Source organism: Cyprinodon tularosa, unplaced genomic scaffold, assembly GCF_016077235.1.
Source record: "Cyprinodon tularosa strain WSP-4 unplaced genomic scaffold, ASM1607723v1 ctg1526, whole genome shotgun sequence".
Lineage (NCBI taxonomy): Eukaryota > Metazoa > Chordata > Actinopteri > Cyprinodontiformes > Cyprinodontidae > Cyprinodon > Cyprinodon tularosa.
Window position 1 is genome coordinate 1 of NW_024038360.1, and position 50,720 is coordinate 50,720.

Sequence of the window (50,720 nt, forward strand, 5' to 3'; positions counted from 1 at the left end):
AAAAGACCAATATCCGACGTGATCTTGTTGTTTCGTAAAGAAGCTGTTTAATGGTCTGGTATTAGTGGTATAATACATTATACCAGGCGGGGAGTGTGCTGTCTCCTAAGGATTTTTTCTGTTTCTAGCGCAGTTCTGCCCCCTTGTGGCGAGTCTGTTCAACCTGTTGTTAAAAGAAGGAATTTCTTCGGTTAGTTTCTATATTGTATGCAAAGCAGTCAGGCAGGGATTACGGTGGATCTGCTGAGAAAATATCTTCCACGGAGCTTTTGGGAGCATATGCCTGTAAGTTTTCATTTTGTTGATGTGTTTTGTAACGACAGGTGTAATGTTTCAGTGTAGTTTTATGCCTAACGGCCGCTATAGTTATGCTAATTTATGCTAATTAGCCGCGGTTAAGCTAGCGGACTTTAGGGTGTTTATTTTACTTATTTCTGCAAGTAGATAATACTGCAGCTGTATTTTTTTGTTACAAATATGTACAAGCTACGTTTTTGACTCTATTTTTAATGCAAATACTGACTTATACTGTTTTTTATGTCTGTTTATTTGCAGTTTTACAAAATTATTATTGGCTGAAGCAATAAACATGACAGAGTCATTCAGCATTGTCTTCACGTCAAGTCTGTTCGCTATCTGCTGAACTACACACTACATACGTTTAGTGAGGGCAGAATAATGGATGCTCTAAAACCAATTAAGAATTTTCCAATCATCAACAGTATTAAAAAATTATCAAAATTATATTTTTTCATCTGTTTAAATAAATTTCCCATTTTCCACCAGAATTAAATTCCTGAAATAAAATGAGCCCTTCATTAATAACTGCTGGGGTATAAAAACATTTGGACTTTTATGTTTGTTATTATCCTTTTTGTGCCATGATGGCAGGCTGCTCTGCACAGAAAGTATCCAATGTTTGGTTTTGTTATCATTGAAACACTGCATGACTGAAATGTCTCTAATAAAAAGGTTCTCTTACATATTTAATGAGAAAGAGAAGCTTTATTTTAGTCATTTGTCTGTGTTGAAATCATGTTTAGTCGTTCTGCAGGCGATGCTGCAAAAGCATGCAAGTATCTGAGTAAGTCAAAGGTTTATAGAGCTGCAGAAGCCTTGGTCCTGCAGGAGACCAGGTGAAATTCGACTGAGCAGGTACCCGTGTTACTGAGGCAGTAGAAGTTTTATATTGTCTCACTCCCTCCACAACACTGCAAAAACCTCACACCCTGGAAACATCACAATTGTTACACAACTACTGTCATTAAAACACACTTGACCCTGATATGGGTGGGGAAATGTTATGAGGTACACCGTGATGTTGTTGCAGATTTCCCAGTTATTAGTGGTCATGGACGTAAAATAAGAGTAGAACCCGCATTGACTGTCGCGGTGCAAAGATTACAGGTGCCATCTTGGGGAGATTGACCTGCTACCATAATATGCTGGTTTAAGCAGACTAGAAGAAGGATGCCTCGTCACTGTGCGGCGTATTTTTATTTTTTTATATGGAAGGATTGTTAACATTATGGCTCGAGGGATAACTTTATATATATATATATAAATTAGGAGAGTTCCTATATAATCTTCATTCTGTACTTGGCAAAGATTTGGAAATGAAATGAGGGCGGTGTCCTTCAGCTAAGGATGAAGTGTAATATTTTCATAAGGCTGGAGCCATGAATGTCTCCTCATCTGCTAATGTCTATGATGTAAAATGTGATGATGTGGCAGACTGGAGATGAATAAAATGCCTTTTTAACTGTTAATCTGGGCCACTGCCTGAGAGGAGAGCCTGAAAGTGAGCAGCTGCCTTCTGTAACTCTAAGCAATTTCTTTGATCCGAGTAAGATTACAATTTCTATCAGAATCTGTTGTCATGTCTCCTGGTTATTTAATACATACAGTGGGGCAAAAAAGTATTTAGTCAGCCACCAATAGTACAAGTTCTCCCACTTAAAAAGATGAGAGAGGCCGGTAATTTTCATCATAGATATACCTCAACTATGAGAGACAAAATGAGAAAAAAAAAAATCCAGAAAATCACATTGTCTGATTTTTAAAGAATTTATTTGCAAAATATGGTGGAAAATAAGTATTTGGTCAATAACAAAAGTTCATCTCAATACTTTGTTATTTACCCTTTGTTGGCAATGACAGAGATCAAACGTTTTCTGTAAGTCTTCACAAGGTTTTCACACACTGTTGCTGGTATTTTGGCCCATTCCTCCATGCAGATCTCCTCTAGAGCAGTGATGTTCTGGGGCTGTCGCTGGGCAACACGGACTTTCAACTCCCTCCAAAGATTTTCTATGGGGTTGAGATCTGGAGACTGGCTAGGCCACTCCAGGACCTTGAAATGCTTCTTACGAAGCCGCTCCTTCGTTACCCGGGCGGTGTGTTTGGGATCATTGTCATGCTGAAAGACCCAGCCACGTTTCATCTTCAATGCCCTTGCTAATGGAAGGAGGTTTTCACTCAAAATTTGACGATAAATGGCCCCATTCATTCTTTCCTTCACACGGATCAGTCGTCCTGGTACCTTAGCAGAAAAACAGCCCCAAAGCATGATGTTTCCACCCCCATGCTTCACTGTAGGTATGGTGTTCTTTGGATGCAACTCAGCATTCTCTCTCCTCCAAACACGACGAGTAGAGTTTTTACCAAAAAGTTCTATTTTGGTTTGATCTGACCATATGATATTCTCCCAGTCATCGTCTGGATCATCCAAATGCTCTCTAGCAAACTTGAGACGGGCCTTGACATGTACTGGCTTAAGCAGGGGGACACGTCTGGCACTGCAGGATTTGAGTCCCTGGCGGCGTAGTGTGTTACTGATGGTAGCCCTTGTTACTTTGGTCCCAGCTCTCTGCAGGTCATTCACTAGGTCCCCCCGTGTGGTTCTGGGATTTTTACTCACCGTTCTTGTGATCATTTTGACCCCACGGGGTGAGATCTTGTGTGGAGCCCCAGATCGAGGAAGATTATCAGTGGTCTTGTATGTTTTCCATTTTCTAATAATTGATCCCACAGTTGATTTCTTCACACCAAGCTGTTTACCTATTGCAGATTCAGACTTCCCAGCCTGGTGCAGGTCTATAATTTTGTTTCGGGTGTCCTTTGACAGCTCTCTAGTTTTGGCCATGGTGGAGTTTAGAGTGTGACTGTTTGAGGTTGTGGACAGGTGTCTTTTATACTGATAACAGGTTCAAACAGGTGCCATTAATGAAGGTAACGAGTGGAGGACAGAGGAGCCTCTTACAGAAGAAGTTACAGGTCTGTGAGAGCCAGACATCTTGCTTGTTTGTAACTGACCAAATACTTATTTTCCACCATATTTTGCAAATAAATTCTTTAAAAATCAGACAATGTGATTTTCTGGATTTTTTTTCTCATTTTGTCTCTCATAGTTGAGGTATATCTATGATGAAAATTACCGGCCTCTCTCCTCTTTTTAAGTGGGAGAACTTGCACTATTGGTGGCTGACTAAATACTTTTTTGCCCCACTGTATACGTTATGAAGTGTTATTTAAAGAGCTTGTCTTGAGTGATCTCTTTTCAGGGAAAAGAGCCGGAGAGATAGAGCATCAAGGTGCATACACAGAGCCTATCTTTACCATATATATCCCTCTATTGTCCCAAAATTGGGAAATTGTGGTGCTATAGCAGCAAAAGATTATAGCAAAAGTGGTCACACAAATGAGGGCCTTAAAATGTGTATAAAAATAAAAGAATAAGTTACAGACTTAAAAAAGTTATAAAAATAAACAAATGAAATACTGTACTGTACAGTGTGTTTACAAAAAAAATGCAGTGCATCTGAAGAATAGATAATCAATATACAGCTGTGGACATTTTTACAGTATATTATCTATATATCTAGAGATAGAGATCTATATACATAGATATACACACATACATATATATGTGTGGGGGGGTGGAGAGGGATGTATATACAGTGGGTTTGGAAAGTATTCAGAGGCTTTTAATTTTTTCACTCTTTGTTTCATTTGCTGAAATCTAAAAAGTTCATTCTATTTCTTATTAATGTAAACTCCGCACCCCATCTTCACAGAAACACACATAAATGGTAATAAGTTTTCAGAGCCTTTGCTGTGACATTCATATTTAACTCACAGGCTGTCCATTTCTTCTGATCCTTAATTCTAAGCGATATGTGTGGAGAAAAATAGGCACTGCTCATCACATGCCCAATACAATCGCAACAGTGAAGCATAGTGGTGGCAGCATCATGGTATGGGAGTGTTTGCTGCAGGGACAGGACGACTGGTTGCTACTGAAGGAAAGATAATGCGGCGGAGTACAGAGAAATCCTGGAAGAAAACCTCTTCCAGAGAGCTCAGGACCTCAGACTGGGCCAAAGGTTCACCTTTTAACAAAACAATGACCCCAAGCACACAGCTAAAATAACACAGGAGTCGACTGGGAACAACTCTGTGACCATTCTTGACTGGCCCAGCAAGAGCCCTGACCTAAAGCCAACTGAGCATCTCTGGAGAGACCAGAAAATGGCTGTCCACCAACCCTCACCATCCAACCTGACAGAACTGGAGAGGATCTGCAAGGAAGAATGGGATCATTTCTGTATTTTTCTTTCAAGATGGGGTGCTGAGTGTACATTAAGGAGAAATAAAAATAACTTTATTGATTTCAGCAAATGGCTAACAAAGAGGGGTCTCAATACCTTCCGTACCCACAGTGTGTGTGGGTACCTCTATAAATTTGTTTGTGTAAATAGTAATAAAAATGTATGGGTGGTTGTGCTTTGCAACATGCATACATTCTATCAGAATATTCTTTCACCATCCAACCTGACAGAACTGGAGAGGATCTGCAAGGAAGAATGGGATAATCAAATGAATGGCTTGAAAAGGTAATCAATCATTTGATTCAGCTGCGTTGAAGCAGGGATGCATCTAAAATCTGTAGGACAGTAGATCTTGAGGACCAGGGTTGGAGACCACTGCTTTAAAGTATAATATTCTCGTCTGCATGCTGCTGTTTAACAGTTGTTGCCATCTTCCTTGTTGTGCTTTCTCCAGCGTTGCGCAGCTTTGTCGTCACGCCCTCAAAACCTCGCCCGCTTTGCATCCAGAAATTCAAAACATATCTCTGCGTTGTGATTGGCCAGCCAATTCTAGGGCCTGGGGCACTGATAGAGGCTAGACCACTCGCAGGCAAAAATGATTTTGGCCGCTGGCGGCTGGGGCTAGTTCACTAGGCTAGCCCACAACTACACTATTATACCAGCTGTTAGCTAGCTACCGTTAGCTAGCCATATCCAACAACTATTTCATTGGATGAATGTTGATTTACATACTTAACAAAACACTCGGCTTAAGCCGGGCATACAATGTAAGAGTTTTTGCCCTTTTTTGGGCGGTTTCTTTAGTCCTGTGATAATTTTTTGGATCGGGCTGAGTTTCAGGCTCATCGTGCGTCCTGCGTCGTGTAGCATACAGGGGGTAACGGGGGGGGGGATTAGCCTCTAACAACCACCTCCTGATCAGGAATCATAAGGTCGGGGGAAAATTTCCAATAGTTTGAGATTCAGTCGGCCCTCGTGAGCAAATCCTGCAGTGGAAGCAGAGCTTTGAGCGTCTGCGAGCGGATTTACCAGAACCTCGCGCACCGCGCATGTACAAACAAGAGAGTTTTTCTTCTTCCAGACTGACGAGTCCACCCAGCGCCATATCTTCTTTATTTTGATTATTTTAACAAACCTTCTTTATTAACATTTGTACATACAATTTAGTACAATAATAGTTGAACATTACGTGTAAATATTACATAACAGGAAGGAAGATAATATAAAAACATTATTATTTCAACAAAACATAAACATACACACAAACAAGTAAATTGTTTCAAGTAAATTGAAATGATTAAATAATTTCATTATTTTGGTTGATTTATGCTCAATAGTGTCCCCTTCATATCCACAAAATGGACAATTGTTACTCACATTAGAAAAAAAAAAGCACAGATATTTGCTTTTGAAGGGTAATACAGATGCACAATTTTGAAAAGAACCACTTTGACATTGTTAGGAGCTATATATCGATAAGGTAGCAGAAAGATCCAGTTCCAGAGTTTCTTGTACACCAGAGTCTATAGGTGCTTACATATAGGGGTATAGACCTGTGTTCTGTCAGACCAGCATACCCATAGTCAATACACAACAGCAAGATGTCACAGTTGCATTTGCATATGTTAGTCCCATATATCCCTTTAGTTTATCCCTTTAGGTTTGTACGAAAAATACATTTTAAACAACCTTGACGGGTCTGTATCCCTTTAGTCATGTACAAAAAAAACAATTTAAGGTCAGATCATAATATGCTTCAAAAAACACAAAAAAGTAAGTAATTAAACAGTTTTTTGTACATGACTTAAGGGATACACGCCTGTCAAGGTAGTTAAAATTGTATTTTTTGTACAAAACTAAAGTGATAAACAGGGATAAACTAAAGGGATAAACGGGTATCGACTATGGGTATGTCGGTCTGACAGGACACTGGAACAAAATGGTTCCTGATAAAAACATTGTTACATCTCCTATCTGTGAGATACCAGCGATAGTAGGAGAACCCAGTGATACAGGTAGAGAGGTAGCTGTTATGATGCTTTGGGCTAAAGAGACAATACTGATGGAAATAGAACTGATCACCCTTTCAAACTCTTCTCTAGAAGTATCAAAGTCATATTTTTCTATAAAGACCTCATAAGAGTAAAATCCACCATTTGCATTCATCAGAACATTTATTGTGTTAAGATTGTATATATTTATATAGATTGCTAAAAGATTAGAGGAGAAGATGTTCCACACGCTGTTTGGACAATTAAGGAACCTTTAATCCAGTTGATTCGTTAAGCAATTTAAACTTTCCAATAGTTGAAAGACTTTTTATTTTTATTCTGTGGAAAATCTAATTTTAGAAGAATTGTTTTGTGATCATTTATTATTGTAGGACAAATTATTACTTCTGTAACTTGTTGAATTAAATCGTTTGTGATCAGCCAAAAAGCAATGCGAGAGCAGTAAGGCAGATTTTTGTTGCTCCATGTGTATTTTTTCTCACATGGATTACAGTATCTCCATATGCCAACCAAATTTAGTCTAGTGCAAAAATTTGCTACGATTATTTTCTTTATCTGTGGGTTTTAAGGGATGTCTATCCAATTTCCTAAGACCACATGATATTGAAATCTCCATCTAAATCCCTCACCTCTCTCTGTTCTATCCAATTCAAAATAGAAGAATTGTGTGAGCTGCTCCTCCTCAGCCCACTGGACCTTTTTTTTCTTCTTGCCGTTGTTTGTGGGCGTGTTGGGCTCCTCCGCTGTAACAGCATCAGACATGGTTTGACATGATGAACACAAAAACTCCTCGTATCAAACAGCCGTTCCAACAAACCAAAAACCGTTTCTAGTAATTGTGCTTAAACTCACGTTGGGCTGGAGTTATCTCGGCTTCGATGCCTTCGTTGGAGCTCCAGGGAGTATTTAGAGGTTTGTGCTTTTTCTCTGGAGGTGCATCGTCTGAGGGGCCGGAGCTACAGAGGAAAACCCACAGCGATCAGAACCAGAATCAGCAGCCTGACAGGAAAAAATCACCAGATTTCAAACAGAACGCAGCGCCTTACCTCGGCCTCTTCAGCTGCGGCCACTTTAGGATGGATTTCTCCCCCAGCTGAGGTGCAGGGGTCTTCTTTTTAGGAGGGGTAGGGTTGGTATCCTCCATCTCCAGCCCTTGTTTCCTCTTTTTATCTAAAGAAAGGAACCGTGTTTAGAAGGCGGAAAGTTCAGTCTGGAAACAGAGAAACCATGGAGGTCCGTACCACCAGGCGAGTTACTGCTGCTCCGCTTGGAGGCGCAGTGGGCGCTGATGGTAGCCAGCCAGCCATCTACCAGGGCACCTGCCAGCTTCCTCACATCTAAAAACAAAGAGTTACAAACTGTTAAAGCTGCGCCTCAAACCAACATTCATGCTGTCTTCAGTCTCAAACTCACCTTCAGTTTCTCCACTTTTACTCAGCTGCTTCACGAACTTGGCTGCGTTGTTCTGGGGAAAAACATCAGAGTGGGTGAAGGTTGCCAAAAGTGACTAAAACCCTAAAACCCGGATAGAGAATCTGAAGGCGCTACCTGTGTGAGGTGCTTCACTTTGAGAGGCAGCTTCTGCAGCGTGAGCAGGATGAGCTGCAGCAGCGGGGTGTTGTTGGTGCTTTCAGAGTGGGTGAGCCAGGAGGAGAGCAGCTGGAAGCCTCCCACTTTGATGAACCTGGATGAAGGGGAAGCTTGTTTTAACCACCAGCTGGTGCTACTAGAAGAGCTGCTTCTTTTTCCTGGGCCTGAACTAAACCTCATTATTTATTGTATCTGTAGGAGACCCACCTTTGGAGAATATCGTTAGATTGTGTCTGCAGCAGCACGTTGAGGCAGACACTCATGCTGGCCATCGTGGTAGAAGCTTTCATCAAGCTGAGAAAGAAAAGACAAAAATGAGTAGATGGGTTGATGACAGAAGGAGGAACGGAGGCTGCACCATCAGAGGGGAGCATCTCACCTGAACATCTGGGGAACTTCCTCCAGACTGCGGAGCTCTCCATCCTTTCCCAGCAGGGACTCCATGCGTTCCAAAACCACCTTGGAGTCAAGAGATTCCTCCGCCATGTCTAAAACACACACACAGTTGCTGCTATTTTTCTCACATCCACTACCGTAAACATGTCCAGAGCTGTTATTGATTTTTTATTCTCCAGATACAGAGTATTATATTGTAAAACACTTCAATACTCTATTTGTTTTATTTTCCTATCTGTTATCTTTTTACACTTTTCTAAGGTGACGGCTTCTACTATAACCTTTGCTGCTGTAACCATCACAATATCCCCATTGTGGGACAATAAAGGGATTTTCTATGTATTCTATTCTGTTCTATTTCTCCACATCATCAACATAGAGGCCTGCGGCTGAGGGGTCGGAAAAGTTCAATGATCCAAAGGGAAAAACAGCCTTGGTCCTGCAGGAGACCAGGTGAAATGAAAATAACAGATTCCACTGAGCAGGTACCCGTGTTACTGAGGCAGTAGAAGTTTTATAATGTCTCACACCCAGGGACGTACGCAGGGCCCCAAAAAATACTGAGGTCAATAGTCAGAACTTCTAGGCTGGTTCGGCAGCGTGCTCCCCCAAGAGTTCTTTTTAATTCCATTATTTAAATCTGGACATTTTCAGAGTCCTAAGAACAAAAACATCATTGTGACTTTAGAAAAGGCCGCGCAAGCGACAGGAAACGCGCATGCTCGCTAAAGGCGCATAACAGCCGCCCTGTGCTCGAGCCAAAGGGGACTACGGAGAGCGTGAAGGATCAAATGTTAGCCTATATGGTGAAATCGGGATGGATGGATGGATGGATGGATGGATGGATGGATGGATGGATGGATGGATGGATGGATGGATGGATGGATGGATGGATGGATGGATGGATGGATGGATGGATGTTGCAGTATCTATAACAACACAAACACACAGAATTTCAGAATTAGACATCCCCAGTTATTAATTTCATACACTCACAGATCTGAACGTCCTGTTAAAAAACTTCACACCCATAAGTAGAGGTAATGCAGCCTGATGATATTTACACCGCATCAGGTAGCGTTCCCCCCATGTTAAGCAGGGGGAACGCTATCTGCCGGGGTTTATAGGCCCGTCAGATAGCGTTCCCCCCTGATGTCATTTACGTTGAGTTGCAATAACTGCAAAACTCTCTGCAGGTTCTTGTCTTTGTCGTTCGCTCTATTCAGCTGGCTTTTGAAACACACTGCGTGAAGGTGGGGGCTGGGTGTTGAGGGTTACGGGGGCGAGAAATCCAAAAGTAGTTACTTTTACTAGAAAATAGTTACTTTTATTGTGGAGTAACTCAGTTCATAACTCAGTTACTTTTTGGGAGAAGTAACTAACTAAATATAACTAATTGCTTTTTCAAAGTAACGTGCCCAACACTGATTACGACGGAGTATCAGGGCCAGGCTAGAGTTTTTTTTTGTAATTCGAGAATAAAGTCATACAATTAGGAGAATAAAATCACAACAGTACGAGAATGATGTCGTAATATTAGAATAAAGTCCTAATATTATGAGAATAAAGTTGTATTTTTATAGCAACACTTACTAGAAGCACTGTCTTCCCTAAAATGTGGAATGTCGAGCATCATGTGAAGTTATACTTTGGCATTGGTTTGACAAATGAGGAAATATTTTAGCACAGAAGCATCAAATTGGGCAGGATGTGGAAATGGACTCAGGTTGCTGTTTGGTGGTGATGGTCGGAGCTCGAAATGTTCTTTCTGAAACGGCTCGTAGTTTAATGAGTTCATTCTCGTTATTTTTCAACTTTATTCTCGTAATTTCATGACTTTATTCTTGTAAATTAACAACTTTTTTCTTAGACTCATACAACTTGTATTGTCATTTGGTATACACAAGAGTGCATAAAAATCAAAATTTCGTTTTGTACAACTTTCATGATATTTAAATTCCTTAAAGTGCAGCAGTGATCAAATGTAAACAGTGTGGGAGAAAAAAAACATGGTGCAAAAACCCATTGATATGGAAGTCCAGAGCATTTAATATATATAGTGCAATTATGCATTGTTTTGGTTTTATCAGTGTGATGCATTTCTGTGACATGATTTAGAGTTTTCACAACAGTTCAGCTGTTGAAAGTCTACCCTGGGTCTCGAACCAACAACCACAGGAGTGAAGGTCAATGTCTTACAGCTGACGCCACTAGCAATTGTAATATATTATATCATAATATTACGACTTTATTCTCGTATTTAAAAACAGAAAAAATCTAGCCTGGCCCAAATGCTCCGTTGTTCTTTCGCCTATAGCAGGAGATGGAGCGGGGACCCCCTAATTATATATATTGTATGAAATTGTGTTAAATCAAACTGGTCCTATAGTCCATCTATTACAGAAGGACTCATGTAATGAAAGTAATTTCACCCTGGGATTATTAAAGTACTTCTGACTCTGGTTCTTTGTTGATGGGACAGGTGTTGTGAATGAAACGGTGCCCAGCTTGAAAGAGCTCCTGTGTGTCCCTAAATTGTGAGCATTGATGACTGAAAGACATCTTCTGCCTCCATTTATCTGTTTACTACAGTGTGCTGAATTCATGTTAATGTGGATTTAAAGACATTTCAATTAGGGGGAAAAATTGCAGGAGGGAATATAAACAAAAAAGGTTAATCAACCAAAACTTTCATGACCATGCAGTACCTCCATGGACCCCTAAGGGTCACGGACCCCCTGTTCAAGACCATCGGCCTATCGGTCTCTGCCAAGTGGCGTCAATTTTTTACCTCGGGCGCGGTGCATCGTGGGAAAACCACCATATTAGGTGGAAAGTCGAGATAACCCACATGCGGCTGTTCTTTCGGCACAATTATTTACCAGAAATGACACGATCGTGTTGTGTGAGAGGCTGCCAGTCCCGGTGTCGTGCCAAGGTAGTTATCCCTGCGAAAATTTGTATCCCCTCGTCGGGAGCGCGCACGGAGTAGGAAGAACAACCCGAGTTAACTCCGCTTCAATTCCAACGTGCAGAACGTGAAATTTGAAAGGTTTTACGTGTATGAAAGTTGAGCTTTACTGTTTTATTCTTTACTTCACATATTATAGCAGAATATCGCCAGTGATATTGATCTAAAACTAATAATAAAACACAAACGTTTGCTTGAAAGCTGGTCGCTGACAGCAGTGTCTACTCCTTCCTCTGAAAGCAAACAGATCCTTGTTCTTTTCCACACGTTCATTAAAAAAATCTCTCATTGTTTCACAGTGTCCAAATGTTCTCATCCCATTGAAAACTGTTGTAAACCATATACTTGTAATAAAAATGAAATAGAAAATAGAGTGCACGTGTAATCATTAAAGACTATATGCAGAAGGAAAAAAAAATTTTCCTGGTTGAAATTTAGTACTTAAATCTATATTTGTGTTTATAGTAACTTACAATTTATCTATGTTGTACTATCCTTAATAAACAGTTTGTCTTCTAACATCAGCAGTTTTATTTCATCCCATATTGTCAGAACTGGCAGTATGGGATGAAATAAAACCTGCTGTAATCTGTCCCCCCTGTCTAAATCAGACAAAAAAAGGCCCCAGCTTTTTCATTTTTGGCTTATAAGCAGTGGCGGCTGGTGAAAAATATTTTTGGTGGGGCTGATATAGCCTAGTGTATGTCTCCAACTAATCCGGAATAAGAATTCAAATAAACAATTGGACAATACATACAATTTAACAGTAATGATTTAATTTACTATATAATAACAGTAACAGTGATGATTTGGGTCACTGTGACGGGGTTCTTTGGCCTCCAAGAATCCAGTCTCAGTCGGATTACCGGTGTTGGTGATTTATTGAGCTCAAAAACTCAAAACAGGGTGCAAAAGAAACTAAACATGTACAAGATACTCTGGGCCTCAGCCTCCCTCCAGTTACCAGCAATGTAACAAAGAAACAGAAAACAAAAATTGCCGCTTTTCTTCCCACAGCCCTCATTAAATAGTTTAAGCCCCTCACATCAGGCTCTCTTATTTCTGATTTCTTCTCATTAATCAGTTTTGTCCATATATTACCTCCACAAACAATTGATGTACAAAAACAAATCATTTTTACAACTTAATTCTTTTACACAGATTCATTGACTTATTCAATTACACCAAAGTGGGTTTGAACCCAGCAAAGACGCAGCCAGACTGAAGATGACAAGTCCCCGTAGCATAAACACGTACACGACCCCCCCCCCCCACACACACACACGGCTAACCCCACTGAAATATTAAGTGTGCACCCTCAATATGCCAGCAGGTAACCAGGAACAGCTTGTGTGTTTTAAGTTCATGGAGCTACTGGGCTCAGCGCGAGTGTATTGGTCCTCACAAACACAGTATAACAGGAATGTGTGTGTGGCGCGCAAAGTTAGAGAGGTTGTTTTAAGCGACGAGGTGGATTTGTCACAGTCACAATAACCATGACATGAAATGTTCATATCCTACAACAGGGATGTTCTTCTGGCAAACGGGTAGATAAATAAGGATCTCACCGAATTTGGTGGAAGCTGCATCTCGTTCGTTACATTCGCCATCTTCCCTCTAACTGTCTGCACCTGCGCTTGGGTTCAGAAGCCTGTTAAAGCGCAGTATTTTCAGCGCCCCAATACCATAAAGTTCCGAGACGCTGATTGGCCATTAAATTCACCTAGCAATAGTACATGATTGACAGATTCTCTGCAAATGTGGGTCAGTCTGATCAGCGCCCCCAGAACAGAGACGGTAGGAGTCTGTCTGTGGAAATCCACAAATTAATGACAGTAGATAGGGAAATGTAGTTTATATAATTTGTTTTGCTAATAGGTACACAGTCTAGAGAGTAAAACTGACATTTATGAGTTAATTTCTAAAAATATATTTTACGTTTCTCTCTTCTTATCAGGGAGGGCGGTGCCCCAGCGCCCCCTATGGGCCGGCCGCCACTGCTTATAAGCATCTTTTATGATGACAACTAACCCCTGAAACTTTGGAGTTGATTGACCTTTATTTCTTAAAGTTAAAAGGGGGGAACAAATTATAGCAGGCCACCTGCTCTAATCTGTTCCCCCTGTCTAAATCAGGCAAAAAAGGAGCCATTTGTGAACTGTCCGTGTGCTTCCAGTGACTGATATGCTTTGAATTCCTCACCAGTGTAGCTATGCTGCGGTTGTTTACACTACACCTTTTCCACCAAAAATGGCGTCTTAGCAACAAATGTCACGTGACTGGCGGAGACCGATAGGCACCGCTCTGCTCAGCGTAATGTGTTGAGCAGATGCAGAATCAATTTTAATCAACTTTAACTCGCTGAATAGTGAATTAATTTTCTCGGTTATGTTTATTTGCTAAAAAAACAAAACAAATGGTTCAGTTTATTCAAATATTTTTAGTGGGGTTAAGAGTAATAGAAAATTCTGATAAGATGTATGCATGTTGCAAAGCACAGCCGCTCATACATTTTTATATTTTCTACACAAACATATTTATACAGGTATACAATCTTTATTTGCAGATTCTAGAACATTCTATGAGGCTTTATGCCCCACAACTACAGTATTATACCAGCTGTTAGCTAGCTACCGATAACTAGCCATAACCCACAACAACTTCATTGGATTAATTTCAATTTACATACTTCAAAAATGAACTTACTATTGATATTATTGGAAATTCCAACGATACGAGTTATTTGAAGTTAGGCCAAGGTTCAATCTCAGGCAAAACTGCAAAAATACAGAAAGAAAAACACAAATTAACTTTCAGCTGACTGGTAAACACCCCCCGTCCTCCATTATCATTAGGAAATTGTATTTTGAACAGCAGAAACTTTGGTATTTAAAAATTGCTGACATTTTTACCCTTCCCAAATGTTACTGACTTCTCTTACCTTCGTCCAAACGCGGGAATGTTATATACACTGAACGGCTTTGTTGTGACGACCAACGATTTTTACCGATTTCAACCAAAACAGAATTGTGGACTCTAACTGCCACTCAAGGGGTTAATGGCGCATTTCATATTTGAGAAATAAACTCCTCATTAAGGCTTCAAAAATAGATTAAACCGGCCGTTTTCATTCTCATTTCGTAGATAATAAAACCTTTATTACATTTCTACTGGTTAAACAAGGTTTTGAGCAGCATTTCAATTAGAAATTCATATTATAATTTTCTTTCAAAATGGCGCCTTGGGCCACAGACATAGAACCTGCGTCATTATTGGTGAGAGGCAGCTGAATGACCATATTTGGTCAAATCAAGCTGCTTTCAGACAACTAAGGCTAATTATATATATATATATATATATATATATATATATATATATATATATATATATATATATATATATATATATATATATATATATATATACCACAAATAACTGGTTAAAGAACAAATGTTCACATTTGCATAAATACAAATATTTTGACCATTACCTAAGAAGTCTTGACAATGACAAAAAATATAAAAAATTATTTTTAAGTTAATAACAATACTACATAATAACTTTACTCTATTGTAAATCCCCAAAACAAATGTTTCCTCTATAGATTATTAAAGAGTAATCCTTAAACATGCTGAATAATAATTATATACTATATAAAGTATTTGTATAATATATTACAGTATATTCATATAAAACTTTGTGTTAATCATATTAATAAATAATTGCAAAATATATAACTTTGCGTATATCTATAAGCTTGAGCTCAGTTTAAATTGTTTTAGTCTGAGTAAATATGTTTGTTTTGTTCTTTTAAGGGGTTGTCACATGTAAGAGATTATTGTGATATTGATTTGTCTTCTATGGGATTCAAATGAGATCTGAGGCGCCTCCTATTCATTCTGACAGCAGCTGCCTGAACTGTGGTCTGATCCAAGATGACCGCCCTATAGGCATGTCGGCCTCGCTGCCTGCAGCGTCCAATAAGACATCTATACATATTAAGGCAAGAACACACCAGCTGCGTACAACTTTGTTTTTTAATTTTTCATAGATCATAAACAAAAAGCAAACTAATTAAAAACATACAAGAATTGATATAAAGAAAGACACACAAACAGAAAAAATCAAAAACAAAAGGACAATAAATTAATGAGGAGGAAAGGTGTTCTGTTAATTTAGCCTTATGTACCAATACTTACATTTGACATTTCCACAGAATATATCTAATATTCAATTCAGTTTATTTATATAGCGCCAATTCACAACACGTCATCTCAAGGCACTTTACAGTTCTACCACATCTTACATTCAAATTGATTAAAAGTTTTCTATCTAAGGAAAACCAGTTGATTGAATTGAGTCAATGACTCGAATGCAATCCCTCAAGTTTATCATGCTTGTAGCGACAGTGGAGAGGAAAAACAGGAAGAAACCTCCAGCAGAACCAGGCTCAGTGTGAGCGGCCATCTGCCGAGGCCGACTGGGGTTCAAGGAGACTGAAGCAGGCATATAAAAAGAAGCAGAGATACAAAGGCAACAGTCAACCATCTCCACAGGGGGCCCCGTCCAGGAAACACACAGTCAGGCAGACAAGCACCAAGCCACCTCCCATGTCAGAGGATGAAGAGAGTACATCCAGCCAGTCAAACAGGACTACATTGAAAAACAGGCTGATCTCGAACATCTATAAACAAAGGTTTCGATGGCAGTACAGCTGATATTTCTCTCCAGGATGGTGTCACAGCCAAACAGGAACAGACCAGATGAAGCTACCATGAGAAAAAGCAGAGAAAGCATAGCATCAGAGATTGAAATAACAAATTCTACAGTGTGGGAGAATAGAGATAGAATGAAGAAGAATGATGAAAATGGGTCCCCTATGTCCTCCAGCAGTCTAAGCCTATAACAGCATAACTATAGAAATAGCTCAGAGTAACCAGAGCCACTCTAACTATAGTTCGAGTTAGTTTATAGCTAATATAAATGGCTGAAATAAATGGCACCCTCATGAACCACTGGCCTGAAATGCCCCCCAAGCAATACCCAGCATGAACAGGTGCTGGGGGCTCTGACAGAGAAGGCAGACTCTCTAGTTCTCCTGTAGTTGGTACAGATGGACTTTCCCAACATGTTGGTTTAGAACAGGAGAAACCAATTAAAAATCGTCCGGGTCCAAATAAAGACCATCATCAACCAGTAAAGGTCAGGAGAGATTTATGATTATAATCCATTAATTTAAACAGCATTTAACACTGAAATAAAATGCAGGTGTTTATGCATCCTTCTTATACACTGAATTTTATAAAAACTAAAAAGTTTTTCCATTTTAAAATCTAAATAGTTTTTGAATCTTTCAGTTTGGTATAAACAGTTTCCTGAATCACTTTCTATATAAAACACCTGAACTGACACATTTTGAGCCTTGATCAATATTTATTTTTGATAATGTTCATGGTGGAGAATCCTGCTTCACAACAGCAGGTTGAGCCAAACATAATCAAGATATACAGGGTCATCTTTCTTTCACTAGTTCACTGCGTTTCTCCCAGTCCACTTTCTCTGCTCTTTTTCTCGTCTTCTTTCTGGTAACCCAGACTGAAACAACTCATTGGCTAATTTGTAGCCTGGATAAAAGTAAAAGACTTTGGTTTCCCAGTATTTACTCAAGCAGCGATGCTGCGTAAAGCTGCAAACACTCCAGCAGCCTCGTATCTCAGCACCAGGACTGAGCTGTAGAACCGGGCTGTGACAGGAGGAACAGCGCTCTGGCTTAATGAGGCAAACAGCTGACAGAAGCAAACGAGGACATTGCTGGTTTAAAGCACAATTACATTTTTATTCTACACATTTTTAAAGAATATTCAAATCTTAGCTTATTGTTCTCTGATGGTCCAATAAGGTCAGACAGCAGCTCAATGGAAGCTCTCATCCCTCCTTGTTCTTCTGCTTCAGCTTCTTCTCCTGCTCTTTCCGCTTCTGTCTGCCGAGCTGTCTGAAGTACAGCCTTTTGGGGTTCAGCCCGTAGGCCTTCAGTCTCTGTCTGCTGAACTCCCGGCCACCTATTTTCACCCTCTTGGTTCCTGGTTGGAGGCGTCCACCTAACCTCCTGGGCTTCTTCTTGGACCATGCAGTCCTGTTCTTGCCTTCTTTTCGTTTCTCTGCTGTCTGCTCCGCTGTATCCTTGGTTTGCTCTTCTAGCTTCTTCTTCTTCTTCTTGGGTACCAGGATCTCCTCTCCTTCCTCAGTGTTTTCCAAAGCCTCGCTGAGAGCTTGAATCGTCTCCTCTGCAGAATCCATGCTCGCTTCTTCCGCTCCTGTGATCTGCTTATCGGCGTTCTTCAGACGGTCTCGCCGTTTCTTTCCCAGCTTGGTCTTAGCCTCAGTTGTTTCTTTGTCCTCCCTGCAGATCAGGAAGAGATCAACACCTTCACCTTCTAACCACGGTAGAGATGGAGTCCAGCTGCTTAAAGGTCTACTCACTCAGAATACACAGAGCTCAGGACTTCCTTCTTCTTCCTCACATTCTGTGCCTTCACTTTATAATTCTTCAGATCACACAGCTCCTCCTTCTCAGACCTTAGGAAGCAAAGACGGACGTTACTAAATAATCTGAACTGTTCAAACATCTTAATCAGCCCAGAGTCAGTACCTGAACATGCAGGTCTTCCTCAGAGAGCACCAGCGGTTCAGCTCCTGGTCGTTAGCTTTCAAGATCTGAGGTGAAAGAAGAAAAAAAAAGGTTATTTCTCTGAATTAAAACAAGTCCACATAATAAAGCAAACTGCTTTAGGTAGCAGCTTCATCTCACTGGAATATGGTCTGCTCAGAGAGAAGATTGGAGTGGGATCATTCCCTGGTCAGAGATCTCCCCGGAGGAAGGCAATACCAGATCAGAAGGAACACATCTCATCACTGCAGAGTAAAAACCACTGAGCTCCATCCATTAAAGCTGCACATCAACACCTCACATACCATCAAAATCATATTTAGCTTTTAATGATGCACTTAAACCATGCAAGGTTCAATCAGACAGTTTCAAAGCAATAACTGATAAGGATACCTGATGAATCTACTATTACATAGGATGTTGTGGCGATTTGGGCATCGATCAGGCTGCTGGTGCGGTTGACGAGCTTACAAAGGCTGTGAGCCGTATGCTGGGTGCGATTGAATGCAGGCTGACTGCGGTGGTTGAAGTCAAAGGTGAGATGGGATCATATCCTGGATGTGCACGCTCGCTTCAAGGCGGAGAAGCCTGACAATTTCTCCATATTCGCCATGTGGAGCCAGAATTTACAGGCTCACAGTAAATTCTGTGCAGCCTGCTCTCAAAACGAAAAGTGTTATTTAGGATTCAGCACCCCCCTTATCAAATCTCCCCAGGATGTTATGGTGGAAGGGGCCCGAACTGCAAGGTCCCCTCCACCCCCCCTACCCACAAAAACCTGTGGATGTGTCCAGAACTGTAGCGCTGGTTGATAAACTTCAATCTCATGAAGCACAATGGTCTGCAGACAGCGTTCATGGACAAACTGAACGCACAACACACACACAACTAATGCTCAAATGTCTTTCAACTGACTTTAATGTGGCTCCAGCCACCAATATTTTCCTTCAGGTGAAATGTTTGTCTCGTGTTAAATGTGCTTTTTTTATGCTGAGGTGTTTTTTATTGTATCTTAAACTGTAACCTGACAAAGAAAAAGTGGCTCCTATCTTTCCAGAAATAAAGGCAGCGCCATAAGGGAAATAAATTACCGTTAGTTGAAGCCCTAATGTTTGTGTGTGTGTGTGTGTGTGTGTGTATATATATATATATATATATAAAATAATAATTTATTTAAAAATTTTTGTGCAATTTATCCGTTTTGTGTTTTTTTTGTGATGCACCGTTTCAAATGTTTTAAAAACCAGTCAGTGATTATTGATTTTCAACCATTTTGATAAAAAAAAATGAAAGGGAAAAGTCTAGGATTTCCACTTAAAAAGAAATGCACATGCATAACCAGGGGTGTAAATAATAATCGTTTTGTATCGATGCATCGATCCAACAGCCGACGATCCGATGCATCGACACGTCCGCAAGAGTATCGATTCATGTTTTTTTTTTTTCCTCCGGTCTATTTTTATTCATTTCCTCCTGGACGTAATTCTCCCTCCCGTGCTGCGGTGGCGCTAAACCTATTTTGCCCTCCTACCTCGCTTCCTCGTTATACTCTTACAGCAGTGTGTCGCAGTGAGCTTGACACAGACATTTTTGATTTATGCTCAATATTGAAGCGTGGTCTGCGCTACACGCTATGGGTCTAGATACGGCCGAGGCGGTGAGGAAGTGGGGGCGAGTTTAGTCCGACGACGGAGGGACATGAGGGCCAAAAAGAGCGGAGATCCAGGTGGAAAAAGGGTCCCATCGTTCTCGCGCACCTCGCTCTTCTAGCGGGTCAAACTTCACGAGTTGTTTTCTGCAATTTCGGTCATAAAAACAAAACAAGCCGTCTGTCTGCGGTCAGCTACAATTTGGGAGAGGAGCAGCGGAGCGTCTGTGGAGGGGGCGGGGACATCTGGAGCCGAGGTGTTGCATAGCACTCATTGCACTGATTTTGTGCAGTATTTTTGATGCACGGCCTTTCAGAATCTATAACGCAGGGGCATTATTATTTTTCAGTGAATGAGGTTTTAATAGGAATAGGTGGAGTAAAACTTTTCTACTTCTGTTATTTGCTGTGGTTTCTCAAAAAAATGCATAACGATATTACAGCTTTCATTGATTGATTTCAAATTTGAAACATCGTCTAGCGCAGGGGTATCAAACTGGTTCCAGAAAGGGCCGTGTGGCTGCAGGTTTTCTTTCCAACCAAGCAATAGCACACTAGACTCCAGTCATTTCATCAAGTCATCATGCTCAGATTGGACTCACTTGATGAGATGACTGGAGTCTAGTGTGCTATTGCTTGGTTGGAAGGAAAACCTGCAGCCACACGGCCCTTTCTGGAACCAGTTTGACACCCCTGGTCTCGCCTGTTAGGTGTAAAAAAAAGAAATAAAAAAAATCAACCAATTAATCGAATCGTATCGTGGTGTATTCTTGAGTATAGAAAATAATCGAATCGTTGGGTCAGGAAATCGATACTGAATCGAATCGCCATGATGGGTGTGATTTACACCCCTATGTATAACCCTGTACCGGCTCCAAAGAGGTAACGCCTATTAAATGTGCTGTTTGCTTCACTCATACAGGTATACTTTCAAAAAGAAGATTTGCATTTTTTCCACTATGTCAGACTCACCACCGGTAAGTGAAAATTGGAACGAGCACGTAGGACGGCCTTACGTATTAGAGTAGTGGAATTGATACATCCTTAATAAAACCCATCCCTAACGGTTGATGCTTTGAGGTTCCTCTGAAATACATCTTTAAATAACTTGTTTTTTCCCCTCAATCATCCCACAAAATAAAGCTAAGATGCTCCCTTGCTGCCCATAGAGATCAACAAAGTGCGTCAGACAAGCTTGCACACGTTTCAAAGTGCACTAGAGTCCAAGATGACATATTTGAACGCAATACAGTAAAGCAATAATGGAAACGTTTGGAATAAAGCCGAGCTAAGAGGAGCCGGTGGGAAAGAGGCATTAATGTTTGTAAATTAAGGTTTTGTTGAAGCAGGGATACACCTAAAAAATGTAAATAAACAATTCAAGACATAGCATCTCATCACTATGAATCTGTCTATATTTTTGCTCCATTTAGTTACTACAGTACATCTAACATTTAGTCCAAATCCTTGGCTTTCTTTGGTAGCAGATAAACCAGCTGACAAGTTCTGGACTGAAGGAACCGGGCTCTGCTCCGTATCTCACCTCGTCGGTTGTCAAGCCGAAATCGTTGGGGGCAACCTGCCTGTAGCGAAACCTGCATGGAAGGTCGTCGATGATGTCCTCATAGTCCAGCTTGTAGTATTCATCCAAGTATTGCTCAAAAGTTCTCTCCTCTGAAACGACAAGAACAGCTTCTAGTCAGGAGACGGAACCGCCTGAGGACCAGTCGGGTTCAGGATGGCTGGTGATACCTACCGGGATCAAACACAGGCTTAGCTTTAGTGATGACCTCCGCAAAGTGAGACTTCTTTTTCTTTTTGCCCATCTGTGGCATATCATCCTTTTTCAACTTCTTCTTCTTCTTGGAGGCAGCATGCTGGTTCGGGTCATAGTCTGCATCCATCTGCAGAAATCAGGTAATTATTAAGGCTGATTCCTGCGTTTCAATAAAACTCATTGGGAGGAAAAGAAAAAGAGTTAGCTCACAATGAAACCCTAACCCTCGCAGTGAGGTCCAGAGACGCTGTACTCCTCTTCATCGTATTCCTCCTGCTGTTCTTCTCCGGTCCAAGTGTCCCAATTCCAGGGCTCTGAAAATGCAAAAGTGCTTCAAAAATACAGACGAAGCAGCAGATTGACTACAGTTAAATAAAATTTCAAAAACAAAGCAGCAGCTCACCTTCCAGCTCATCAACACCATCGTCATCGAACTGAGGCTTGTCCTCCTCCTCTTCATCGTAGTATTCATCGCCAAAGAACCTCTGCAGAAAAATTTTTTTTCAGATGTTTTAAAAAGCTTCATGTTTATGATTTACATGATTATAATTTTGTTAGATTTTTGCATTTTACTCAATGTAGCATATTCACATTATGCATTTTTTTTTTTTTATTTATAAACCAGTAGCTAACTCCATGTTGCAGAAAAAGTTTTTCTTAAAAGATTACTTTGACCTGTTGGCATATCATTTGTTTTTTTAGTTGTTTACTTTGTAGTAAATAATACTCTTCTGTGCATTTTTTACAATGAATAGAGGTAAAATTCTGCGCATGGGTGCAGAGGAAAAACAAGGAAGTGATACTGTGGATAATGTGTAGAATTCAAATTCAATCTTTTCCATCAACAAAAGCAGAAATTGCAATCTGGCTTTTCTGGTAGTTCTGCAAAACTGCCAGCAGATGGCGCCACGCCTGTTGGTCCACTATTATGTTCCTAAATTCCCTGTCACACCTTGACCATTTAGCCAGCGTATGCCTGACGTATGAAAAATACTGGCATACGCTGAGTGGACGCTGGCGCGTTTTGCAGCCGCTGCTCCTTGTATCTAGGCGAGATACAAGGACTGCATGGTCGACTGTATCAAAGGCTGCTGAGAGGCCCAGCAGTATTTCCAGGATTTCCAGCGTCCACAGACAGGGCAATATCATTGTGCACCTTTAACAGTGCTGACTCGCTGCTATGTCGGGGTCTAAAACCAGACTGAAATTTCTCAAACACAGAATTGATCTCCAGAAATGTCTGTAATTGAATAAAAACAACTTTTTCTAAAACCTTAGAAAGAAAAGGCAAGTGGGAGACAGGTCTAAAATTGGAGAGTACAGAGGGGTCAAGATGCGTTTTTTTTATGAGGGGCCTAACCATAGCATGTTTGAAGGCAGCTGGAACAGACCCTGAGCTAAGACAAGTGTTTATAAAAACACGCAGACTTGGCCCAACAGAGCTCAGAACCTCCTTCAAAAACTTGGCTGGAACAATATCTAAGGGACAGTTTGTGGGTTTCATGCCACTAACCACCTTAGTAAAAGAAAGCAAAGAAATGGTCTCAAACCGGTCGAATATAGCAGTCTGTGCCGGAGGAGCACAGACATCATCAGAAGGCATATTACTATTACAGATATTCTGCCTGACAGATTCCACTTTATCGGTGAAAAAGGACGCAAACTCCTCACAGGTTGCAGTGGAGGCATCAGACAGGACAGCAGGGCATGGATTAATGACAGAATCAATAGTATTAAATAGCAGTCTTGGATTATGAGAGCTATTATCTATTATGGAGGACCAATATTTGGACTTGGCTTCCTTTAGAGCTCTCTGGTAAGCAGCCAAGCGGTCCCTTAACCAGCCCAGGGATACATGCAGTTTATCCTTTTTCCACGGACGTTCAGCCTGTCTGCATTGTTGTCTGGGGGAGCAGAGCCTTTAGCCGCTCGCTTATCTGTGAATACACTGATCTTTTCCCTATCCATAATTGCTTTTATCTTCCTGTATCTGTATTTTGTATTTTCATCTTTCTTTTTATTTATCTTTTGTATTTTCTGTAAAGTGACCTTAAGTGTCAAGAAAGGCGCTGTTAAATAAAATGTATTATTATTATTATTATTATTATTATTCTTAGCTAGAAAAGAGGATGTGTGTTAGACTCCTGACCACACAGGTTTGCTTTTGTGAAAACTGAAGAGATATTTGTGGTCGCATTCACTAAGAAATGGAAACTTGAATTAAAAAGCTTGTCATAACAGAAACAAATATTTACTTCTTTTTAATCAGCTTCGATATCTTTAGGAATTGTTTTTAAGTTCTGAAGAAGATCCGGTCATAACTGAGTCTGTTCAAAGCTTCTTACCTCCTTTCAAAATGTTGGGCGGGGTGTCATATTCCCACTTGATCTTGGTTATTAGGTGATACAGCTGAGCCACGTATCTGAAAAGGAAACATTTGCTGTTCAAATATAAAACTGAAAATACTGAATTTAAAATCTGAAAACCCAAAGTTCAGTCAAACATGGCTGCTGTGTTTTTTAACTGCTTCACCTTTCGTGCTTCCTAATATAAAACCAGACACAGACTGCTTCTGCAAGAGAAACCATGTTTACTAAACTTCTTAGCAAGAGGAAAAATGTCACATTGTCCTCCCACTGCTGATTTATAGTGAGTAGGGCTGCAACTAACGATTATTTTAAAAATCGATGAATCGGCCGATTATTTTTTCGATTAATTGATGAATCGGACAAAAAATATTATTTATATTGACCTATTTATTCCAAAATAAACATTTTAGACACAACAAACAAGCACACAAGTACAGGTTGCTCATTAACTGTACTGGTGCAATATGAAAAATAAATGTTTGTGTTAAAACTACGCAAACTTACATGAGAAATGTAGCTGTACATCCACAAAATATAGGCTACTTTGTTTCATTAAGTGCAAAAAAAGGCATTTTTGTTTTTAAAAGCCCCTAAGGGGTTCAAACAATAGGTCCCCCGATTTCCCTTATGCTAATTCAAATGAAATTAAAAGTAAAATAAGTAGCCAACCTTATCCCTGTCTGTAACCTACTAACAAGGTAAGGAAAGCATCAGATGAGCTACCTGAGAAACTAACGTTACGTTTCCCCTAGGGCTGCAACGACGAATCGATAAAATCTATCCCCCGTCATCCACGGGAAGAAAAAAAAATATGGCGGAGCGAGTCAGCGCCGCAGTTGCAGTGTTGCCAACTCAGCGACTTTTCAGACCCCTCCAGCGACTATTTTTTCAAAAAAGCGACTAGGGACAAATCTGGCGACTTTTTACGGTGTCACTGGCGGCTTTTGCCTGCCGTGGGGCGCCTCCCCCATCCCAACGCCTTTCTCCCTCTCCCACAGGAATCCCTCTCAGCGCTGCAGTCAGAGCCGCAAGATTTTAGTGAGGAGTTTACCCCCAGCGTCCAGACTGCAAATGAAGCGCGCATGCGCCGGGATTGACGGCGCAAATTGATCACAATAATTAAAATAGCCTGCGTTTTGTAAAGTGAAAAAAGTCGTAACATGCAACTTTTGTAAAAACAAATGAACATGGCACGGAAGCACCACTATTATGACGCAGCACCTGAAAAGGAAACACGTTGGAGCCTCGATGGCAGTGAAGAGAGCTGATCAGCAGGATGAGTAACCATGTTTGTTTCATTTTAAAGTGGGTATCAATGTCTCAATGATCCTAAGAAAGGTAAGAAATCAGCTCAGAACTACATGGGGGGGGCTGGTCAATGATTTGAAAGAGCTGGGACCACCGTTTCCAAGGTTACTGTTAGTAATACACTAAGACATCATGGTTTGAAATCAATCATGGCACTGCAGGTACCCCTGCTTAAACCAGCACATGTAAAGGCCCACCTTAAGTTTGCCAATGACCGTTTGGATGATCCAGAGGAGTCATGGGAGAAAGTCATGTGGTCAGATGAGACCAAAATCAAACTTTTTGGTCATAATTTCACTAACCGTGTTTGGAGGAAGAAGAGTGATGAGTACCATCCCTAGAACACCATCCCTACTGTGAAGCATGGGGGAGGTAGCATCATGCTTTGGGGATGTTTTTCTGCACATGGGACAGGGCGACTGCACTGCATTAAGGAAAGGATGACTGGGGCCATGTATTGAGAGATTTTGAGGAACAACCTCCTTCCCTCAGTCAGAGCATTGAAGATGGGTGGAGGCTGGGTCTTCCAACATGACAATCAACCAAAGCACAGAGCCAGGATAACCAAGGAGTGGATCTGGGAGAGATGGGCGATCTGGATTCAACAAGTCATCTCTTTGTCATGTGTTTGTTCTACCCAGCCACTGAACCAGGTGAGTCCAATCTGGTTTAACCTGTGCAGATTAGACTCACCTGGTGAGAACAAATACACGACATAGAGATGACATGATGACTCCAGATCCCCCATCTCTGGGCTCTGGAAGAAGCATATCAGGGTTCTGGCATGGCCTAGCCAGTCTCCGGACCTAAACCTAATGGAGAATCTTTGAATGAGCTCAAACTCTGTTTCTCAGCAACAGCCCAGAAACCTGACGGATCTAGAGAAGATCTGTGTGGAGGAGTGGGCCAAAATCCCTCCTGCAGTGTGTGCAAACCTGGTGAAAAACTGCAGGAAACATTTGACCTCTGGAATTGCAATCAAAGGCTACTGTACCAAAATAAACAATGATTTTCTCAGGTGTTTGAATACCGTATTTTCACGACCATAAGGCGCACCGTACTAAAAGGCGCAGTCTCAGTTATGTGTGCCATAACTGTATTTAACACACACATAAGGCGCACCAGATTATAGGGCGCGGTTTTTATATACCGATACATGTCCTCTACTACGTTTAAATACCTCTACTGCGTATTTAAAAATAGAGCGGGAGCAAAACTGAGTATGTTTGTGCTTTATTCATGTATTTATTACAAAGTATTAATCCAACCTGGGAGCTGGCCGAGAGACAGACACATCGCTGATGACACAGAGCGTACCAGAACTAACTGGTACAAGCAGCAAAAATGAAGCAGCAGATGCGATTTCGCTGCTCTTGCTGCGTCAGGTGTGAACGTAGCATTACTTTGAACGGCCGGTTCACATCGATGTCGAGCGGTTGAAGTTCCTTTGTCAGACCTCCCGGAATAACAGCAAGCACAGCGTTCATTTGTTCCACCATGTTTTTCACATCGGCTGTGAGATGGGCACGCATGGAGTCACAGATTAACAGCAATGGTGATGCGTGGAAAAAACCACCTGGTCTCCTTACATAAGCCTCCCTCAGCCACGCTTTCATCATCTCCTCAATGAGGAGACGTTTAAATGCGCCTTATAGTCGTGAAAATACGGTACTTATTTGCAGCTACATCATACAAATAAATAGTTTAAAAAAAAAAGTTATGATTTCTGGATATTTTTTTTTTAGATTATGTCTCTCATAATGGACATGCAGCTAAGATGACAATTTCCGTTCCCTCCATGATTGAATGAGAGAATTTGCATTTCAATTTAAATACTTATTTCCCTCACTGTATGTGCTACTTTTTAATCAGTTCTTCACATAAAAACTCATTAAAATACGATTTGTCGCAACGTAACCAAAGATTTTAGAAATATGTTAGAGATATATGAATACTTTTAAAAAGAATTAGAATGTGGATTTTTCTGAAGCTTTCTGGCTTTTCACTCACACAGCTGATGGGATAATCTCAGTGGTGTCTTCATCCACCTCATTTTGAAGAGCCTCAAGTTCCTTCTCTGAGCTCCTCAAACTCTCCAGCTCTGACTGCAGAAACCTGGAGGACTGTTAAGGAAACCAACGTGGAACATTGTGAACAGCTGGAAAAAAGAAGAGGAGAGGAGCAGGATGAGTTAGCAAACGTTGAAGCAGACTAATCGTGCACTACCCACATTCAAACCATGACACTGGAAGGATGAATATGAATAATCCTGGATTCATATTTTAGAATAGAATTGTTAGTAGTGATGTTATGAGGAGAGCCGAGGCTTCGAGGCGTGTGTCGAGTAATGGAGGGGGCGTTTCCCCGAAGGCGTGTCGAGGCGTGATTCATTTAGGGGAGGGGCCAAAATTGATGACGTTCGAGGCCTTGCTACCGTGATACCACGTGACCGCTTCGCAAAGTGGTTCAGGAAGCGCAAGAATTTTGACGGGCATCTAAACAGCCTCAGCGTTCAGTCAAGATGTGGGAGATTGGAGGAGAGCTGCTGTCAGCTGGATAGAGTTTGGATAGATTCTAAGAATAGATTGGTTGTTTTTCCAACCAATCTAGTTGGTTAAAACTCATTTGGTTAAAATAAACAGTGTAATGATCAGAATCTGAGCAGGCCACTGGACAGAGTCAGTGTTAACACGTCACTATTGAGTAGTATTTTCCTCCCTGATATAGTTATCTATATAGGTGGCATCATCTGTAAGAGACAGGCTCTCACTCTAGAGGTTGATGGTTCAAGACCTGTCTTTGACTTTTGAAAGTTGCGATTAAACTTAATTATTTTGGCTGATGAGACTAATTTGCATTTTTTTGCCCGAGTAAAAATATAGATTGGGTAAATTAGGTTGGTTTAGCCAACCTAATTTAGGGGGCAATCACTGATTTTCTTACAAACTGTAGTTCTGCTGTCCACCAGTAGGTGGTGACATGTTCACATGAAGCCTCATGAACTGTGGGGATCGTTGAAGCAATTTGGCCAAACGGTTTAATGCCTCATGAGGCTTCATCTCACCATCACTAATTGTTTGGATTATTATCATTGATGATGTGTGAGTTTATTACGCCTTAATATTAGCTGCCTGTTGCGTGTCAGAACTGATGTTTTCCACAATAGTTTATCTAATTAAGACAGTTCCTCTGTGGGGATATACAGTTATAATCTTCATTCTGTACGTGGCAAAGATTTGGAAATGGAATGAAAGCGGTGTCCTTCAGCTAAGAACAAAGTGTAATATTTTGATAAGGCTGGAGCCATGGATGTCTCCTCATCTGCAAACGTGTATGATGTAATTATGTGATGATGTAGCAGACTGGAGATGAATAAAATGCCTTTTTAACTGTTAATCTGGGCCACTGCCTGAGAGGTGAGCAGCTGCCTTCTGTAACTCTAAGCAATTTCTCTGATCTGAGTAAGATTACAATTTCTATCAGAATCTGTTGTCATGTCTCCTGGTTATTTAACACATATAAGTTATGAAGTGTTATTTAAAGAGCTTGTCCCGAGTGATCTCTTTTCAGGGAAAAGAACCGGAGAGATAGAGCGTCAAGGTGAAAACACAGAGCCTATCTTTAACAGAATAGAAAATCCCTTTATTGTCCCACAATGGGGAAATTCTGGTGTTTACAGCAGCAAATATTATGGAAAAAATGGTCCCACAACGTGGACCTGAAAAATGTATAAGAATGACATAATAGTGAAGAATAAAAAATAAAATAATGTACTGTAAAGTGTTTAAACTATATAAATACTGTTCACCTGGAGAATAAATAACCAATAAACAGTTATGGACATTTTTACAGTAATGGATATTTTTAAATGACAGCAGTATGTTATTTAACTGACTAAGATAGAGACTATGAACAAAACTCCATGAATGTAACAACTTATTGAGGTTGTTGGGAACAGTGATGGTTATTAATTCTTACAGCTGCTGGGATGAAAGATCTATATAATACAAACAATTTCCATTTGGATTGAGAAAGAGGTTATATTATTAAAACATAGATTCAAAGCAACCCCTGTAATCAACAAAATTCTCATGAGTTTTTTCCCTTTATTATTTTATTTTGGAGTTAAGATCACAAAAAAAACTTTAGATATAAACAGTTTTATTAGGATTTGATTCTTTCTATGAGGAAAAGATCAACACAGAGAGCTTAACTCTGCAGACATGTAAACAGTCCTACTGACAGTCCTCAGCTTTTCTTATCCACTTTATTTTTTAACCTTTTCATTAAAAACAACACAATACATTCAAAAAAACAAAGCCTTGTTGTGTTTTTTCTTCTTCAATCATTTCTAGCAGTTAATTTTCTATAGTTAATGTCTGTTGTTGTGTTTTGTGTGAAATATTTACCAACAGGAAATGCTTAGTAATGAGAAAAGTTGTTTCCTTTTGTTTTGAATCTCAATCAGCCACTAAATACTGTTGTTTAACCCTCCGTGTTTATTTATAACTTTGTATTAGTTTACTGATAAAAGAGGAAAGTTAAAGTATAAATGAATGCGAACAAACGGCTTTTATTCGTTTTGTTTACATCGCTTCTACATAATATTACATGCGGAACTTTAACGACTAAAGAAATAAAACATTAGAAGGTAAATATTTCTCTTTAGTATTATTGTGAAAATGATGAAATTAGTGATATTAAACCAAAGAAGCGCCTACCCTTCGTTGTTTTGCTTTGCTTCAAATTCAGCCTTCCGCCCCCTGCTGGCCAGTAGTAGATCAGCATGGCTGAGCATCACAGCTCAGACTGAGGTAATTCTTCTTCTTCTTTCCTATCATGGCGGATCGCAAGCAACTTCAAGGTGCATACCGCCACCTACTGTTCATGAGTTTGTAGCAACATTGTTTTACATCTATTAAATTATAATTTTTTTATTTTGTATTCTGAAGATAAATAAATAATGCTTTCCTTAATCTATAAATATCCTTTATATTTCCTTTATTTCCCAATAATCCTTTAAGACTCCATTCTTGGCCTGTCCTTTCAACTACTCTTCTCAGTTTCTCCCTTTCAGGTTCATATGTTTTACAGTTCATCAATACGTTTTCTACATTGTCTATCTCTCCACATCCTTCACATTTATCATTATTTTCACTATTAAATATAAATTGACATTTAAATAAGAATGACCTACTCTTAATCTGATCATTATAATTTCTTCCCTCCGGTTTCCCTCATTAATATTTCTATTTAATACTGACTTTTGTACTTTATATAATCTTCTTCCTTTTTTATCTTCATTCCACCTTTTTTGCCATTTTTCACTTTCTTTCCTCTTAATAAATTATTTTCCTTCCCCTTTCCCTAAAGGAATTGTAATTGTTATTGCCTCCTCTAAAGCCCTTTTTGCTAATTTGTCTGCCTTTTCATTTCCTTTTACCCCTTCATGTGCTGGTACCCAACAAAACCAAATATCAATGCCACTCCTGTATAATCTAAATAAACTGAGCTGAATTTCTAATACTAAATCTTTCCTATTATTTCCTCCTCCCTGAATACTTTCTAAAACTGCTTTGGAATCCGTGCATACCACCAACCTGTCTGCTCTGACCTCCTCAACCCATTGGAAACTCAGTATAACTGCCACCATCTCTGCTGTGAAAACAGATAGTTGATCTGAAATTCTTTTAGAAATGTGTATTTTGAACTCTGGTACATATATTCCTATTCCCACACACTGAGGTAATTTCTTTGAAAGAAAGAACATATTGAATAATGAGGCATAGCTAAAATATACTGACTTATACTATGTTAAAACCCTGAACTACATCTCGCTCTAGAACAGAATAATCATGTTTTATCCTGCAGTAGGAAATTTACGGTTAATCAAAAGGTTGTTTAATGAAATTAATTTTAATAACTTCTGAGTTACTGATATTTTTGTAAGAGCTTGAAAGATAAAAAAAAATGTCTGTGCTGCAGGGCAAGTATTCTGAAGAAAAGCATCTTAACTCATTTTATTCTTTTTGCACCCCCATACATCAAAAATAGAATATTCATTATCCAGAAAAAAATCCAACTAGATGAGGGTGGCCCAAGCATTGTCAGATATTTATTTTTGCACACAAATTACTGCTTGGTGAAGATGCAGGGAAACTACCGGTATAATTATAAACTCAGTACAAGTCATAAGATACAAGGTGCTCCTGTTTTAAACTGTACATTGTCAGGCTGGTGCAGTTATCGGATGAATGATGTTGGGTTTACTTCCAGCCTCCATAGAAGCTGCTTGTTTTGTTTTTTTGGGGGGGGAATTATGAGCTAATTTACTGTTATTATATCTGCTTAGTTTTTCCTCACCTCCACATAGGCTTTAATCCTGCCTGCATCACAGCTTTGTTCACTTATAACACATAGCTGGGTATTGGAATGAAATAAATGTAGTTTTTTTCTATCGTAAAAGTTGGTATATTGTGACTTTTTTGTTTGTCTTCATGCGAGAATTTAAAACCAACCCGTTAGATTGAATCTTTTAGATTATACCAGTTTTCTAAACCTCTCCATCAGGCTCCATTCCTCCCTATAGAGAAGTTTACTGATGACTCAAATCCCATCTAAACTTCATAGAAGCACAGATACATCGGATAGGTGAAGAGGATGATTCACAAAGGTGGATTAAACAGACATTTCATCTGGAAAACGAATTGCTTTTCCATGCAGTTGTCAGGGAGAAAATGAGGAGCTCAAAGATTTTAATCAGCTGAATAAAGTTATCTTTATGGCTGATTTTTATTCTAAAGCTTAAAATGTAAAAATCTAAAACTCAAACCAATCAACCAGTTTGATTATTTACATCTGACTAGTTAGCTGGTTCTTCCCAGGTTTATGTTAAGAATGAAGAAAAGTTAGATTTCTGAGTTTGTCAGACAGCTGCCTCGTCTGAGTTTAAGCTTTATTCTTTGCTAGCAAGACTCAATCCCCAGAAAAAACTTCTTAGAAGTAAAATGATGTTAAATGTTATACATTTTAGAAAAGCGAGTGCACTTTAAGTGAAAAGCAGGGTTATTTGTACTGTATGTAATTGTTGTAGCAACTTTGCTCAGTGTATTGTGTCCAACAACTTTCCCTGTGGGGACAATAGATTATAAATCCATCTTTAAGATGCAAACTTTACAGAAATGGCTTCTAGCTGGTCAAGCAAACTGATTAAGGGATAGGGTAATGCAGATGTTTGTAAAATGTGTCAGGATTTGGTTGTGGTTAGTGGACCCACATGCAGAGGCAGGGAGGCAGAGGTGATATTTATTTTTTATTTAATGCAAGGTAAACAAACAACTGAGGCAGGAATCCAAAAATTCCAACAAGGAAAAAAAGTTAAACAAACCAGAAACCATGGCAACATCAGGGGAAAACAATAATGACGAGGTAAGACACTGAAGACGGTGTAGGTCGAAGTTTGACGAGGAACAGCATAACTAGTGTATTTATGGGAGACTGAACAAGGAGAGGACTAACGGAGAGATTGGGAGCAGGTGTGAACAGAGCAGACAGGAAAGGAGCTAGGGAAAAAGGAGAACACAAGAGGGCAGCAGAGGACAACAAAAAAAAAAAACCGTGAAAACTGAAAAATAGCCAGAGAACACAACAAAATAAGAGTTAAACCACTAAAACTAGAAAACATGGAGCAAAGTAAAACTTAATACTCAAAAGAAAACATAACATTCTCTACACCTGATGTCAGAGCTGGACTATCTCCTAGCTAAGGAAAGGAAACCCAAACAATCCAAGCAATGATTTAACAACAAAGTTCAACAGGCCGAGGCCGGTTCTGACCCCAATGGACCTCTTCTGTGTTTTTTAAATCCCATGTTGGACCGAGCCTCTACAGACTTTGGGCCATCAGAAGATGCTGATGAGATCTACAGTGACCAAAGCCGAGCTGCTGACCTTCACAAAGAGAGAGCATGTTCAGTAAGGAGCAACAATAATCCATCATTTCAATATAAAGTTAACATTTCAGGTGGCCTCACTTAGTTTTTCATGTTATGTTCAGACACTGTGGACGTCCAAAAGCAGAAGTCTTGTGAGGAAGCGGGACATCCAGGGTGGTGACTTTGACTTTACATTAAGACTAGTTAAGCCAATCAGACACATCTAAGGATTTTGGTCCTACTGAAGGCCTTCCAGGTCCCAACATTAATCAGTATATTCACACACACACACACACACACACACACACACACACACACACACACACACACACACACACACACACACACACACAGAAGAAGAAAAAAAAAATCAAATATCAGTGAATCTACACAAACACATGGCATTCAAAAAGAAAACCAAAGAGAGACCACCCACTGTGACCTTTAGTCTTTAGATCAGGGCGACAGTGGCGTTGGATGGAGGAGTTTGCCCTGTAATCGAAGGGTTGACGGTTCAAGCCCCGACTCCGACTTTCATTGTCGTTGTGTCCTTGGGCAAGACACTTCACCTGCATCGTCTACTGATGGTGGTCAGAGGGCCCGGTGGCGCCAGTGTACGGCAGCCTCGCTTCTGTCAGTGAGCCCCAGGGCAGCTGTGGCTACAATGTAGCTTGCCACCATCAGTGTGTGAGTGTGTGTGTGAATGGGTGAATGAATGTAGTGTAAAGCGCTTTGGTCAAGTCTCCTAACTTGAATAAATGCGCTATATAAGTACATGCCATTTACCATTTAGATCCAAACAGACCAAACCAAGGCGCTGTCATCAGTTTGGTTTGGAAGAATTAGAGCTGTCTGGTTCATTTGGAAAATGGAAAATATATGCATATAAGGTAGAGAAAATGCTATAAAATATAAATCATTAAACAAGTAATTTAATAGAATGACTCATTAAGCAATGATTAATGTAGAGTCAGGCATCATTTATAACGCAGTGGACACTATATATTTATATCCAACTATATACTGCCCTCTTCTGGAATAAAGTAGGCATCATAAATGAAGGGGAACAAATACACATTTGAATTAAGATGAATAAAGACAGACAGAGTTTTTTAGATCATGTTAGCCACTTAAAGACCAACGTCACATACATGACGCTGATAAAGAGTGGCGATGGATATATGTGTCTTTCATGTTTGTCATAACTCAAACATGTCCCCCCTGAGGCCAGCTGGAAAGAGACAACTGAACCCATTTAAGAGATACTATGTATAAAGAGAGAATTATGGCCATTTCTACTTCTTTATCTATCTATCTATCTATCTATCTATCTATCTATCTATCTATCTATCTATCTATCTATCTATCTATCTCATTTAATTTATGTAATAATATTATTTTAATTTAATTTGAATGAATTAATAAAAATATGTTGTTTTGGATATTGATCAAATTACAAACTGTGGTTGTCCTTTCATGCTTTATCCAGCCATGAAAATCCAGACTGTATTAGATGCATTATGGTATAAAAACCAGAATAGTTCAGATTTTTATTGGTGATATTATCTTTAAGGATTCTTGATTCACCTTGCATAGTACCCTCCATAAATGTCTCAGTCTCTTTGATTCTCCAGCTACTTCCTTATTAACTCATCTTTGTAATATTTCAGTAACTGAGGCCCCTTGTTTGAAGCCTTCTTTGTTTTCTTGTTGTAGGTTCAAATACAAGCAGTCTTCATCAGGCACCTCTAGTCCTCATCTCTCAATTTGGGTCCTCAAATGGCTGCAAGGAAGTGTTAGGCCTGGAAAGTGGACCCTGGCCTGCACTCTTTGGAGGCTGCTGAGTGGGTGGATGCTGCAGAAGAGGACTCCTCTACTACCTGCTCTCTGTCTGGCCAGGCTGCTGACATGGAGTTGCAGTAACAATCAGATTCATGGTCACGGCTGTCTTCAGTTTCTTTACAATACATTCATTCCTTGTTTATGTTAGTCATTTGCTGTCAGTTGCACCATTTCATATTTCTGCTGTATGGCAACTCGTTCACATTGTTCCTTCAGCCACCATCAAACATCTAAAGTTCTTCTGTCCTGCTTGTCAGAGCCTTACATCCTTAATAATAGTTCTCAATAGTTGCTTTTGTCTTCCCTGTCAGTGGTGAGCCTCCAATCCTACATGTCCCTCCCCTCTATCTATAGGTTTTAGCATTCATTAATCCTCCTTCTGGTTGCATTTTGGTTCCCCTTTCATGAAACAATAAGATGTCTTCAGGTTATAGAAAGGTTCTACATTTCTTTGAATGTCTGTATGCGAAATACTGTACTACAATATTTCTTTATATTTTAGGACACTTTTAAAAACAGACAAACAAAAAAAACAATTTATATTTTCTAAAGGAGATTTTCAATTTTATTTAGTATTTTTATTTTTTAATATTGGTTCAGTGTAGATATTAGTTTTTAATTTATTTTAATTGATTATTGTATAGGAAATCCTACCTAAAAAAGAGTTTAAAAGATCCTTTTTGTACTTTGCAGCAAAAAGGGCCTGTGCTCCCATCACAATCTGGGGTCCTTTTGCATGGATGCATGGATGAATGAATGAATGAATGAATGAATGAATGAATGAATGAATAGAACTTAACTGATCTCACAGTGGATAAATTCACCTATGACATTGGCTCTTTTACACAAACAGAAGGCACACAAAGGAGTAAAAGGTGCATGGAGTATTGACAGTGCATCCAGATATATACAGTGGATGGTAAAAAGTAAAGCAGGAGTTTGCATATTCTCTCCATGACTGCATGGACTCTGGGCAATTTGTTTTTTTTTCCCACAACCCAGAAGGAAATATTGTTATGGTGTCTCTAAATTGCCCTTCCAGGGTTCGCCTTATGACCATTCCAGATAAGCATAGCTCATACATTTACTTAGCATTTGTTAGAAATATGTCTCTGCTTTTTTGTTTTACTGGGGCCAGAAATGTTCGTTATCCTTTCATTAAAGTCGTTCCAGCACATCTATTTATTTTTTTATTTTTACCTATGCCACCTGACAGAACCAGTTTAACTACAGTAAGTCAGAGCTTTAGATCGCCTTCTCAGCTCTGCCCACAAATGTTCTGTGGGACTGAGATCAGGGCTCCAAACACATTGACCGTCCTCCATTGACCCTCAGCTTTGCAGCTGCTTTGGTTCCGGACTTTATTAGCAATATCTGTGTGTAATCTTACTCGCTGCTTCAGTATTTCCTCATAAATTAATTTCTTCTGTATCTCATTGAGCTACCTCTCCCTGAATAATGACACCATGTGTTGATGCATGGGACATAGAACTGAGCTGGACATTCTTATCATTGCTGGTAATTGTTTTGAAAAAGCAACATGTGACCTGAAGCCATCTGGAAATTATACCCAAACATGAACAGCTATATAGAAAGCTAGAATGATACTGTATACATGTGATGTATATTATGCTAATTTTTTTATTATTTCTGTTAATTATGATGATTTTTGACCTAAAGCTGATGAGAACATAATATTTAAGACTAGAATGATACATCAGACCAATAATTTTGTTATTTTCAAGACGGTGCTTAATAATCTAAAAACGTATCCCTTATCAGAAAGCTTGGTCTATTATATTTTATATGACTGTATATTTAAATGTGTTTAATGAAAAGGCACCCCAGCAACAGATCTTCTGAGACTTTCCTTCTGTCTGATCTTTTTTAGATTATTAGAGAACACTGACAAGGATGTAAGGTTAGAGAAAAAGCAGGAGAATGGGGCTATAGTCTGTTCCAGTAGGTCCCATGACCCTGAATTGCGCTATGGTCCTTAATTTACACAACCGCACCCGTGGATGAAGACTTCACCTTCTCCTTTGCACAGTTCCCACACTCGCAGCAATCAATCATTTCACAGTGATCAGTAAATATCAGAATGTGGATTCTGCATTTCGTATGTATGATTCCTCAGCACTCAGAGTTCTGCTCAAAATGGCACGGTGAGCTGCATGCACTCTGAAAACCTCTCCATCTGCGTCGTCTCCTAAGCTGAGGAATACTGATGATGCTCCCTGTGTGAGAATGGAGGTGCAGACTAAAGAGACAGGCTGCAGGTTATGAGGAAACATGGTTTACATTTAATTTGCGCGGTCTCGACGGATGATTTCCAATGTTTGTTTATTTTTCGTTGATGTGGACCATCAGTCATCTCAATCATCTTGCATTACCTCAGTCACCGTAATCACCGTGAAAATGAAACAGATATACAAATATTATAATATAAACATTAACTTACAACACACAAACAACAAAATAAAACCTCGCTGCTTTCACCGGGGAACGCTAAGTGCTGATAGTGCCAAGCACATCTCTGACAGTTTGTTGAAGTCATTCATTGATACAATGATTTGCCAGCTTTTATAGGGCCTGCCCTCATTTAGCTACGGCAGCTCGTGAGGTACAAAACAAAAAAACAACAACAAAACTTTACAAAGTGCAAATACAATTAAACAAAAAACAAACCACCAGTGCTAATGAAAACAGACAAATATTAAACAATCTGCAACATCCTTTAAATAATTTACAATAAATAGTCTACAAATATGATCAATTTAGGCAGACATAAATATATATATACATCTCTTTTAATTAGCTTCTTTGTTTTTTTGCCTTTGTAATATTTACCTTATTTATGTATTGTGCCTTATAATCTTCAACTTTATTTATTACTTATTTCTTTAAATTTACAAACATTCCTCTCATTTGTAATATTACAAATGAGAAAGGGATGGGAAGCAAAACGTCTTCAAACTTGGAAAACAATGTCCAGTGGGTTGTTTTGAACTTTTGTTGAAATGACAGTGACCTGGACAGTGTTGTTTTTGTCAACAATGAAGATGATGAAATCATTTCGTTGACGCTCCTTTTTTTCATTACAATAATGAAAAACCAACGAGCTAAACATGGATCTTTGATGAGTAAAACATGACTAGTCATAGGTTTCAGTTTTAGTCAACGAGACAATACTAAATAAAAAAGTAGCAGGTCGTCGGTGAGATGTTTATACTGCATCATGGTGCTGTAATCAGCTAAGCAATATCAGCCGTGCTGCTGTGTCTTCATTAATCCTGCCGCCCAACTGCCGTGCAGCGCTACACATTCTGCAGGAGCACAGATGGATCCTGGCAGCAGTGACAGGGTCTGAGAAAATAATGGTCTGGCAGTCCAGAGTCTGTGCTTCACACTCCACTGTAATGGTTCGCTCTCAGCACTATGGCTCTTCCATAGCTGCTTAATAAATTATGTGGCTGATCATCCTCTGCCAAGCATAAAAAATCCCTTTACTATCAATACTTTATTTCTTCCAACTCAGAAGTGTCATGATCTTGCCGCTGATGGTTCAGTTTTTTCCTTTGCTCGTCGCTCCCCTGTCTAATTGGTTCTGCGGCTGATTAACGCCGATCATTTCCACCTGGTTCCTCTGCTATTTATGCTGTGTGCTTGCCTTCCATCAGTGCCAGGTTATTTGAGCATTTTGGTGAGACTTAACTCTAGCTTTGTGAAGTCTGTTCTGTATTTCCTGATTGTGACCTGTTTCTGCCCTGTGGATCCCGAGGTTTGCCTTGCCCCTGTCTGCTCTGTTTGTCTGATCTGTTTTGGACTGATTCCTGGATTCTACCGGTTTCTAAACCTGGACCTGTCTTCTGACTCCGGCTTAGGATTTCCCCTTATGGACACTGTTACTGCTCAGCGCCAGCCGGCGCCTGATCTGCTCGCTCTCTAGGAACTCTGGGGGCAGCGCCCATCGCAAGCTGGGGACTAACCTCCCGTTTGGATTCAGCTCTTTTCTCCGTGAACGGACTGAACCTTGAATCAGAGATTCACCCAGCAGCTGAGGAACAGCCCTCCTCTTTGTTTTTAAGAAACATTTTTAACTTTCCACTGCCTGTCTCGCCTCGAAGTCTGGGTCCAACATTCTAAGATCATTACAACAAGAGGTGATACTAAACATGCTTTAAGGAATCCCTAAATTATATCCAAATAAAATATTTGATTGCATAGTGTTTAGTTTGGGATAAAGAGCCAGAAGAGAAGGTACATAGATCTATGAATATTTCTCTGTCATTGTTCTTGTTTCTATTTATATATGATGTGAATGTTTCCATGTATTGTCATTAACGTTTAAACGTTTCCTTTGAATATTCAAACATTTTATTTAACATTTATTTAATTTAGGTCTGGATTGCCATGGCAGTACAAGGCAATTATATATTTTCCCTTTGTATTTTTTTTCTATCAAAACCCTGTGAATTTAAATCTACTTTGACCTCTGAGTAGCTGTAACTAAGGGGCACATTGTCAGAAATAAAGCCAAAATTGCCAAAGTAGAAAGGAGAATGTTTTTGTTCTTTGCATTTTTAGAGCAATGAAGATTTTATTGATCTGTGTGTAATGCATAATTCATAATAGATCAGGAAGTGTTTGCTTTGGGATGGAAACTGTTGGGATCCAGAGGCTTGCCCACCAGAGGGCGCCGTGGATCCCTTCTGGATTGTTTGTTCATCTGTTGGGATCTGGGGTGCTGTCTACCTTCCTCCACCAGAGGGCGTACTGGATCTCCTGAACCTGGAGCTGCCTTCACCAGCTGACTCTCATCTGCTCATCAGGGGACCAGTACTTAAGTGGGCTGTGGACAACACCCCAACGCTAGAGTGTTTGTTAATCACGGAAGAAACCTGACTGAACCCAGGTACTCTGGAGGAGTCTCCATAGCCGAACTCTGCCTGCCGCATCTCAGGAGCTCTGGAGGAGCTCATCGTCTGAAGCCTGCCAACCTGCTCTTGACTGAACCCTGGAAACTCTGGAGGAGTCTCCCTTGCTGAAATCTGCCTGCCGCATCTCTGGAGGAGCTCATCAGAAACCTGCCTTCCTGCTCTTGGTAGCCAACCAGGAGATCTAGCCTGAATCTGCCTGCCTGTTCTCTAGGTGAGAACTTAGAGCAACTCAAGGACTAAGTCTCAGCTAGTCAGAAGCCTAGCCCTGCTGCTGCCTAGCCCTCTGCCTCTGGACTCCTCTGGCTTCCTCTCTCAGCCTTAACCACATCAGAGATCCCTGTGAATCCAGCCCCAGACCTGTACCAGTATCAGTACTATCACCTGGATTGTGTTTCCTTAAAAATAAACTGTTGAACTTTTAACCCTGTCTCCGTGGTGTTCTGCGCTTGGGTTTAGCTCCATTAACCCAACATGACAGAAACCTTGTATGTCTAAAACCATTCCTTTATGGTACATTTTGTTAGCTTGTCTGTTTGCTATATTAACCAACAGGATGTGTTGAACTAGATCTACTATTTTCACAACTTTTGTGAGACACTTTTTTTATAGAGTAGGCAATTAATTCATAAAACATTATTTAAATTCTATTAATCAATATTTTCTGCCAACAGCAATGATGAACTGCATGGCAGCATTCTATACCCAGCTATTGTAGTATCTAGGCTAGAGCTGTCAGTCTGGTAAATAATCTGGTTGTTATTCCAAATTGTAAACGATTACTTTTTACATATTTATATAAAATGTATATAATTTTCACATATCGTAATGACTAATATGCGACTAAAGCTAATAATAATTTTTGTTCTAAATATTAAGACTAAGACTAATTCTAAGATGGTCGTCAAAAACAACACTGGGCCTGGATGACTGAGAACATTCACCAGCTATTTGCAAATATTTTTGCAGATTTTACATCTAACAACGTACCTTACAATATCAATGCCTACAGTGTTTCCTTGTAAGTCATAAATCATGTGACGTAGGGATGGAACTTTATAGGTCTGCTGTATGGGACCACTTTGCATTTAGAGTGACCTACGATGACGGCGGAAAGAAATTTGTGGATAAAAGTGCATTGTGCAACACGTGTTATACTATACAAGACATAATAGATTTTCCTAACAATCAACATATACTGAACCGAAAACCGTGACCACAAAACCGTCAACCAAACCTAATGTGACGCTATAATGCCTACCGTTTGAACCGAAATTAGCAAATAGCTGATAGGTAAAAAGGTTTTCAGTAGTGTATATAAAAGGTAAAGATTTTCTCCAGTTTATGAACAGCCCATTAATTCATTAAAAATGTATTTGAATTCTACCACATGTTGACCAAGGCCATCACTTCGGTAACATAGTCACAGGCCCGTCGCTAGAAGGCAAGCAAACCAAGCAATTGCTTGGGGCCCCGAGCTGGCCAGGGGCCCCAAGACAACGACTGGTTAAGAATAAAATGCAACGACAAACTGTGAGCGGCGCTTTAATAGTCAAATCAGTAAAGTGCAACGACACTGGATAAAATAGCTCTACTTGTCTTGTACAGATGGTGTAATGTCTCAGCAGGAAGGCTAGCTTAGCAAAAATGTTTATTATGTTAACTACCTGCCTGACGGCCAATGCTGCTTGTAACAAACAGGCTTGTAACAAGTTAGCGCAACTTTTTTCCGAACGGACGGAATATGGTTACATACTGTAATATGTTTGGCACTTGAGATCAATTCATCTCTCCACACCTTTCCAGACCATGTAGCTACTTCCCCATTTGACATGCTTAATTACATATACAGTGAGAGGCTACTGGATTTGTACAGTAATTTAAGCATTGCTTTGCATCTACTCCTGACTCTCCCTGTGTCAGTGGCCTCTGGTGAGAGGAGCTTTTCAGCTTTGAAGCTGATAAAAAATTACATGAGGTCCACTATGGACCAAGAAAGGCTCCCAGGACTGGCACTTATGTCAAATGAGCGTGATGTTCGCCGGTCTTTGGACATGGAGGACATTGTGGTTGCCTTTGCTGAAGCCAAGGCTCGCAAACAGCAGTTTTAGATCATTTGCACATGATGGCCTGAAAGGTTAATCTCTTGTGTGTGTGTGTGTGTGTACTTGTATTTATATTTATGTTGGATTTCTAAATTACTATTACAACCTGCACTTTTTATAGTTTGAACAATGCATCCCTTTTCTGCATAAGATGGCAGTGTTTTATTTTCTCACTTTGTGAGAACTGAAAAATGTTCATGTGAGTGTGTGTGAGGGCGGGTGTGTGTGTGTCTGTGGGCAGGTGAATAGAACCTATGACGTCACAAAACCAGTAAGCTAGGGGAATTCAAATCATGGGAGTCATTTCACCTGAGGTAAGGCAACTGAGCGGTTCACAGTTCACAGTTCTGACCTTTTGAAAATCTTTTTGTCGGATTACCTTTAGTCTGATCTTTTAACCAGTGGATAAAGTTTATACATTGTGTGAAACTACCTTCCTGTATATAAGCAATGGATCGCATAACTCAACAAAAATTATTAATTACACTAGCAAATAGGGACAGGATAATTGATAAGCTGTCTGCACGACTGCATAAACGCGACAAGGACTTTGACGATTTGAAGGAAAAATTTGATGAAAGTTTGAAAGAAGTCAGAACTTTAAGAGAACGTAAAAGAGTGTTAGCTAAAATCAAAAAATCAAATGAGTGTTCTGAAGGCTGCATGCCTTAGCTGGGGATTTGGGCCGATTCGGCCACTAGGGGGCGCACGCTCGCTCTATCGAGCTGGGTGCCACTACTAGCCAAGAGAAGAAGAGACTGACGACGGTGATTTGAGTGTATTACAAGTTACAGGTTGTGTTTATAACGTTGTATCCGTCCCTCTGAAGCTTGTGGTTCAGTGTGCGTCCAGAGAAACGTAAGTTATATTGGTTTTTGCTGGACGAAATTATTGCTGTTTTATGTTTAATCTGTTAGGCCGGCTGGTTGAGTTATATCTGGTGCTACAGTTCATATTGCTAGCAGTGCTAATTGCTAGTTCAGATGGTTTAAATGGGAATTTATGTTATATTTATGCTACTGAACATTTTCTTTGTTGTTAGTGTCGGACATATATAATTATTATTTCATTTGTGTGCTATTGTTAGGTATATTAATAATTGTTATTATTTGTTGTTGATTGTTTAAACAATCAAATTATTATTATTTTCCAGAACCACACTGGATTAAAGTGCCATAAAAGGACTGACTGTCTCCTTCGTCTTTTATAAGTCTTGGGGGAACTTAGTGCGTTCTGACAGACGCACACTTCGTGATTACAAATCAGAGAAGCCAGTCTAATAACTTTGAGCCTCCGCTACAATGAGTCTCAGATAAAAAAACTAAATGATGAGCTTGATACAACTAACACAAAGAACAAAAGCCTGGAGAACAAAGTTAAAACGCTGAGTGAGAATTTGTTAAATTGTGAAATATCCCTTAATGACTTTCAAACACAGCTTTCCAATAACCAGCAACAGATGACTGGACTATTTAAACAGTTAGAGACTAATAAAAAAAAGTCCAATGAAAAAATCAGTGATTACAAGGAAAAACTGGCAGCAGCTCATAAAGAACTGAACATTTTTCAAAAAGCAGCGGCAGATAAATATGATAAACTAGATACAGAATTAAAATGTCGCACAGTAGAGTGTCATAAATATGAGACAATAATCACGACACAGAAACAAGAAATTTGCAAACTGAACCTGGATATTGAAACACTTGAAAAGAACGTATCTGGTTTGAGTGAAAATTTAAAAGAGGAAAATGCTAAATATAAGAATTTAGAAGAAGTTTGTAATAAGTACAAAGAGAATCTAAAAAGAGCATATGTAAATCCTCAAGTTAACAATATTCGCACTCTCAGAAACCAGTTGGATCGTTTAAAAAAAGCATTAGCAGAAAAAGAGGCAGTAATTCAGCAAAACGAGACGGTAATTCAGGAACTTCAGGGAAAAGTGACCCAACAGGAAAAAGATGAAAGCATAAAACTCTACCTGAAAAACAATGATGCCAAAAAGCTTAAGGAAGAGTTGATTAGTACAAAAGCACAGGTCGTTGAGTTTTACGACCAGAAAGAATATTTAAAAAAAGCATTAGCAGAAAAGGAGGCAGTAATTCAGGAACTTCTGGGAAAAGAGACCAATCCGAGACTCTACCTGAAAAAGGCTGATGCCAAAAAGCTTATTGAAGAGCCGATTAGTTTAAAAGCAGAGAACCTTGAATTACTTAAGACGCTCAGCGACAAAGAATATCTCATTAAAAAGTTGAAAGATGAGATTAGAAAATTGAAATTAGCAAAGAAATGTAAATTGCCTGAAATTACTCCTCCTTAGTCTAAAATAAAATCCCAGATACCAGCTCACTTGGTCAAGCCCTAATAAGGTCAACCTGTAATCTGAATGGCGTTTTGTTCTACCAATTCTGCTTTTATCTGTTTTTTATTTATTTATAGAATATATAAAACATATATATTATTTTTATTTTTAAAGTTCTGTTTAATCTCTGCATGTTCATTTTTCCCCCTCGTATATCATTTTCCAAAAATGTTTTTTATTTTTAATCTTATCTATCTATATATCTATCTATATATATAGATATATAGATATGTATAGATATTTATCTATATCTATTCTTTATATTCTTATGTGTGGGTTCTCTCCGGGTGCTCCGGCTTGTTCCCAAAGTCCAAAAAAGAAGTTAGGTTAATTAGCTTCTCTAAATATATATATATATTGTTTAAATTTGTAGAAAAAAGCAGATCCCAGACATGACAAAACTAGTCATTTCTCTGAATTGGGTGATTCCATAAATGACCGTTACTGACTGCTAAATGTTTTAGTCTTTTAGTGTTTCTTAAAGCCAGACCGTTGCCAGTTGAAATGACTTTAGCTTTGTGTCATGTCTGTGATCGGATTTGTTTCTACAAAATGAAACAACTGAATGAACATCCACGTAGCAATGCTAACACTGAAATAACACATAATAATAACACACCCTGAATAAATGCAACGTTTGGGTTGGAAAATGGATTGAATCTAAAAAAGTATTATTCATATTTGTGAATGTTTCACCATGCTTTTTTAAACATACTACAGTTTATTTGTTATTTTAGGTTTAATTATGTTGATGGATCATTTCAAAAGCTAATCTAGTTGCAAACTAACAGAATAAGTTTATTCACTTTAAAATATACTCTGAGAGTTTCTCACAAGTATCTAGAAGTATCTACTTAAGTGTTTATTTTGTTCATGTCATCATATTTTTGTCTGGTTTATTCTTGCTTTGTATTTTTTTTACCATATTTATTTCTTCCATGCTATTTAATTCTGCCTGTCAGATTAACATTTCTGTATGTATTGCTGCCTAATTATGCAAATGAGGAGGGGCTGAAACAATTAATCGGAATAAACGGATTAATTGTGATTAATCGATTATTGAAATAACCGTCAAATGATTAATGGTTAACTGGAGTGTTAAGATTCTAAAACATGGCTTTAACTTAGAGTAGTAATTCTACCAAAATTGTACAAAAAAAAACAACAAATAAACAAAAATTACTTTTATTTGCATATAACATAAAAATCGTTGTCTGTCAAGTGAAAATGTTTCAGTTTAACTTGGTTTAATTTTGCGAAAAGTCTTCTTTACGGAATCTTTTGCTGTCCGATTATTAATAAAAATAATCTGCAGTTTGAGCGATTTTCAAAATAGTCGATAGCTGCAGCCCTAAAAGGAGTGTTTGAGGATGGTAAATATCAAAAGGATTTTAGGGGTACATTCTTGAAGAATTATAAAAAATAACAGTAAATTCAACAGACCCTGGATGGCCTAGTCCAAGTTCATTTCCCAGTGAACATGTTGGGGCTTTAATTGACACCAGAATGCAGGAAACTCATCAAATCTTTACAGATTTCTTTTTACAAACATTGCTGCCAAAGGCAGCAAAGCTGATTATTTATATTCAGTGCTGCTTCTATGAAACTTAAGCACACTGGTCAAAGGTTAAAGTTTGAGTTTGCATGTAAACACAAATGTGTGCCTTATTCCACTGACTAATAAAGGAAAATCTTGCTCAATAAGGACCTTATAACATGTATGAGGTAAATAAACATAAAAAACCTTAGATTCTCTTTTACTTATTTCATCAGTTATTTAACACGTTATATGACGAGTTACCTGCTCAGGTAACATAAATAAAAAAAAAAATACATGTACCTATTTCTGTCCTATTTGTTTTTCCCTCGTTAATGAATAAGATTAACCGATTGAAAGTACTTGTATGCGACCTGAATCTGATCTTTTCACGACAGTCTGAACAACTCAGATCCGATTTTTTTCCAATGCGACCCAGGCCACTTGGCTATGTGGTCCTGAATCCGATACGAATCTGATCTTTTCTAATGCGACCTGCACCTGAGCGGCCAGGTCTCATCCATCTGACCAGAACGCCATTAATAGCCGACAAAGGACACTATTCTGGGTCTAGCTATTAAGAAGCGGCAACAGAAACAATAACCATGGCAGATGATATGCGGAGAGCAGTACTTATGCTTAACAATCTTGAAAAGATTGTCTTTAATGCTGGGAAAGATTGCTAGATGCGCACCTGCACTACCATCCATGTTTACGTCCATAAACACAGAGCATGCGGGCCTGTGACGTCATTGCGTCCTCTACTGCGCATGCGGGATACTTGTATTGTATGACTGCAGTTCACACAGGAGATCACATACAAGTCGCATTTGGAAATGTAAACGGCAACACAGAAAAATGGGATTTGACAAAAACAATTTGGAATTGAGCATCAAGGCCCGCAGTGTGAACGTAGCCTAAGAAGCCACTGTTCCTTTCTGAGGCCTTTTTTTATTTTTATTTTATTTCTCCCAATAAAACAACAGAATGTGTACTTTCTCTCAAGGCACATAGAGTGGGATTGTTATTTTTGAAAGACAAAATATGAATTCTTTTAGATGTTTCCTAACTTGTATATAAATTGAATAATTCAATGTGTACAGAGGCAACATATTCTCATTATCAGTTCGTATGAAATCGTATGCAGTGTTATGCACAGTATTTCGTACGTTTTTGACGTTTTTCCCAGAAAATACAGATCAGTGCGCATGCGCAGGCAGACAGACGAAAAAAGCAGATCCGCGGACGGACGTAAAACTGGGAAAAACAGTGCAATAACTACTTCTTGCTGTCTCGCACTACGTTCCTTGCCGTTTTGTATCTTAGGGTTAGGGTTAATTCTATATTAAATTCTATGTTATGTAATGGTGCGTAAGATGCGCATGCGCAAGGATATCGCAAGACGTAAAAATATGACGAAAAAAGTCTAAAACGTACGAAATTACTGTGCATAACTTTTCGTACGATTTCGTACGAACTGATACTGAGAATACACTGACAGAGGGTCTGGAAAGGAGAGAATTAGTGAGAGAAACAAAACTCTGTCCACAGGACAACGATAATTTAAATCTAAGCTTTATGGAAGGTGAACAAAGCCATTCTCCATTACAGGATGGCTACAGAGCGTGGAGGAGACATGAATATATATCAGACAACAACTTTGAAAGCAAATAATTGAAAGACTATTTTCAAACTGTGTTTGTTTTTTAAAAACTATTCATATCTCAACAGTTCTGAAGTTTCCATTTGGAATTTGTGCATTTGTTCAACAAAAGGAGGAAGATTAAAAACAGTATTAGGCACAAAATTCCAGGAATTCCTTCAACGGATCAGTGACAAAAGGCTCTGTTTTTTATGCATACAAATTACAAATCTTCAGCTTGAATTTGTTTATTTTTTTTCAAAAAGGAGCATCTCTGGGTTCAGAAAAGGGTTGAACGTCTGCCCGATATTGGCGTTAGTTTCTTGTATCGGCATTAGATATGTCATTTGTTCACAGACTCGTTAGCGAATTAAGCAGTTTCCAGTTTCTATTGATTGATGGATTGAATATTGATCTCACAGGGGAGAAATGTACCCGTTACATCAGCTCAATAGTCAAAAAGAAAGTGCATTATAGTCTTCATTTTTGGCCATTTTATGAACGTAAACATGTGCGAAAATAATTTTAAAATTCCGTGTAGCCTGCTAGGCTAACTAAGCTAAGCCTGCGGTAGTAGCAGTGGAACCCAGCCAGGGGCTCAGCACTGATGAAAAAGATAAGTGAACTGACGCACCAGATTTCTTATTCACAGTGAAAGATTATGAGCAATTTATTCAAAACAGGTTGAAACGGTCTGCTAAATATTCTCCATTTAGACTTAGAGATGTTTTACTATGTGATAAATTTGACGGGGTTTTTGATGAATAGTTTGGTCAGTTTTATTTAGCAGAATATTAAAGGGACAACAAGCTGAAACTTCAAGACTTGGAAATAATAAAGTAGCATCAACAGAATGCAATTTAGGAGAAATTAGAACATTTTCGGAGCAAATGTTTAAAGCAAATGATGACATCTTTCAATATAAGCAATATTGATAAAGACTTAATGAGTTAACTCTAAAGATAAGACACTACAATGACAGTTATCTCAAATATGGATTCTTCTGGAGTGGGGATGTTACATGTCCCACACCTGTATGCCTAATCCAGGGGTTTTCAAAGTGGGTGCCGCGGCACCTAGGGGTACCGCAAGGTCACTACAGGGGTGCCGCAGGCTTTTTTCATAGATTAATGAGAGTTTTATATTGAATGTACATTATTACATTTTCACAATTTTGTAATTTTATTTTGATGTAAGCAAATATATTCTAAGACGAGGGGCTTCATTTTATGTTTTCTTTACTGCTTTCAAAAAATGACAGAAAAATAATTATTATCAAATAATGTATTTCGGTTGAGGGCCGTTGTGGCGTCACCTGTGCACAGCATCGCTATGACAGTGTCCGCGGTGGAGGCAAAACAACAATGGACAAGTTTGTGAAGCAAACCAGTTCAGATCTTTTGCGTCTGGACACACCCAAAGCAACACCTGAAGAGTCAGCGGGAGCAAAAGACAGTTATCTCAAATATGGATTCTTCTGGAGTGGGGATGTTACATGTCCCACACCTGTATGCCTAATCTGCAGGGAGACACTAGCAAACAACACTATGGCACCTAGTAAACTGTCAAGGCACTTTGACACAAAGCACCAGGACTATAAAAATAAAGACATTGAAATTCTTCAGAAGGCTAAAATCACAAAATGCCACACAGAGTGAGCGTATGCGGTCCCATGTTCGTGTGTCAGAGAAAGCACAGAAGGCTAGTTATATGGTTGTTGAAATCATCGCTAAAGCAAAAAAGCCGCACACCATTGCAGAATCGCTAATTTTACCCGCATGCAAAAAACATTGTTCAACTAATGCTAGGACCAGACGCTGCCAAATAATCGATAAAATTCCGCTCTCTGACAGCACCATCAAATGCAGCATTGATGATATGTCCGCTGACATTGAAGCTAGTCTCTGTGACAGAATACGATGATTCCACCGATGCATGTGCCGTTTGTCACCTTATGTTAACGTGAGGTACGTCAATGAGGACCGCATAATAGAAAACTTCTTATTTTGTAAGGCACTGAAAAATCATGCCAGGGGCGATGAGATATACAGGGTCACAAATGATTACTTCATGGAAAATGGCCTTAACTGGCAGATGTGCACAGGTATATGTACTGATGGCGCTGCGTGCATGACAGGCTGAGTTAAAGGCTTCGTGACGAAAGCAAAAGAGAGAAATCCCACCATAAGCGTGACACACTGCATGCTCCACAGGGAGAGTCTTACTGCAAAAACCATGCCCCCTGATCTCACTGAGGTTTTGGATCAAGCGGTCAAAATTGTCAACTACATTAAGTCCCGCCCGCCTAAGACACGACTATTTGGCACCCTCTGCAGTGAAATGGGATCTGGACATCTGGGTCTCTCATTACACACTGAGGTCCGATGGTTATCAAGGGGTAAAGCATTGGCGCGTGTTTATGAACTAAGAGAAGAACTACTGGCTTTTGCTAGTGAGCATGACATTCCTTTTCAAGAGCAGATTAATGATGACTTGTTGTGGCTCAAACTAGCTTACCTAGCTGACATTTATGAACACATGAATGAACTAAATGCAAAAATGCAGGGTAAAAATTAAAGCCTTCTCACAGCAACATACAAAATCAATGGCTTCAGGGCAAAATTAGGACAGTGGCTAAAAAAAATCTTGATATGTTTCCACTGACAACTAGCAATGCCACACACAAGACTGCGGTTTTTTTTTTTTTTTTTTACCAATCTCTGTCTGCTCACCTGACTAAACTGGAAGCAAGGTTTGAGAACTATTTCCCACAAACAAATGCAGAGTTTGACTGGGTTCGAGATCCATTTGACAATCTTGCCACATCTGCAGCAAAATGTTTGACTACAAAGGGGCAGGATGGGCTTGTAAAGCTGCAAGCAGACCGGGCACTGAAGTTAGAGCACAGTGAACTATCATTGGACGCATTTTGGCTCTGTGTAAGACAGGAGTATCCCTCTATTTCAGAAAGTGCCATCAGTGTGTTGATACAGTTCCCCACCTCCTACATTTGTCT

General features: G+C 39.4%; 2 protein-coding genes and 1 non-coding gene across 4 annotated transcripts; all 3 read right to left on the reverse strand.

Moving 5' to 3' along the window:
• Nucleotides 1–6,848: 6,848 nt before the first annotated feature.
• LOC119779890 (serine/threonine-protein phosphatase 1 regulatory subunit 10-like) lies at nucleotides 6,849–14,523 on the reverse strand. 2 transcript variants are annotated; one of them, XM_038279735.1, is made up of 9 exons: nucleotides 14,286–14,523; nucleotides 8,592–8,700; nucleotides 8,420–8,506; nucleotides 8,171–8,306; nucleotides 8,036–8,087; nucleotides 7,864–7,959; nucleotides 7,669–7,792; nucleotides 7,475–7,578; nucleotides 6,849–7,365 (listed from the first exon to the last, which is right to left on the reverse strand). In XM_038279735.1, the coding sequence occupies exons 2-9, from the start codon at nucleotides 8,696–8,698 to the stop codon at nucleotides 7,187–7,189; spliced, it is 885 nt and encodes a 294-aa protein (XP_038135663.1). In that variant the 5' UTR covers nucleotides 8,699–8,700; nucleotides 14,286–14,523; the 3' UTR covers nucleotides 6,849–7,186. The 2 variants fall into 2 exon arrangements, with proteins under 2 accessions (XP_038135663.1, XP_038135662.1); XM_038279734.1 differs by lacking the exon at nucleotides 14,286–14,523 and having other exon boundaries at nucleotides 8,592–8,744.
• A 2,868-nt stretch (nucleotides 14,524–17,391) lies between these two features.
• LOC119779889 (protein KRI1 homolog) lies at nucleotides 17,392–27,506 on the reverse strand. The gene is made up of 9 exons (XM_038279733.1): nucleotides 27,359–27,506; nucleotides 24,017–24,093; nucleotides 22,075–22,156; nucleotides 21,882–21,985; nucleotides 21,651–21,798; nucleotides 21,438–21,568; nucleotides 18,229–18,293; nucleotides 18,060–18,155; nucleotides 17,392–17,979 (listed from the first exon to the last, which is right to left on the reverse strand). The coding sequence occupies exons 5-9, from the start codon at nucleotides 21,796–21,798 to the stop codon at nucleotides 17,505–17,507; spliced, it is 915 nt and encodes a 304-aa protein (XP_038135661.1). The 5' UTR covers nucleotides 21,882–21,985; nucleotides 22,075–22,156; nucleotides 24,017–24,093; nucleotides 27,359–27,506; the 3' UTR covers nucleotides 17,392–17,504.
• Nucleotides 18,399–18,497, reverse strand: LOC119779891. Its single transcript, XR_005280306.1, has one exon. It is a non-coding gene; the product is annotated as a Z30 small nucleolar RNA (small nucleolar RNA).
• Nucleotides 27,507–50,720: the final 23,214 nt, after the last annotated feature.

Coding starts and splice junctions, on each gene's coding strand:
- LOC119779890 (XM_038279735.1), bottom strand. CDS start 8,698: ATGGCGGAGGAATCTCTTGACTCCAAGGTGGTTTTGGAACGCATGGAG. Junction 7,960..8,035: donor TAAAAGTGGAGAAACTGAAG/GTGAGTTTGAGA, acceptor CTTTGTTTTTAG/ATGTGAGGAAGCTGGCAGGT. Junction 7,366..7,474: donor CGAGATAACTCCAGCCCAAC/GTGAGTTTAAGC, acceptor ATGCTGTTACAG/CGGAGGAGCCCAACACGCCC.
- LOC119779889 (XM_038279733.1), bottom strand. CDS start 21,798: ATGGATGCAGACTATGACCCGAACCAGCATGCTGCCTCCAAGAAGAAG. Junction 21,569..21,650: donor TAAGCCTGTGTTTGATCCCG/GTAGGTATCACC, acceptor TTGTCGTTTCAG/AGGAGAGAACTTTTGAGCAA. Junction 18,294..21,437: donor TCGGCTTGACAACCGACGAG/GTGAGATACGGA, acceptor CTTTCACCTCAG/ATCTTGAAAGCTAACGACCA.